The following is a 66,221-nucleotide window of genomic DNA, read 5'->3' as shown; positions in this document are numbered from 1 at the left end:
CATTTTCACCTTCTTTAAGTACTGCTTTTCTTATGAGAAATCACTTATGACCAACCAAAGCAACCAAAGCACATGCACTAATTCTTTTTACATACTCATGCAGGGGGGAGACATAGTGCTCATGTGAAAAATTCATGGAGCTACAAAAAGTGGAAACACAAATATGTATTCAGATTAAAAAAAATAGATTTAGAGTCAGTACAAATATAAATTTAATAAGGCATTTACTATAAAATTAACAATTACCGGCAATGTGGTATCTTAATGGCTGCTAACATTTTCTACAATAGGAAGAAAATATATGGTTGAGTACTGGTGAAAGATTTGTGAATGTTTAGATTAGGTCCATACCAGTGCTTCCCCTAGGTTGACTGCTTTGCCCTGATGGAGTGGGGGTGGGGAGGTGGGGGCGGTGCATGCCAAGCAAAAGTTGGGAGGAGACTCAGTAGCCACTCATTTCTCCATTCTCTATCTTCAAGAGCACCTTAAGGTTCCCTAGACTTACTGCATGTGAAACTGATTGAACACTTGGCCTCTGCATTCTTTTTGTTATTATGATTTATGAGCCTATTTAATTAGAAGCACAATTTTTTAGCACTGAATTGTGTCTGCAGCACTCAACAATTCCTCCAAGCTTAACAGCAGAGTTTGTTTTGGGTTTTTTTGTCATTATCTTCCAAAACCCATGTTGGCTTTTTATAAATATTACTCTTATTATTCATATGAGCATAACTGATGCTACCTCTATGATTAAGTTTAGCTTAGGTTTAGGCACAAAAACAACTTGTTTTTTATGTTATGTTTTTAATTTGATGATTTTATTGGCATATTTCAGCACAGCAGCTTCTGCATATCTGAAGATGTTGTAAAAAGCTGCCTCGGTGTCCCTCTGCAGGTCTCTGTCCAGCATCATTTTGTGTTGCAGTCGACAGTGTAACATCACCTACTGTAGGCTATAATATTCTCCTGCATCTAACCTCATGTCAAAGCATTCCCTCTTCATTCTGTCACAGTACAGTGATGCTCTGATATCCATAAACCTCCTCTTTGGCCTTCTTCATTTCCTCTTGCCTGTCAGTTTCGTCTTCAGGAGCCTTCTTCCAGTATAACCAGCATTTCTCCTCCAGACATGTCCAAATCATCTCAATCTCGCCTCTCTCGCGCTGTCTCCAAACCATCCAACCTGAAGTGTCCCTCTAATATACTCATTCCCAATCATGTCCATCCTCATCACTCCTAATGAAAATCTGAGCAGGACTTGAAGCTCTGCTGTGTGAAATTCTTGTTTTGAGTCTTTCTTCATCTATACCAGGGTAATGTTGGAAGATAAATAAATAAATAAATATACTACATAAATGAAGGTTGTTTTTTTTTGTTCTTTTCATTTAGACATGAAATATATTCCATCCAAAAGGTGTGTGATAAATTGTTTAGTTGTGTAGCGTGAATTAATAGCCCAATTATGTGGAAATAGCTTGTGAGGTCCTTCCCAAATAGCGTGGTCTAAAGTGACCAGCAGAGGTCCCCACGTGTTACTAAATTATTGTTCACTGGTTCACATAGTAATAGTAGTAATAAATAACTTCATAATCTACGACATTATCAAGCTAATGTTCACTTTTTATAGCTATTGTTCGTTGTTGGTTAAGTTACAGCCTACACTACAACCTTGATTCTGGACTTTATCAGTCCTAAGCCGTGACATTACATTGTGGACAAATCAATCTGCCAAAGCTGTATCGATCATTATCATATTGATTTGTAGTAGGCAGGCTTCTTAGGATATTTATTTTATCATTAACAGCAAAATAATCATAACTTTATAATGTAGGTACTTTTGCACATTAGTATCCTCTATGGTAGAGTCTACAGTCTAATATGTTCCAGTTCACAAATTGAGTCACCAGGAAGAATGACTAAAAGTTATAATTTAATCGCTTATCAGATCATAACTTACACATGTGAGTGAGAAAACTGACTCAAAACAGATTAGGAAACTAAAACAATGATCCTTCAGTGCATACCCAGAGCTAGGCAAGAAGACTTTGTCAGTGAAAATAAACAGCTTGAACTGGAATGATGTACTGTCCTCTGATGATCTGGACTATGGCTGTGATACTTTTACTCACAGAATCAACTCTGTGAGGGACAGATTTAATGTGAGGATACAGATAAAATCTAAAAACAAAAACAGTTTACTGTGGTTTAATGAAAATTTGTGGAAATTAATGAAATCTAGAGATGTTGCACTAAGGAAGGCTTTGGCTTTGCTTGGCTTTTGCTTAATAAATTATGTTCTATCATGAAGTCTATGATTCGTAAATTTAGTATACAATATGATATTGACAAACATCTAAAGAGATATCTACAGATGTGGCCAAAAATATTGGTACGCTTCCGCCTTTTTTAAAAAAACAAAATTTTCCCTGTATTAAGTTGAAATCGACAGAATTATATGGTATCCATCATTCTTTATTTCACATTGAATGTAACTAAAACTTTGCTTTTGATTTACAACTTAACATATATACAAAAAAACAAATGAAAATGGCATGGCCAAAAATATTGGCACCCTTAACTTAATATTTTGTAGCACAACCTTTGGAGGCAATAACTGCAGCCAAGCACTTTCTCTAACTCTGAATAAGGTTTCTACACTTCTCAACTGGTAGTTTGGCCCACTCTTCTTGAGCAAACCACTCCTGGGACCCTATTTTAACAATCTAAGCACACGGTCTGAAGTGCATGGCGCAAGTGCATTTAGGGTGTGTCCAAAACCACTTTTGGTAGTTTAACAGCTGAAAAAATTGTCCCAGCGCCAGGCACATGGTTCAAAGGGTTTGTCCTTAGTCTTAATTAATCATGGGTGTGTTTTGGGTGTAACATGCAAAAAACCAATCAGAGTGTCATCTCCCATTCCCTTTAAAAGCCAGGTGCGCTTGCGGATTGCTGGTACATTTGCCAGATAGTAAGAAGGAGCGCTTCTCTGCAGAGGAAATGGATCTGCTTGTGCAAGTTAAAGGGCACGATGCATTACGAGCACACTGGCTCCTGCTACTTCTGGACAGTCCAGTAGCCAGCCCCAGACCACCAGTTTAAGATCCAGTTCATTAATTTATTGCAAATGTATTTTCGTTTGTTTTTTGAAAAGGTTAATTTCTTAATTACTGCTTTTGTTCTCTTTAAAATTGTTTTGCTCAGTCATGGAGTAACAGGTAAAATCAGCAGAGTTTTAATTGCTGGAAGTATGGAAACCTAATTACTGTAATCTCAAAAATGGTAAAGTATATTTGTTAAATATTGTTCAAAAATGAAATCATTAATTTTACGCATGTAAAGAATCATCAACACAGTTGTCAGGACTTGATCAGCCTTCCAAAGATCCTGATCCTGCTGCTGACAGCAGCTAGGAGCTGTCCAGAATTCTCTCCTTCTTTAGTTTAATCATTGTTTCTTGACAGACACCCTCATCCTGACAGGGCTGTTTAAATACCTCTGTGTAATGCCACGATTCGGTCAAATAATTAGATAGTTTCATCCGTCATTACTGTGACTACCTAATTCTGATAAATAGTAGGACTAACCATTATGATGTGACCATATTTTTTAAATCTCATTTTAAGACCAACACACCCATGGGTGCTCAGATGGGCGCAAGTGGATTTGCTATTTAAACAACATGGGCACTGGATGGGAAAATGACAACTGCATCAGTCTTAAACTAACAAAGACACTTGTGTTGAGCTTGGCACCACTTTGTGCTGGGTGTAAGATGGGGCCCCAGTTCTCTCAGGCTTGATGGGTGTCGTCTCCCAACTACAAGTTTCAGCTCTTTCCACATATGTTCAATGGGATTCAGATCAGGAAATAGCAGGCCACTTCAAAACGGTCCAGCATTTTCTTCTCATCCACTCTTGGGTGCTTTTTGATGTATGTTTGGGGTCATTATCCTGCTGGAAGACCCATGACCTGTGACAAGACACAGCTTTCTGACACTGGGCTGTATGTTACGCTCCAAAATGCCTTAATAGTCTTCTAATTTCATTGTGCCCTGCACAGATTCTAGGCACCCAGTGCCTAAGGCAGCAAAGCAACCCGAAAGTAATGCTTGCCTATTACCTCTTTTCTAATGTCTTCAGACCACTCTCTAGTTTTCCTTCTGTTTTCCATGTTCAATCTGATGTACACAGTGGCACAAAACAGCAGTCATTTTCTCCTTTAAGCTGGCTGAATGAGTGATTATAAGATTGAAAACACGTGATACTAATCAAAACACAATAGTCTGCTAAATCAGTTATTTCTTACAACTTCTAAAGGGTACCAATTATTTTGTCCAGGCTATTTTAGAATGTCTTGGTAGAATAACCAAGAATTCAGTTATTTTCACAATGTTTTTGTTTTGTGCCACTGCAAACCAAACATTAATGAGAAAATATCTTTTAATTTCAACACTGTTCAGGGCGAATGGTGCATTATTTTAAGAAAATGTAAGGGTACCAATAATTTTGGCCACATCTGTATAGGGTGAGTATTGGCAAAATGGGACACTTTCTGAAAATATACTTTCTGAAATAATTTACATGATCATCCCAATGTCTTAACCCCTAACATGTTACCATTCTAAATAGCTTAGACCTATTCTATACAACACAAAAGAAAAAATAAGGAATTATTAAAGAAAAGATGGATGACACCTTTTCAAACACAAGGTGTGCCGAGACCATTTCTTTTTAGCCACTATTGGCAAAATGATAACCTAATACTTCGATGTAAAAAAGGTGAAATGAAAGCAATTTTTGATATTTCACTGATAATCTTTAACTAGCCATACAATGGCAATGTATTAAAACAATTGAGATACTTTTGTGAAATGATTAAGCAATTTGGAAACTTCAGCTTTTCCGCAATTCATGTTATGTAATGCAAGCTACATGTTCAAAAATCATTCAGATGTAAAGTTATCAATTCATTTTTCAATTAAGATTAAAAAAAAACAAATGAAGAACTCTATATTTAAAGCATGAAACACTTCATAACCTTACATTTATTAAAAAGTTAAGACCAACAAATTGTAGTGGTTAGTGTGTGTGAGAGAGAGTGGGGGGGACAACACTCAGCCTTCCCAATTTATGACAAACTCTGAACAGCCATATTCCTCTTCACCTTCAATTACTCCATAGTCTATTCCACATGGCTCATTTTCAATGTTGTATCTTCGAACATGTGGGGACCTCTGCTGGTCACTTAAGACAACACTATTTAGGAAGGACCACACATGCAATTTCCCACGTATATAATTAATTAGACTATTGATTCACGCTACGCAACTAAATAATATATCACACTTTTTTGGATGAAAAAGATATTTCATGTCTAAATGAAAAGAACAAAACAAAAAAGATCTTTATTTATGTAGTCTGTTTATTTATTTATCTTTTAATGTTACCCTGGTATAGATCCTATGCTTGCATAATGTTACAGGCCTTTCTATCCTCTTGGCTTTTATTTTGATATATTTCCTTTTATTTCTGTGTCACTATCTGCTTTTCTTCATTCTTCAGTTCAAAAAGGAAAAATGAAAAACGGAAATTGCAAAAAACCAAAATTGGACCATTTTTTAAATTTGGTTTTCTCTTTTTTGATTCTGACAACAAAAAGGCAAAACAGCTGTTTTTCTGTTTCCCTGTTTTTGGCTAAAAATAAAAAACAAATTATCTGATGACACCCAGACCCACCTCCTCATGAACAGGTGACATTCATGAGGCTGAAATGAGTGATTTAATATAAGTTTGTGAAGTTAAGAGAGTTTGGTTAATCTGAATTGGAATAGTTGTATGAGCAAACCTCACAGAAAAAACTCTCACAATGATTGTTTTCAAACTTCTTGTCTTTAGTGTGCTTTTGTCTGCTGAATTACAGGGAGAGTCTATGAGCTGGCTGGTGCACAACATACAGCTACTGTATGTGATCAGTTTAAATTCAGTTTATTACAACCAGACCAACCCTTATTTTTTTATAGTTTTGTCCATCATTTCTACCGATAATAACATTATACTCTGCAAATCAATAGCTGACATTCAGTAAATTTACCATTATCTTTCGTTTTCTTTTCTAAATATGTTTGTTTCCAACCTGTCTGATCGTCTGACTGCTCATTTCTTGAACAGTTGGATTTCTTTTTAGTGATGTCATCCTTTCCAGATCTTCACTATTAACTCAGAGTACAATGTTATTAATGATAATAGTAATGAACAACACTTTGTAAAGACCCCAGTATATAAAACCAGAATGATCCTTTTCATTGAAAGCAAACACAAAACTACAGTTCTCATAATCTGATATGAAGGTTTATTTTCACGCACATATTCCCTTTGTCTATCCTTTCATTAGTAAAATACAGCATATTGGGCACAATCACTAGAAAATAGGAATCATGTAAACATGTTGTCAAACATGTAAATCAACACTGCTCATAAAAAAAGACTGTGCCAAAAGTTTTGTCAAAAATATGCACAGAACACGGCTGTCTTCAAAACATACAAACAGTTTACATAATCACAAAGTTAGTAAAATAATTCCCTGGTGTCAGCAACACACAACTGTATATGATCATAAAATCCAGCTGTAAAGCCTAACATGTAACAAATTTTAAGTTCACTCAAAATTGTAGATTTAATGTTCGACTGAGATGCTGTTTGAATCTGAATAAAAACAGACCTTTAACACAATAGCTGAAGAATATGCTCCCTCGCAATGCTGACCTACTATTCCAAATCTTTCTGACAGTTTGCAAGTAATGTTACCATGAGTGAGACAGAGTTGCAACACAGTTCACAGTAAATCTCTGTGACTTGGCTGGGCAGGACTGGGATCAGTGGGCAGGAATAATCAACAGTATCATGTAGGAAATTATCTCCAAGAAAGATTTTATCATAAAAATACCATTGGCTAGATGGCAGGAAGAAAATAAAAAGATAATGTTATCAAACTGGTACAATAGTTTTCTGTTATTCCCCTTAAATGTGAACTTTTTCAAAGTACAACTATCATTTTTATTACAGTAAGTGTGTGATATTTAATCATATACCACAGCCACAGACAATAAATCTGAGTGCCTGGAGGCTGCAGTGGTTTCTTATTTTGGTAGCCATGATATCAGTGGGATGATACACAATGCACAGTTATGAACAATAATGCACTCCATATTCTACATCTAATTTCAGAGATTCCTATCTGAAATCTCCATCACATCTTTTAGTCTTGCCTGTGAATGGTTAAGGGCGTCTGTGTCTGATTGCTTCTCTACATGAAGAATTGGGCTAGCAGGTTGGCCATGCCCAGCATGATCAGGAAACTGTGGAAGAGGGCTGACGGCCAGCGGAGCTCCCCCTGCCGTCTCAGGGAGATCATGTGGACTAACGCAGGAAAGACAAACACTAAAGCCAAGCCACATGTTGCTCCAGAAAACCTGCGAGGGAACACAGAGTTAACATCAGTACAGAACATTCAGTACAGCATCACAACAGGTCACCCAGTGCAGGAACATGGCAAACCACTTCAACCATGAAACACTTGAGTTTAGATTATGTTGTTACATGAAGAATGAACTTCATTTCTCAATCAATAGAATCAAGCATTCTGCAGTTTGTAGGAAAAAAACAATATATCAGAAATATATGTGCCAGGTTTACACCACTTACTTTTAAGCACTCATTACTTTGATCAAGAAGGAGGGTGCAAAGTGCTGTTTGGTGGGAAATGTTCGGTGTTTTTGTTCCTACAAGTTCATGACCAACATGGATTATAAAGAATCAATTTGATCAGTGGTTGAGTGCATTACATTGAAAAGTGTTCCTTTTATTTTATATTTAAAGTAGAATTATCACCTTTCTGACAACCTCAACAAAAACTGAAAATGTATAAGCTTCGTAAATACAGAATTAGACTTGTTGGGCCTCATACTCCATGAGACAAAGGCAGGCCCGCATGTAAGTTCCAAAGCCTGATACCAGGAGAGGGCGCCCAAAACAAAGGGAGACAAAGAGAGTTCATTTCGGACTCCATATCCAAACATGCAGTGTTCAGTTCACACCTAGGTGCTAAACCGGAAATGGTCCCAACAATCAGTCTCTCACTGGCAGAGAGGGAGTCATGGTGACACAGCCGTGACATCGCCGCCCCTTTAAAAACTGAAGACACCCAGAAAAACATGCTTTCCATTGTGAACTGAGCTGAGGGGAAGTTCTGTCCCTCTGTGAGCCAGCTTCACTAAATGAGGTAACACCATGCATGTGTTTTTCTCACATCGACTGGAAGACTCTCCCCCCGCCGGATGAGACGAGACTTCGCCCGTGTTCACCCAAACACCATCCCTGGATCAAAGAGAGACCGCTGCTGCATCCAGCGCTCTCACCGCCTGCAGAAGGAAGAAACGGATTTTCTTCACAAAGATGTGGATAACTTCTCTGCCTTCTTCTTCTCTTCTTCAACTGAGTCGACTCTGCTGTTTTCTCCGCCACGCCGCCAAGAATCAGCTCCTGTGAAACCCCGCCGACAGCGCAAGGACAGCCCCGTCAGCATCCGAGCCAAGGAACCAAGCCGGACCGAAAGATGGACTTAACACACAACCTGCTTGCTTTCTGAAGCAACCAAGTAAGAGGTTTAAGTCTTGGCAGAGACTGTTAGTTTGTGTGTTTATTCTCAGCTTCAGTGCCATTGTTCTTTTTAGCTTTTAAGCTTTGTTGTGTGAATTGACGTACCACTGAGTCCATTTGTTCTGCTTTACTTTGAGGAGTATTTGAAGTTTTCTGCCTGTTTAGTTGTGTTCACCACGCTAGACTGTTTTGTGTTTGTCCCACTCGGGACTACTGCTGTGTTTGTGCCACCGTGAGTGAGAAAGACAACATGCGTTACAGACTGCCGTCCATACGCACGCTCTCTGTAGATAAAGGAACCGCCTCTCTCCCCCTCATGGTCGCTTTCCCTCTTCTTTCTTCTCTCGTTTGCGACTAACCCACACACACGCACGCACACATGCACATATACACACACATCGTTTCTACACATCTGATGGTCAGATAGCATGGGACATGTCCTTCTTTATCCGCCATCAGACACGTGTTTTATGCAGAATTGGGTGAGTGCAAGACGCTGACCACCAGGCTGCGCCATCTTGCTATTGTCTAACCAATAATTATCTCTGATAACTATTAATTATTGCTAATAAGCGACCATGCTCCTCACAGATCAGACAGTTGTGTCCCCCACCTGTGGGGTTCTTTAACAGTTGGTGCCCAAATTATTAATTATAATACTCTCTTGATTTCATAATTCATGATTATCTATGATAATTATGACCTTTGTTATTGAACATTTTAATACCTTCTAGGGCCTTTTTGAGGGAGCTGAATTCTATGCTTTTGCTGTGACTTTTCTTAAGTACTATTAATAGCAAGTAAAACATCTATTACAAGAAATTGGTTTAAAAAATAATTTTTATTTTTATAATTTTGGGGAATTTTATGTCTTTATTAGTAACAGTGGAGAAAGAGAGAAGGGGAAAGAAATCCACTAAAGGCAATTCATGGTAATGTAATGTACTGACAGTTTGGTGATGAAATGGAGACTCTAAGATGCTTCTCATGAGAGGAAGACTCATTTGGGAAGTGTAAACATTTGGCAGCCAAAATATGCATCTTTTTAATTCACATCTATAGACATTAAAAGCCTGTTTTCCATGCATAATGGCACATTTTATTTGGAATCACACAGTCACATTTCTTATAAATATTGCTGTACAAACAAATAGGGCTGTAATACTAAAAAAAAGTTAGAATAAGTCAGTTTATTAATCATGAGGAGTAATACTCCTACGTCTCTGAAAATAATTGTTTCTAGCTCTGGAGGAGCTTTGTCATGTCTGAGAAAATAACCCTGATGGGGTCATAATGATGTCATCAGGGTTATCTCAGCTTGGGCTTAGATGACATATCTAAAACTTAAAGCCTGTGTTATGGAGGAATAAAAGAAAATATGGGTATTATAATTTGTTTTTTGAGCTTGACCCAAAATCGCCAGGCCTCTGCTGTTTCATTAATGATCAATGAAGCACAATACTGATATGTTGGATAAATATTAAAGGCTGTGTTCAATTAGATCTGGCTACATGCAACAGTATTGTCATTACTGCCAAACTGGGATTGAAACAAGCCTGTTCAGGGGTGGTTTACTATTCAAGATCAACAACTTACTGTGGGCTTTTTTTAAATACCGCTTCTTTCACACCACTTAGAAATGCAACTGAAACTTACAGAGAATATCGACCACATGATTCATCAAAGCCACAGATATGTGTTCCTTGCCCCTCTTATTTATGCACATGTAAATGGTAAATGGACTGTACTTTTATAGCGCCTTTCTAGTCTTCCGACCACTCAAAGCGCTTTTTACACTACAAATCACATTCACCCATTCACACACATTCATACGCTGAATGGGTACAGGGGCTACCATGCAAGGTCCCAACCTGCCCATCAGAGGAAACTAACCATTCACACACATTCATACACTGATGGCACAGCCATCAGGAGCAATTTGGGGTTAAGTGTCTTGCCCAAGGACACATCGTTATGTGGACTGGAGGAGCCAGGAATCAAACCGCCGATCTTCCGATTAGTGGACGACCCGCTCTACCTCCTGAGCCACAGCCACCCACATAAAAGAAATCATTAGACTAATTCTATTTAATGAATTAATTATTAACTCATTCAGTATGAGTGAATAAGGAAACAATTTCAAACATACCTTATAATGGATCCAATATTGGGATAAAACTTGGCCATCAGGACACCAGTTCCAACAATTAAGATGTTCAGCACCAGGACGTGGAAGAAACTAAAGAAAAATGAAAATGTATGACATGCTAAGAGCTGCAGACTTACTTACTTACAGAAGAATCTGTTTATAATCTTTTGAAATCCTCATTCTGAATTCCAACAAACTGCAAGTTTACAGTTTTTTGTCATCAATGTTTAGCCATCATGATTAGGGTTGTCATGATATTAAATGTTCACTATACAAGTATTTCTGCACAAATATTAGAATAACAAATATGTGAAAATAAATCTGGAGGGCATTTACTAGAGGGCAATAGACACGGATATACATTTTCCTGAATCTTAGAAATTGCATTTAGGAGATAACTATCATTCCCTTTGTTCACTATGTGGTGCTAAAAAACAAACAATAAATGTACATTATTAGGCCTTTTCCATACATGTGCTGGCTTGGCTTGGCTCGGTTTGACTCGGCATGCCAGTCTAGAACAGCTAACATTTCCATCTCCAATAAATTAGGGCTACCCTCTTGAAGGTGTATCTTTTAACTGATGACGTGCTTGTTTTGAGTCAAAAAGCAGTGAGTTCTGTAAATCATGGCTGTGACTAATGGTCAAAGTCACAGCTGTAAAGAGGTTGATGGACAAATTTAATTTCCCATAAATTCCTCACAAAGAGTCCCCAGTTATTTTGTTATTTAAACCTTTTAATATGCAGCAGCAGCATCAGGAAATGTTTTCATCTGCAGTAACTTAATATGGCTCTGATACGGCTGGAAGTGATCAGGAAACAAGAAAGGAGATTTCTGAGAGTACAAACAGGAACACGGGAGAGAAACTAATCTTCAAACTATAGAGATTCAGTTACAAGCTACAAAAGTACTGAGAGCTGAACACACAGGCTTTTAAGAACATCTTTCTCTCTGGTTTCACAACACATCTTGTTTGAGGGGGAGAAGCGGGTAGAAGGGGGGTCGTCAAGGGTTGTCCACAGACGGCGAGACGTCATTGCTACCCGACTTGACTTGAAATTTTCTAGGTGGCGCCCTCGAGCCATTTTGCCAAACCCAAGCCTAAGAACCATACCAGATATCATGTTTCGCTACTTCTGACACGTATTGTTTGTCATGAAACAGCTTCCTGTTTCATGACAAACAATACATCACCATGGCAACAGCTTTTGATGAAAACTCAAAAGCTTCAGTATTTAGCATCATCAAGGTCTTACAACTTAGCTGACCAAATTTTAGGTGGATCTGGTTAAGCTGATAAGAGTAGTTATTAAAAGAATGGGGCTGACGACTTTCTGTTACCAGTGGGTGGTGCTGTGACTATGAGTCAATATTGGCCTGTACATGTCTTCAGACTTCAGTCGAAACATCGAAATTCGCTGTGTCGCCACAACAGTGTTCCATGAAAACAAGATTCACTATATATGTCAATTTTAAAAGAAGGGCTTCAAATTTGAAATTTTCTAGGGGGGCACCCTCAAGCCATTTTGCCACACTCATGGCCAAGCCATAAAATATTAAAATTTTTCACGACTTCTGACATGTGTCCATAAGTTTCACAAGTTTTCAAGCATGTTTAGCTCCTCAAAAATGCATTTCTTTTGGAAGAATATTAATAGAGAATAATAATTCCTTCAGATACAATAGGGCCTTTGCATCATTCGGTGCTCGTGCCCTAATAATTGCATTCATCCTCTTTACTCTTAATGATATTAATTATAACTGATTCAGCCATTTGTTTTTATGTATCACATAATGAATATAATGGAGCCTGTGTCATCTGTGTGTAATGAGGGTGTGACCAATATATCAGACAATATTAGTTTATCACAGATACATCCATATTGGTGTGCATGTCAGCTGATAAGTAACAATAAATCAGTGGAGAAATGTCCATCAGAGAGCACTGACAGGTTTATTTTGACACTGTCAAATGTTCACTACATATCTTGGTCACTATTCTTTAATATTTATGGATGCTTATCAAAAAAGTTTTATGATGTTTTAAAAAATGACTGAAATGAGCTGATGGTGAAGACAACTTACTGAGAAGTACGGCTCAGAGGAAGAACACCACACAAGAAAAATTCTGAGTGTAGTATAGTCAATTATAAAAAATAAAATAAAATAATTAAACTCAGCTGCCTGGAGCAGGTCATCCTAAAAACCAGGCTCCAGATGTACTAATGTGTGTGAAATGCATTGCACCCCAAAAACATGCAGTATATGTATCAAACTGACAATACAAGCTGGAATCTCAATTTTTGCAAGATGCACCTCTTTCGTTATTACATATGTATCTGAGGGAGGAGACATGATAAGTCAGAGTGATTGCACATTCCACTAGTTTAAGTAAACTTAACACAAACTTCAGTTTTGTGTGGAAAATTTCTTTCATGTAAATCTTTCAGTAAATCTTTGGAGGGTCCAGTCATGCACTGGGACACAGCTAGTGTCAGAATGAATAATGTGATAAGTTAAATGCAGTGGTAATGAGCTTCAGTCTTTCAGTAATAGTACTACAGTATACACTTGTAATATTTCACAATACTTTTCAAAAAATATTTCTGTCCATTAAAGTTAACATACATTGCGGTAAACATTAAGAAACAATCAGGCTGGTATGCAGGTCTGCTTCCAAAGAAATAACAAGACAAGAACTTACCTGGGGTAATGATTGCCAAAGATCTGGCCCATCACCTGGACCCGGACCAAGTATCCCAGCAAGGGATAGACTGTGATCATCTGGAACAACAGGAAGGTCCGAGCCACAAACACCATCACATCACTGCTGGGGAAGTTATCTAAGAAGTTCTGTAGGACAGAAGACAGCAGTGGAAGGTTTGCAATGTGGGATTTGTTTAAAAAATCTGTAAGGAAGTTACAGTTACTGAAGATTTTGACCTCTTTAATCAACCGCAAAGCCTTTTGTCTAGCAGTTTGTAGTTGTTCTAAGATCCTGATTTATATAACATTTGTATTAAAAAAATGTATAAAATTTAGACTTTGAAAAGTTGCCAAATGTGAATTTTAAATCTTCCTGCTCTTACGCTGTTTACTCAGACATTTTCCTTGCTAAACAAGGTTACATTATCATAATTGACAATTAAGTTGCAATAAAGTAAATTTCATCCATTTGTAATTAAATGTAAAATTCTGGCATGTGTGAGCTTTTTATATACACTTCCACTTTATTAGGAACACCATACTGGGTAGGACCCCTTTGCTCTCAAAACAGCCTCAATTCTTCATGGCATGGATTCCACAAGATGTTGAAAACATTCCATTGATATTCTGGTCTACGTTGACAAGAAAACATTCCCCACACCATTACACCACCACTAGCCTGTACTGTTGACACAAGGCAGGTTGGGTCCATGGATTCATGCTGTTGATGCCAAATTCTGAGCCTACCATCTGTGCGCCTCAGCAGAAATGTAGATTCATCAGACCAGGCTATGTCTTTAACCTCTTCACTCCTGCCCCCCTACCATAGACCCATTTTTGTGGGGAACAGGGGATGTTTAGGTAGAGATAGCAAGTCAACAGTATATGTCACTTTGAAAGGTATACATCATCTGAAAGCTGGGAACTTGAAGATTCATTTGAGATGCAGTTCAGCACTGTGTGTCAAGTTTTTTTTAGTCATAAATCTGTAATAAACATTGTGTTTTGGTTAGGCGCCTATTCAAATTTTGAAAGCGTAGAGTGTATAACAGCTTAAAAATAGGGCTGGGCGATATGACCAAAATTTCATATCCCGATATAGGTAATTTCATATGCCGATAGCGATACCCATCCCGATATAGCACATTTTTATTCAATTAATAAATAGTTGGTCCATCCCCTCCGTCTCTCCCCGTTGGCATAAAGCCGCCTCCGTGTGTGCTTTTACATAGCATGCAGGTGTTCCGGATTCAGAGGCGTGACAGAGATCAGACAGATTAGAGCTGTAAACTCTGCCATGAGGGAGGACAAAGACGTTACTAAAATGAGGGGAGGACATTTCTCTTCGTTTGATAACATTAAAAGATAAGTTAGACTTTTCTGTTAGCTTCCAGACTTTGAAAAAGACGAGAGAAAAAGAGAGAGAGAGAGCTGTGAGCACCAGAGAGAGAGAGAGCAGCTGTAGTCCAGTGAGCTAGAGTGAATAAAGAGAAGGAGCGCTGGTAGTGAGGAAGATAGTGAATCAGATCGATAAAACATTATTTTCTGATTGTTTCACAGCGGTTACGTTCTAAAGCACAAACACGCCCACACCCCCACACACCTCTGCTCAATACTACGGATGTACGCTGCACTGCCTGGTTTGGTCCGAGTACAGGCTAAGGGGCTATAGAGAGCAGAGGAGAGTAGCGCGACCATAAATGACAGCAAAACACAGCAGAGACTCTCACACTGAGCTGAAACTGAAAGAGTGCACATAAATTTGGTAAATAACATAAATAAAGACAGTCTTTACTGTGTTTTGCATTCATTTATAGTCACTGTCTTGCTGCCTCTCTGCTCTCTCTCACTGCTGCGGGGCTAAGCCCTCCGTGTGTGTGCAGCACAGCAGAGACATACAGTGGTGGAGAGTTGACAACTATACTCGTTATGTTACTGTAAGTGCAATAAAAGCTTCGCGAGTAAAAAGCCAAGAAGAATAATTTATCAATGTAATCCATGCAAAAGATGGACAGACTCCAAATGACGAAAAATACTGCTGCAAAGAGTGTGATTTGCGTCGCAACAATATAAACCATAGAGCAAAATATGAAACGATAGACATTTTTCTCTCGTCACACGATATATATCGTCATATTTCACAGCCCTAGCTTAGAACATTATAATGGAAGTATATGATGGCCTTTCACATGCTCAATTATGTCTCATTTCTGTTCTGAAAATTGCTCAGAAACCCCCTTATCGTCAGTATACCGAGGAAAGCCATATATCCTCTGAATGACCTAGGTCTCTAGTTTGTGGTTGTAAAGTTTCATGAGGCCATGTCCTAGAGGTCACAATAGCTCATTGTATACAGTAAGGTCAAGTTTCAAAAAATTGTGTCAATACAATGAAATGACTACTATGGGGACTAATATCATCACACATGAATACAGTTGAGCTCATTGAATCCACAAGAGTCTCAGCTTTCCAGTCATACCAAATTTCAAGATGGCAGAAAAGGCAAAAATAACACATTTATACTGCATGCAAAAAACTGCATGGTTTTTGCCCAAAACTGCATGGAATTAGCAAAAAGTGGGTATGTCTGTGAAGGGGAGACTCACGGGTACCCATAGAACCAATATTTTCATTGAGATATCTTGTAGTGAGAGGTCAAGGGACCCCTTTCAAAATGGCCATGCCAATTTTTAGCCCCCTTACCAACAAGCTAGCATGACATGGTTGGTACCAAGGGATTCCTTAGGTCTAGTTTCATATGATACCAGTATCTTCACAGCTATGTGCCATCACGTTCCAGCAAAATCCTGGTTTACAGCTAAACTAAGCGTTTAGGAGTGGGCACTACGAACAGACTTAAAGAGTCTAAATACAGGTTTAGCAAGGCGGTGAGAGATGCTTAACAACTATAATCTGAGAATCTTCAACAGCTGTTCTCAGAAAACAACTCGACCTCTGTCTGGAAGGGTCTCAGGCCCTGTTTACATCCGGCATTAACATGTGTCTTGGCTGATTTGATCACATGGACAGCTCTAAGTGCATCTGTTCACACCTGGCATTAGAATGTGTCTCCACATGCATCTTGAGTGACCACTTGTGATCGGATTTCACTTCCCCAATCGATAGGGAAATAAACATGTACATCATTTTCACTTGCAAAGACCAAATGCATTGTTGTTTTTAACTGGCAGGAGGACTTGGGGTCCATGTACCCTCCGCCCAAAGCTCTGCTCAACTTGTTTGATAACAGGAGAAACAAATATACAATGCATTGTGTGCCCCCTCATGAAAAGCAAATGCCTGTCCTATTTATTTGCTCTAGCACCGGGTCTGAAGATATGTATAAAAAATATAGAGTTATATGCAGTAGGGCTGTAGTCTCCTGGTCGACTAGTTAGTCGATATGCTCTCGTCCGACCAAATTCTCATTGGTTGAATAATTGCTGTGTTACGTTCATAAGGAGAAAAGTGCTACATCAATAGCCTTCCAGGATTAATCCATTATTTCCTGCATTGGGAGGGACAGACAAATTACCTATGAATTACCTGTGTAGTCAAAACATCCCTGTTGTTTTCACAACTTTGGACTCACCCAACCTAATGGAGACTGCTAGATCCGACTGTATTCTGTACGTTTACTTTTATGTTTACTGAACGTATTGAAAGTTTACCAAATCAGTGTTTCTCCTATAAGAATCCCCGCCAGGCTAAAAAAAATTTTTGATGCCAAAACTCAAGCCAATTATCCATTCATTCGGATATTCAAAAGCCTCTGTTCAGCACTGTTACGCTGTATTTTTTACAGTCTATGGTTCCAATACGTGAGTCAACCTCTGTGCCATTACCTGGGAAACTATTGGTAGCGTAGCTCTGTTTAGGAATAGGGCATTGTGTAACATGCATGCGTAGTGGGTGGGAAAGAGCGAATGGCAGAAAAGTGATGGTGAATGCAAGCAGAGCAGATGAAAAGGTTAGCAGTAAGTTGTCAGTCTGGCAGTAAATGTACAGTACAGACTACAGTATAACAGTTAATAAATGCTGCAGTTTCTCAAGACCAAGAAAAGTAATGTCTGTTGTTTCCCCAACTGCTGGAAGAGTGAAGGGGGTTAGCTCCAAAGTTAGCAACAATGGGTTAGCCTAGTCTGAAGACCCTAAACAGAGAAATAGAGAATGGAGAAATGTGTGGCTGCTTTCACTCTGTCCCGTAACATCCAACAATTTCTAACAACTTGACAGGACAGAGGAAACTATCAAGGGGAACAGAATTAAACATTTAGCTTTTGAATTTTTTTTTAGACAGATGAGAAAAACAAGTTATTTTCTGGTTGTGGTCTATTCCAACTGCCGATTTGAAGATGAAAACAGGTTAGGGGAATGGGAAAAAAGGGGAAGTGGAATTTGTCTTTTTTTAAAAATTGAAATGAAAAACGGAAAAACAAAATAATTAATTTGTTTATCCTGTTATCAAACATGTTGAACACAACGTTGGATGGAGGGTACACGGAGGCAGCAATGCTCTTCCCGTGCCTAGTCTGCCAGAAAATAGAGGACGTTAGTTGAGTAGGCGGTCCTTCAGTGTAGCCCCGGACACACTTGAGTTAACACTGCTAACAGAATGTGGCCACATGCAGCCCAGACCACCTCCGAATGTGGTCTGAGTGATCAGATCTCAGTGCTTCCTCAATGTGTCATTCACACCTGTACTTAGAGCTGTCCACTTGTGATCAGATCACCCAAAAGACACATGTTGATGCCAGGTGTAAACAGGGCCACAGACAGATTACCAACTACAAGCTGAAAGCCCTCCACTTCACTAATGACTTGCACCTGGCCAATGGCATGAATGAGTTCTACTGTTGATTTGAAAGACGATGGGAAAGTCCTGACAGTCCCCTGTGACTCCATCAACCAGCTCTGGCGCTGTGGCTCAGGAGGTAGCGCGGGTCATCCACTAATTGGTGGATTGGCGGTTCGATTCCCGGCTCCTCCAGTCTGCATGTCGAAGTGTCCTTGGGCAAGACAATGAACTCCAAATTGCTGTGCCATCAGGGTATGAATGATGGGCAGGTTGGGACCTTGCATGGTAGCCCTTGTACCTTTTCAGGGTATGAATGTGTGTGTGAATGGGTGAATGTGACATGTAGTGTGAAAGTTCTTTGAGTGGTCGGAAGACTAGAAAGGCACTATACAAATAAAGTCCATTTACCCCCTCCCCCACCTCAGCAGGGGCCTGGGCCTCTCCACAACTGCCCACCTCTCTCTTATAATTCCTACCCATTGTTCTATAGTAAGGGGTTCAGTCTTATACCGATTTCATGTTATAGCCTTATTGCTTGTGATCAATAATATCTTGGTTGAATACCTGTGACACAATCATTTATATTTTCAAGGTACATAACTTGGCATTCCTTAGGTATTGCAGATCCCAGATTGTCTTTAATTTTAACATGCACATTTTCCCAAAATGAGTGTAATTTGTGGCATTCCCAAAAAATGTGTGTGTGGTATGCCTCTCTATTCCCACATATCCACCAACATGACTGTTGGCAACCAGTTTGTTCACTCTTTATTTTAGGTGTAATGAAGTAGCTGGTTAGATTTTTCCATCCAAAAACCCTCCATATTCTTGAATTTGTAGTGGTGTGTTGTGTTTTGCACATACAGAGCCATTCTTCCATTGTAATTTTAATGTTTTTTCCCTCTCCTATTTAGCCTTAATGTACATTGTAGAGAAAGCCTTACAGTCTCTTAGATTTTGGTATAGCACGGAGATTGCTTTGAATCTTGTCCCACTGTATGTCTGTATCATTACATAAAGTACACCATTTAAGGTTTTTGGGTTATGTATTTCTTTTATAAAGCAATGCCTCAAGTGTAAATATCTAAAAACAAGTCCTTGTTTTCTAATCCATATCTCTCTTTAAACTCCTAAAAACTCAAATATCCATTCTTGGTTATTGTGCACATTGCTGTGATCCCTTTTCTCTCTCAATATCTGAAGATCACTCAAACCAGCTCAACAGTCTCACTTCACTTTCTAATATGTACCGTTTAATTAGATCAAAGTGAGTATTCAGTGTGTGGGAATTTATTACACCTACTTAATCTTGTAATGCCTTTACTAGTTTGATATTACCAATTAGGGATTGGACTGGAATGTCTCCTACAGTCATCTCAATATCTTTCCATTTTGCGCTATAGTCTTTGTCACACCACTTGATTACTAGTCCGAGTTGTGATGCATGATAATAATCTTTTAAATTTGTAAGTGCCATACCTCAAAAGTTGGGGGATTCAGCAGCCACTCATTTCTCCGTTCTCTATTTCTCTGCTTAGCGTCTTCAGGTTGGGCTAACCCATTGTTGCTAACTTTGGAGCTAACCCCCTTCACTTTTCCAGCACTTAGGGAAACAACAGATGCGACTTCTCTTGGTCTTCACAAGCTGCAGCTTTTATTAACTGACGTACCGTAGCCTGTACTGTACATTTACTGCCAGACTGACAACTTACTGCCAACCTTTTCCTCTGCTCTGCTCACATTCACCATCACTCTCCCTCGCTCAACCACTCACTCACCCGTTACGCACACATATCACACACTGCCTTACTCCTTAAAAGGAGCTATGCTAGCAAGAGTTTCCTTAGCAACGACACAGAGGTTAGCTCACGTTTTGGAACAGGGCTGCACAGAGGCTCTCAAACACTATTGATTTCTGAATGGATGGGTATTTGGTGTTATTTTTTGCATTAAAAAAATATATTTTTGGCCTGGTGTGGTTTCTCATTTTCGTCTGTACAATTATATGGGAAACACTACCACCCCTTCCTTTGGACAGTTGTGATGTACAGTATTTTCTTCACTCTGCACTCTGCACTATCTTGACCGATAACTCACGCCACAAGAACAGTTTCTTCCCAACTGCAGCCAGCCTTATCAACAAGGCCCGGGACCCCCACTGACATGGGCTCTATCTCACTCATAGACACTACACATTATATTAGTGTGAAATCTATCATCTTAGGCTGTATTCAGACCAAATCAGGCAGCGCAGCATACAGTAGCAGGGTTGAGCAGAAGTGTGTGGACGTGTTTATTTGTGTTCTAGAACGAAACCGCTGTAAAACAATCAGAAAATAATGTTTTATTGATCTGATTCACTGGCTTTCTCACTACCAGCGCCCCCTCTCTTCATTCACTCTCTAGCTCACTTGACCACAGCTGCTCTCTCTCTCTCTCTCTCTCTCTCTCTCTCTGGCGCCCTCAGCTCTCTTTCTCTCTTTTTCTCTTGTCTTTTTTAAACAGAGTAAAGAAGCCAACTGCAAAGCCTAACTTTACTTTTAACATTATCACATGAAGAGAAATGTCCTCCCCTCCTCCTAGTAACATCTTTCTACTCCCTCATGGTAGAGTTTACAGCTCTGATCACTCTGATCTCAGGCTGTGACTGGCCACCACAGCCTTCAGCTGCAGTGATGTCAGGTTGCGTTTCTACAAAAGTTGACACAACTTTCCGGCCACAGGCCAGTGTGGCGTCACTGCAGCCAAAATGTCCGCATCCAAAATGCATTACCCCTACTCAAATGAATGGGAGGACTGGTGTTTTCACCATGCTGCCTAATTTGGTCTGAATACAGTCTTATGTTGCACATCTGTGAACTCTTTACATCTTTTTGTCTTTTTGTCTAACTTTTTGTATTCTTTGTATTATTACACTTACACATTACATACCATTTATACTGTGAACATTTGCACATTCCCAGTCAATATCTTCTACATTTTTTAAACTCAACAGCTCTCTTTACATTCATGTATTTTTATTTATTCTTTATTGTAAACTTTTATTTATATATTTATACCACCTGTCTTTTTCTCACTGTGAATAGATTAGGGCTATGTGTTATGACAAAAATCTCATATCCTGATATAAGTGATTTCATGTCATAATAATGATACATATCACAATATGGCACATTTTCTGTAAATTCAATAATTCAGTGAATAAATAGTTTCTGGTTCATGCCCCCCCCCCCCCCCTCATCTGTCCATCTTTTTAAATTACTCTTACTGGCTTTTTACTTGCGAAGTTTTTATTGCACTTATTGTAATGTAACGAGTGTAGTTGTTCTCAACTCGAGTACTTCACCTGGTTCACTGTTTCTCCTCTGCCCTGCTGTGCGTGCATCACACACACAGAGGGCTCAGCCCCGCCCTCCCTGAAACACAGAGAGCAGAGGAGAGTAGCGCAACAATAAATAACAGCAAAACGCAGTAGAGACTCTCACACAAGCTAAAATGAAACAAGCGTACATAAATTAGGTAAATAGCATAAATACACGTCTCTACAGCGCTTTGCTGTCATTTATGCTCACACTAATCTCTTCTGCTCCCTGTGTTTCATCTCGGGCAGGGCTGAGCCCTCTGTGTATGCTACATACACAAAGCGGAGCAGAGGAGAGACAGTGAAAACCAGGTGAAGTACTTGAGCCGACGACAACTACACTCGTTACGTTACTGTAAGTCTAATAAAAACTTTGTGAGTAAAAAGCCAAAGAGAGTAATTTATTAATGTAATCCATGCAAAAGATGGACAGCCTACACAAAAAAATATTGCTGTAAAGAGTGTGATTTGCGACACAATGAAATAAACAAGAGCATAATATGAAACGATTTAAATATTTCTATTGTCACACGATATATATAATCATATCGCAAATCCCTAGTATAGATACTTGTTTTTTCTCTTACCTACTATATTTTGATTGTTATGCACCACAACACCAAGACAAATTCCTGGACACTAATGTGCATGAAAATCTCAGCAGGATATCAGCAGTTTCAGTAATACTCAAACCAGCCCGTCTGGCACCAAAAATCATGCCATGGTCAATGTCACTGAGATCACATTTCCCCATTCGGATGTTTGATGTGAACATTAACTGAAGCTCCTGATCTGTATCTGCATGATTTTATGCATTGCACTGCTGCCACATGATTGACTGATTGGATAACTGCATGAATAAGCAGGTGTTCCTAATTAAGAGTGTGTGAGTGGGTGTATATTCTATAAAGGTATTTGATTCTGATATGAAGTAAACCAATGTGTTGTCATATTTTATTTCTTAACCACTACCTCTGTCAAGGCTGATAATCAAACTAGTTGCTGAGGTCTTCAATCAGCATTTGGATCCAAATCTGCATTCAAAGACATGTCTGGTAATATTATGGCTTTCTTTGTGTAAGGATGAACTGTGCAAAATGTCAAGTGAGTCAGTCTTATGGCCATTAAGTTATGGCCCTTTAAATCTACCACATTGCTAGAGTGTCTGCTGTATGAAAATTGTTGTCAAATTTTGTTGGGCTGCTTATGCATGTGTTAGATTTGGTTGCAGTGCACAATACCTTCAAAAGTTATGGCAGTTTCTGTCAAATAAATCACAGCCAAAAGCTACTTTAGGAAAACTGTACACAACAGCAAAAAACATTTTTCAGGCACAACTAAATGTGTTATACATTACACTTTTGGTGAACATTGATTGAAAGGAGAAGCAAAAATACTGTTTTAATGTTGCAAAGTTATTATTAACAGTAGTTATTCAAGTTTATATGGCAAAAAATGATACGAAAACTGAAGTAAATCTTACTGGTTCAATGCAGTCTTTTACGAGAGGAGGTGATGGAAAGGCAGCAAAGATCAACGCTCCCACATACAGATAGGTCAGCCCTACCAGAAGATAAGCCACGGACAGGTCCCGCACCTGAAAACACCAAAACACATTCACCTTAAACTCAGCATCACCTTACTTATTGTGTTTTTCACATAAACTGTGATAAGGAAAAAAAAAAGGGTTTGTCCTGACTAAATTGACTTTATATTTAAAGACTCTTTCCTTCCCATTTCTGAGGTGGACACTAAAGGCACTGCCATCACTTGCAATGTTGAATTGTGTTATCTGAACTAAGTCAGCAGACACAAGATCAGTGCAGTTGAATGCATGTTTGCAGTGTGTGAAGTTCTGCAGGAGCATGGGTAAGTAAGGCTTACATTGTTCTCTTGGTGCATGTTGCTCTTCATTAATGTGATGATGCAGTTGTGAATGAAGAAGGCCAGAGTGAGAACACCAGTCAGCTGAGGGAAAAGCAGTCTGAACTCTGGAAGAACACAGGGTAGGACAGAAATTATGCATTTTCTACTGTATGTGAATAAAAAAAAAACATCTAAATCCTCACTAGTGCTCCCTAGTGGCTGCAATGTTCATTACTACACCCAAAACGTGAACGGTTCATTGAGTGGGGAGCATCAGTGGACAGAGAAAATTTGTCAGTCTTACTGTCTTTCAGAGGCTGTAGTGGGCTCAGTTTTAAAGCTAGGTACTGGTATCATATGAAACGATGACCTAAGGCATCCATTGGTACCAACTATGTCATAGTAAAACGGGTAAAAGGGGTCCCTTGGAACTCTCTCTTGGGCATGGGTGTGGCACAGTAGTTCAAGGGTGCCCCCTAAAAAATTTCAAAAGTCAAAGCCCCCACCTTTAATTTTGATGCAGATTTATGACATTTGGTAGGCAGCCGTTTTGAATAAATTGTGTATTTTCTTTGCAAAATGAAGCCACTGACAGGCGTTGTATTTTAATTAACTCCTAGAAATTTAACCCAAGCGACTTCAAATTTGGTAGGTTACATCTAAAGATGTATATCTAAAGATATAAGTTTTTTTATATTTCATGGATCACCCTTGGTGTGGCTGGCGGTGAATTTTGCCAAAAACATGTTTGGGGCATTAAACAGGAAGTTGTTGTAACTCCACTTTACTTTGTCGAATCGGCCCCAAATTTCTCATGTTTTATAAGAGTCCAGGCCGGAACACATCTACATATCAATATTGAGTCATAATCATAGCATCACCTACTGGCAAGAGGAAATCAGCCTTATGTGACAAACATCATCCGATTTACATGAAATTTACATGGTGTGGTCTACACACAATATACAGCAAAATGACGTATAAATAATGGATGTTCTCTAGCACCACATAGTGGACTCAGGAAGTGATAGTTATCTCATACATGCAATGTCCAGTATTCGTCAAGGTATCGCTACAATAATAATTCCCTTATGTAGTGTTTCCTACATGCAACAGCAAGTGAGGCCTAAATGACACGTAGTTCATCAAATATATACACATCTTCTAATAAGTCATATCCAGTACCATGTACTGCACACCAAAAATAATATTTTACCCATTCACACAGTGTCCGATAATCCTGACAATTCAGAGCCGTGTCAACAGACCTCCAATAGTGATACCACAGTTCATTGCTGCTTGCAGTTTTAATTAGGGCCCGAGCACCGAATGGTGCAAAAGCCCTATTGTATCTGAAGGAATTATTATTAGCCCTCTTGGAGCCATACCCTAAATCCGACAGGAAATCAGCCATTTTGAATTTAATTTGCAATTTTTGCACATTTTTTGCAATTTCCAGGCGCTGTATTTTAACAAAATCCTCCTGGAGATTTAACCCAACCAACTTCAAATTTGGTCTGTGTCATCTACAGACCTTCGCAATGCAAAGTTATCAAAATCTTGACATTTCACTGAACGCCCTTGACATGGCGTGCCAGTAAATTTGCATGTTTTGCCAAGAAACTGGAAGTTGTTGTAACTCCACTGGACTTTGTTCAATCTGATCCAAATTTCACATGCTTGATAATAGTCCAGGCCTGAACACATATCAATACATATCAATACTACATATCAATATTGCATCATAGTCAGAGCGCCATGTACTGACAACAGGAAGTCAGTGGCCATTGTGGCAAAAAAGTTGCTTTGTTGTTCATGAAATTCGGTGGGGTCATTACTCCCATCATTCTGCCCAGAATTTTATTTTATTTTTTTTTATGCATCAATTTTCATTTTACGAATACATGTTTGACACCTGGATACACACGTAAGTATTTCGATTTTATATTGCAATTGGGCTTGGGCGTGGCACATCGGCTCTATAGCGCCCACTAATTACTTTTAGCACTTTTGAGGTGCTAGGGGTGCTTGATAAAGTAACAAAAATTTGTAAAAGCATCAGAACTGGCGAAACTTGACAAATGATATGGGTCTTGGGCTTGGATGTGGCAAAATGCTCAAGAGCGCCCCCTAGAAAATTTCAAAGTCAAAGTCCAAAACACATAATGCACAGTGGACATTCATTAGGTTAGTTACACTATAACACTGCAATTTCCTATTGTTAAAGGTTTCACAATGGTATGCCCGAGACACACTCCACCTAAACCTAGCTCTAAAATAATTCTCTGCAAAGACTCAATGAAAACTGACAATTATACAAAACATATGATGGAAAATATTGTCAGTTGAGCTGAATTGTATCTAAACTTTCGTGCAAGTGGACGTTAACATTCCTGCTTAGATCAGCAGGAAACCAGTGGCCTGCAAAGTGAGATGTGGTCTCTGCACCTGACACAGACACTCTACATCCTTGACCTTTAACCATGAAGTCTTGGAAATGTTAAAAATATCTTATACTGTTCTAAAAATTGTATTGTGCAACACAAACTAGAATTATCCAATAGTTTGCTGATGTTCTGGTCAGTCGACCGTATATGGATTTTGAGATGTAGATGCTTTAAGATGAATGATATAAAAGTGGAGAGAGGTCTCAAGGCTTTTTTCCTTTTTGTTTTTTTCATCTTGGAGTGCTTTCAAACCTCCAACACCTATTTGCACCCACACATTTTCGGTGTGACCTGGCTGTCAGGCATTCCTGACTAAATAGGCCAGTTATAGAGTGGTTCAACGACAGCGGGTGATTATATAAGCCAAGCTGAATATTGGTTCCCTAAGCAGGCTAAGGTGGTCTCGCATGTAGAATTTGGGAACCCATTCGATACCTAGGTCAGAGGAAGAGGACAGCTGTCTGCCGGTGCCTTATCTACATCAGCAGGGGGTATCAGTTATATAAGGCAGAAACCATTACACTATGAAATGGCCTTGTTATTGTGTAACTGATTATTCTAATTATATTATCAATAAAATGTATGTTATATTACATAGTAGGGTTAAAAGATAAATTTGAATTTATGTTGATAAATCAGATTCCAGGTCAACAAAGTAATAACACCATTTGGTTTAGTGATTGTTTGTGAAGAATGCAAATAACAGGCATAACTCAATAACCTGCTTCATCATACTAATTAGTTAGTAGGCAGCTAGTTGTAAGCTACTTGATGCCAAATGTAATTTTGCACCAGAGTTGGTCTTTTTATCCAGATATCTGTGGTGGTATCAAGTCATGACTTCCTAAATTAAACATAGCACAAAAAGTAAGGAAATTTGTGTTTGGTAGATTATTTCTTTGATGTAACAATGCTTCTTGGCAATAAATACTGTTGGAAAGCCTGTTCAGTTCCCTTTTAAATGGTGCCATATTTGTAAGGAACATGCATTTGTGGGATGAGCAGCAGAGCTGAGTATGTGGGTTGTACTGTATAACTGGACTATAGCATGCTTAAGTATGTCTTCCAGGTTCATCTGAGTCACTGAGGAAAGAAACTTGAAGAGGCATTCAAATGTGCATTAGGTTTACCTGGAACATAGAACTGGGTTGTGTCAAACCAGTGGAACTCTAGGTGGAAGCCAAGGCGGACAGCTTTAATAGTCACCAGAACAATCAGGTAGACCACTGAGATGGTGCCTGGACAGGAAGGAATGAGACAACACTGGATGGATGAATGATGCAGCACGCCACATATTCAGAAGGAAAACCCACAGCCAGCTCATAAAACTTATTTACCATTTATCCTCTGCCTCTGAATCTGAAGACAGCAACATAAGTTGAGGCCTTTAAGTGATTGTTAAAAACTAGCCTTTTTTCTGGAATCTGTTAAGAATTATTGAGATAATAATCATACATTGTGTATATATATATATATATATATATATATATATATATATATATATATATATATATATATATATATATATATATACACACACACACATACATATATATATATACATACATATATATATATATATATATATACATACATATATATATATATATATATATATATATATATATATATATATATATATATATATATATATATATATATATATATATATACATACATACATACATATATATATATATATATATATATATGTATATAACTGCAAATCCTCCAAGTCATTCCTGATGTTTCCAAATTGAACTGTGAACTATGTTGAGTTTCAAAACACAAAACTCACAACAGTGAGATGGGAAGTTCTAGTAGTACGCTGGGCGTTTTCTTTTTTCAAAAAGGCCAATGTGCAAGCCTTCTGAAATCACTACTACCAAATCTTTATGTGTTTGTTCTCACTCTGTCTTACCCAAGAAGGTGAACCTTGCGAAGAAGGAGGCTGAGCGGAAGCAGAGCAGGGGCAGCAGTAGAATGATGAGGTAGAGGGGGATGGTGTCAGTTTTGCTCCACCAGTGTCCAAAAGAGATGACATCAGAGGTATCATTTCCGCTGTTGCCAAGGTAAAGTGTGTTGATTGTGTAGTTCCCTCCAGGGTCAATGTTTGGGTATGGACAGATGACTAGTGAAGGAATCATCAAAACATTATCAAATTCAGTTTACTAACTAAAAATTTTTTTTTTCCTGCTTGAGATTTAGGAAACAACTAGTCCATAAAATATGAAGTATGCAGTCAAGAAATGGGAGCCCAACAAACATACAGGAAAGTGCATTTCCTGACATAATATAAAAAAAAAGGTGACATATATCAGCATTCTTCAAAATTTACCTAGTGAATGTGAAAAGATGGTGATGATGACATTATCTTCACTGAAATATATGGCATTTCTGATATTGATACCAGTACAAAAAAATATATCTAAAATATATACTGTCTTATTCTCTGTCATCAATTATGGAATTTCCATTATTAATAACATTTGGAGGGAGATAAAAAAAAACTCTTTTCTTGCCTCATCATAATAAAGAACATCACTTCCCCAAACACAGAAATATGTATTCTCCACATAAAAATCCTATGTAAATAACATTTACAAAAACAGGGTATTCTGGATTTAATTCATTCACTTATCAGCCAGATAAGTATTGGCCAATAAACAAAGGTTTGTCGATCCCTATAAAAACATTCCTAGTTGTCCATTATCACAAATGCATAGGCTCCAAAACTAAACAGCAGAATTTTGTTTTCCCGGCGCATACTCTTTTTGTCTTTATTTGCTTAGCATTTAAAGGTTAGCCAAGTCTTCCAAAAGACAAATTAGCAATGAGTAAAGGACCTTCTACACTGTGATTCTGGCCTGTCCCAGACCAAAGTTGACAGTTGTCAGAAACACATGGCGAAATCTTTGGTCGTCAATCCAAAACAGTGGTAGATCTGTTAGATATGTTCACATTCAATTTAGAGTTTTGCAGACCAAATCTATGGTAATCCACTTTTGATAAGGTTAAATGACACTGATGACATGTCTCTGCTTGCATATTTTTTCTATCTCAGCAGTTAGCACTATGACATTCATCTCAATCTGGCGTGCCTCATACTGATATTGTATACTCAATATTTACTCTTTTTAACATTTACGGGATCTTTGATAGTATACATTGTGATGTTTCCATGTTAATACACTCTGCTATACACAGTATAATAGAGTATAATAGATAATATGTGTATAACATATTTGTATCTTGTATGTATTTTATTATGTTTTATGCTCAAGTCTGCATATGTTATGTACTTTTACCAGGTTGAAAGTCAAATTTCTTGGTTGAGGATATGACAATTTGTTAGTGTGTATGACTTACCTTTATCCGTGCCGTTGGTTCCAAACTCTGAATCTGACGTGCTGACATTGTGAGCATAATCTGTTCACAGGAGAGGAAACCATCAGATCAGATCAAAGCAAAACCACCTCTTGCATCAAGACATTTTAGAGGTGTTACGACTAATAATTTACCATCTCTCTGAACAAAATAACCATAATCTATAAGCAGTTGAGACTACTCCTTAAAGGCAACACACACCAGAGATGTGGCTAAGGTAGAGTAGCCAGAGAGGGCATGTGTTTTGATGCATGTCAGACACCACTGATATGTGTTACCTTTAAAGTGCTGAGTTGCTTTTGTTTAATCAATCAACCAAATGGAGCAACATAATTATATGATACCTCCTTTCTGGTACTGGCAAGAGCATTGACTTACTGTAGATAAACTGCCCGGTGTTGTAGAGGAAGTTGGACATGAGGACCCAGTAAACCACCATGGCTCCAATAAGTGACACCATGGAGAACACCAAGCTGGACCACTGGCCAAACTTGCCAAAGTAGTACCTACAAACATCAGGAAACTCCCAGTCTGATGTATCCACATAGGCTGATGAGGAAAGAATGGATGAGATGAGCAGTGGGTATTTGGTTCTTTGGTGAAAAGTCATAGGTACAAGCATGTGGACATAAAAAAACTAAGGAAAGTCAACAAAATTTCCAAGGTGAGGAACCTTTGATCATCTGGCCCAATTTTAGATGAATTAAGCAGCTATGTTGTTGAGTTTTGTTCCTACTGAAACATTCTAAATTTGCTGCAGCTCCGATTTGCACCTCTGGCTGTTGTCTTCGCCATAGCAACAGCCTCCTAATGGATTAATGGATGTAGCATTTATAGGCTTTTACCATACCAAACTGAAAGAAAATAAAGTTAGTTTTTAATATTTATAACCTTGGCCATTACACAACGCTATTATATCATTAAAATATCAAGGAGATTTTCAAGCTTCTCTGGGGAGCAACAACGACATTCATCCGTACAGTATGAATTTTACTAAACTTTACTGCAATGATTAGTTGACTAATCAATAAGTTTACAACTATTAAATTAATTGGCAACTATTTTAATAATGGACTAATCATTTTGAGTATTTTTTTAAGAAAAAAATCCATATTCTCTGATTTCAGCTTCTTAAATGTGAATATTTTCTGGTTTCTTTAGTCCTCAATGATAGTAAACTGAATATCTTTGGTTTATGGACTGCTGGCCAGTACAAAGCAAGACATTTACGGATGTCATTTCAGGGTCTGGGAAACAGTGATAGACATTTGTCACCATTTTCCGACATTTTATGGACCAAACAACTAATCAATTAATCGGGAAATGAATCGACAGATTAATCAATAATGAAAATAATCATTAGTTGCAGCCCTAAATTTTACAGTGAGGAAAATGTCTTGCATCTGCAGTTCCTCCCACTTTACAACTCTATTTGTAAAACGCAGCTCACATGTGTTTATTTGTCCGCACAATTTATATGTCATGAGAATGGAGGAATATCAAAAGATACAATGATGTCTAATCATAAGAACTGTAATCTCATGCATCTACTTGATGGGGTCAGTGTGCATGCTGCTGTGGAGTATGGCATATATGCTAAAGTAGCCACTCTTCTGTGGGTAAATGTAGACAACAGACACTCATCCCAAACACCTCTTTGCATAATAATGTCCAACGTCTTGATAATTACCATTGGTAATGTGGAGTAAGATCATTTGTAATCATTACAAAAACAATAAAGCACTCAGCACAGGGTAGACTAATTATGTCCCTAATTAGCCGTTACTTTTAAAGTCATCATGCTGGGTAGCTTACACAACATCTGCGGAAGAGAAGCTAGAGCAAAGTTCCATAGCAGTGTTATTGTGAAAGGTCATGGGGTTGCCAAAATCCGCAGGTCCCTTCCTATTTGGAAAATAAATACACACTGCAAATATATTATTCTACTAATGGGTGAGGTCATTCCATTTATTCCCAGTGCAGTTTCTGTTGTTTAAAGAAAAAGAAAAACATGCAGTAGTAAGGGGGGTTTGCTGTACTAGCATCCAGAAAATTACACTTAATTCTAGAAAAGTCTTATAACAAGTTGGTTGAAGAGGCCACTCACTGCAAGTTGGATATGGGCTAAATGTCGTACACGATGGAATGGGGCCATATGTTTAGCACCGCTAACCACACAAAAAAAGAGTATAAATTCTCATCAATTGACAAAAATAGCAATAATATCTGAGATGCTGATGGCAATTGGCAGTAGACTTGTAAATTAATGTATTAGATCATTATGTCAAATGTTGCTCGTCATGAGTTATTTATATTGACATTATTTATTTAAATAGCTTTTACTCTATCAGCAACTTAGTTTTATTGAGAATATATAAAATATATAACTAAAGCTAACAAGCAACTAAGCTACCGCTGTTTAGCTCCAACAGAAACATGTATCAAAATGACTCTGAGGCAGGTACTGTTGGACTGCTGTGCCAGAGTCTGTAAAGAATCCTAACAGATTTTCTGATGCTGGTTCAGCAGCTCAAGAAAAAACTACATGTTTTATGCCATGGTTAAATGGTTGATGTCACACTATGTTAAGCTAACGAGAAAGACTGAAAGTCACAGATGCCTTCAAAATAAGGCCAAAATTTCCACCATAGACTGTGCGTAAAGATGGACATCGCAAGGTGTGATGTCACCCGTTGGTTTACATTGTAGCCGGTTTGAAGCCCAGAGTTGCTGCTTATGGTCAGCGCCATCACTTCCATTTAGAGCCACAACCTTCCAAATAAGGAGTGCGGGGTGTTGCCTTTCATGCTCTGGAAACACACCCTGCTACCTCAGACTAAAGCTAACGCTAGCTTACCAGGGACACCGAGTGGAGGTGCACACTTGTGCTAACATTAGCTAACTAACACGGGAGGTATCGTTATCAAGTAAAATTAAACTTACCGAAATATTGCAACAATAGTTCAAATCAGGGTCCTGGAGTCAGGGAGTGAACTGTCACTTAACACCCACACGGCAGACATCAAAGCTACTATTTGTCTTTATATCTTGAAATGTTTTCATTTGCAGTAACTTAATTCGTCTACAGCGGCTGTGTTCAGGAGGTGAAGCGGGTCATCCACTAATCAGAAGATCGGCGGTTCGATTCCCAGCTCCTCCAGTCTGCATGTCAAAGTGTCCTTGGGCAAGATACTGAACCCCAAATTGCTCCTGATGGCTGTGCCATCAGTGTATGAATGTGTGTGAATGATAAGTTCCCCCTGATGGGCAGGTTGGGACCTTGCATGGTAGCCCTTGTACCCATTCAGCTTAAGAATGTGTGTATGAATGGGTGAATGTGACACGTAGTGTAAAAGCACTTTGAGTGGTCGAAAGACTAGAGAGGCACTATACAAGTGCAGTCCATTTAAAATTTAAATCTCTGATATGGCAAACATCGACTGGTCAATTAGTTGGTCGATATGCTCTCGTCCGACTAAATTCTCATTGGTCGAATAATCTCTGTGTTATTTTCCGTGTTAAGGAGAAAAGTGTTACATCAATAGCTTTCCAGGAGTAATCCATTATTTCCTGCAGCGGGAGGGACAGACTAACAGTGTATTCAAAACACCCCCATTGTTTTCACAACTTTGAACTTGCCCAACCTAATGGAGACTGTTGGGTCTAACTGTACTCAATGTTTATCGACCGTACTGAACGTTTACTGAACCTGTTTTTCTCCATAATGACACAACGAGAACCCCCGCCAGGCCAAAAAATATATTTTTGAATATTTGATATCCGAATGAATGGATATAGAGTCTGGGAGTCTCTGTGCAGCGCTGTTCCGGTACGTGAGTCAACCTCTGTGTAGTTGCCTAGGAAACTATTGGTAGCGTAGCTCCATTAAGAGTATGTTTGCATAGCGAGTGGGAAAGAGCGAGGGGCAGAGAAGTGACGGTGGATGCGAGCAGGGCAGAGGAAAAGGTCAGTAGTAAGTTGTCAGTCTGGCAGTAAATTTACAGTGCAGACTACAGTGTGTCAGTTAATAAATGCTTAAAAGTCACGTCTGTTGTTTCCCCAAATGCTGGAAAAGTAAAGGGGGTTAGCTCCAAAGTTAGCAACAATGGGCTAGCATAACCTGAAGACACAAAACAGAGAAATACAGAACAGAGAAATGTGTGGCTGCCAAGTTTACTGTGCACTTTGTCCCATTACACCCCCCCCCCCACGCCACTAATCGATTAGTTGAAGATTATGTATGATTTTAGTCGACCAAGATTTTCTTTGGTTGACTACAGCCCTACAAACAGAACAAACAGGGACATGGGAGAGAAACTAATCACAGAGATTCAGTTGGAAGCTACAAAAGTAGTGAGAGCTGAACACACTTTTAAAAACATCTTTGCACACATCTTGCACGCATTGGAGGGAATGGCAGCCATTGAATTGCTACTGGAGGTCTATTGACACGGACTTGAATTTTCAGGATTATCGGACACTGTGTGAATGGGTAAAATATTATTTCCTGTGTGCAGTACATGACGCTAGAGATGACTTATTAGAAATTGTGTATATGTTTGATGAACTACAGACAGATAACAAATTAAAGGAAAAACTGGTACAGGTCTGAATGCTTGACCCCTACAGTGAGGGGATCTGGTGGCTCTGTTATGTTGTGGAGGGCATTTTGCTGGCATGGTTTGGGTCCACTTGTCCCCTTAGAGGGAAGGGTCACTGCAAATCAATACAAAGTTTTTCTGAGTGATCACCTTTATCTATGATGACTGATGGGAGTGGCGTTTAGTGATTCATTGCGGAGAATAATAATAAGAATAAGAATAAGAGGAAGAAGAAGAAGAAGAAGAATTACTTCAGACGCAATAGGGCCTTCAGCTGATTCTGGTTCAACTCTCTCACTGTGGGCCCCTGTGGCCCCCACCCTGCAGCCTAAGCGCACAACCCTTCTGCTTTGAGATGGTTACCTGAGGCTGGTGCTGCGTATGCATTGAAATCATGACAGGAAAAAAAAGTCTCTCAATGAAAAATATAGTCTCCTTGAAGCTTATGACAAACTGCCAAAAACAATCCAACAAGATGCGGCAGAAAAACAACAAGCATTTGAAACAGCTGTACTGTATTTTGAAACAGTCAATAAAATTCAGTAAATAGCAAAGCTGCCCGTTGCATTATTTTATATTCATGTAATAAATATACAAATGTCAATTAAATGGTAATCTTCATGAGAAATTAAGAAAAAGAAAAAATCAGTTATAATAATCATCCGCTTATAGTGCTCAATTTGACCTGGACAGACATGATCACTATGAGTGGATTCCACTACAATAATAATAATAATAATAATAATAATAATAATAATAATAATAATAATAATTCCTTCAAATACCATAGGGCCTTCACATTCAGTGCACGGACCCTAATAATCTTCACAAAAACAACAGGTTCAATGCACTTTCAGTGCCAGGGACCATTGGGCCCCTGGTGCTTTCATGCTCGGGCCCTAACAAGAGTGTGAGAGCTCTCACACAATAACTATAACCAGCTATTTTTAGGGATTTGCTAAACCAATGGATGCTGTTGTTTAGAGCTGAAATAATTAATCGATTCATCTATTAGTTGCTTACTGTTAAATAAATCACCAATTACTTTGATAATTGATTAATCGTTATGAGTAATTTTTCGGGGGAAAAAGTCAAAATTCTCTGTTTCCAGCTTCTTCAATGTGAATATTTTTAATGTGAATAAAGTTTCTTTAGTCCTCTATGACAGTAAAATGAATATCTTAGAGTTGTGGATTATTGGTCGGGACAAAATAAGACATTTGAGGACGTCATCTTGGGCTTTTGACACTTTTTCAAAATAATTGTTAGTTGCATCAATACTGTTGTTTTTCTTGGAAGGAGAGTTCTCAAGTTTTTAGGTGGATTTTTTTAACTACATGCTGCTTTGTTTTCTGCTCATGATTCTGTACACAGAAAACCAAACAGTACCTCTATCAAGATAACTTCTTACTTTAGCTGCTAGCTAAATTCTCAATCCCGCCACTGGTGTATACACAACTACAGCAAGTACAATAGGTCAGAAATGAAGCAGGAAGTGGGTCAGTAAACTGTCATGTATGTTTGCAATGGACTTAGTTTGGGTGATAATTTTACTATTCACCTTCATTTTCTCTTCCAAATAAGTAACTAGGGGGTTTGTTTCAAACATGTGATCATCTGACTGCTCCTGTTTTGAGACCTATCTTAAGTCTTTCCAGTGATGTACCAGCGTTCCCAGATTACAACAATAAACTTGGAGGGTACAGTGCTAGCCTATTGCAGTATCAATATTCTGATAAGGATATGGAGTGATGGACAAACCTATGCAAATAAGAGCCAAGTTGTAAGAAAATAGAATTAATACTATTAGTAGGAAAATATTAATCTTATTATATTATATTATAAATATAATAATTATGTCTGAATAAAAGATAAAATGATGTGGCAAAATAGTGATTTTTTGGTTTTATTTGTAGCATTTGGAAGATCATCCATTCCTGGATGGCCTAAAGAGGATGCACCTGTATCACCTGCAGATGATGAGGAAGAGCTGGTTATACCAACTTGTGAAGAAATGAGAAATGTTGCTGGACTTACGTATAGCCTTTGGTGATTTGAGGACAATGTAGCAACAGTAGAGCATCAGCAGGCCTGTGAAGATGAGGATGAGGATCCCCAAAGTGAAACCAGCCTAAAGACACAAAGACAACAATGACATTGACTATTTTTTGTTTTTGTTCCGCAAGGCAAATTTAAAGCACATATTTACTGCCACTCTGCATTTCAAGAATAACTAAGGTCAATACAAAATTAGTCATTTTAAAAGGTGACTTTAAATGAGCCAAGAACTTCCAGTGTGTAAAAGAATCACCTGCTTTATACCCCAAGGTATGCTGAGTATGGATGTGCCCATCATTGTGTTCCATATGGCAAATCTGAATGAGAAAAGCAAGGTAATAAAGCAGTCAAACACATTCATTTTAGTACAAAGACAACAGTAAGTGCTGGTTGACTTATGATGGCAGGGCTTACATGGTGATGATGCTGTGGTTTTTAGAGGAGTGGTCACTGCCTGTCACCTTGAAAGCTGTCCCCAGTGGGCTGTAGATGTAGATCTCCTCTGGTCGGGGAATCACATGGTTTGGAGGACTCTGGAGAAAATAAACATCAAGATTCTAAAGATGAAGTCCTCACAGATAGTCAGATGAGCACTGAACAAATAAAGACATTATGTTCACACCAGTTTTTCAAGACAAGAAAACACTGCAACCTAAAAAACTGTCCATACAATCAATATTGCTTAACACCATTTATGTGATTTGATATGATAGAGGTCTCATGAATTTTAAAATATACAAAACTTAAACCCATGTGGTTATGAAAAATAAGTAATTAGCATTACTTTAAATAACTACATGGCGTGTTATGGATTATCATGATCACTGTGCTAAAAGTGGGATTTTTGTCAGTAAGCAGCACTGTAATATTGCTGTGGATGTTCAGGTTAACAACTGTTCACAGGAATTTGTAGGCAGCACAGAAAACTGCAAGGAACTGCCAGAAAAGGTCATTTTCTGCCAGTTTTACAAGCTGAGAGAAGCCTGGCAGTTGACTCACCAGCCCCTAGGACTGGGGGACGCTTTCACATGTAAATCAAGATGCAGTGAGCTATACAAATGCAAATCAGGATAGTAGGGGGGTTCAGACTCACTAATGGCCCAGAGGTTTCACCAACTCCATTTTAAGAAAATCTCGGATATAAATAGATCAGGCTTAGTTTTAGACTCATAAATTGTATCTTGAATACATTACACATTTACTTATTTAAGTAAGTATGCTATGATGATTTACCTTGTATGCCATTAGCAATCGTCAATAATTTCATAAAAAAGATTCACAAAACAGTACAATTTATTTAAACAATTAACAACTATTTTAATCAGGGTTCATTAGAAAAGTTTAGAGCTCATGGCAACTCATTCAGTTATTTTACTTTCTCATTTAGGGTCAGGGTCAGAGGCCAGGAGAAAACAAACAAATATGATGATGGGATTGTCATCGCCAATTATGTTGAAAATCAAGCATTTTTCAAGGCGTATATTCAAATTCAAGTATATCCCTAACTGTGAAAACATTATGGTTACAATTAAGCATTTTCCAAAATTTCAAAACTTTCAAGATTCATAACCTCTTCCACCGTTTGTTTTTGTCTCCATTTATTTTGTTCAAAATCTTTTTAACACTTTTGTTCATACATACAGGGGTTGAAGGGCTAGTTAGTCTGTTTCCCTGGACTGAGACACAAGACTTGGAACTAATTATCTTAAATCGCAACCACTATGCAGAGTGAAATGACAACTGTCACTTTTTCTCATGTTGCTTAAATGCACAGTGGACGTGTTTACCACACATCCTCCAGCAATGTGCTGTGTGTGTCTGTTCCCTGCAAGCTCCAAACTTCCACTGGATTTCCATAAAAATATCTGTCCAGACAGGGACATGATGGGGACATGACATGTTTGAATGCAGTACCTTTTGACATGATATTAACAACTATGAACTGCTTTATAATGGCTCATGATCAACCCTTTTAGCCAGTCCTGCAACTGCTGAATACTATCAGTGGGCTGTCTCGCCAGATGACGCAGTTTTCTGTTGAAGTGAAACAGCAATTTACCGCAGTAAACACCAAATTGCTATTCATGGAGGAGAGGTTAGCTGCTTTGGAAACCAAAGTAAACTGTGGCTCCAGTGTGGAGGAGATGAAAGAAAAAGATGGGAGCATAATCCCAAAATTGTGGGAAAAATATATAAGAACTGGGGCTTTTATTTTAAAGGGTAAGAACAGAAGGAAGTGAATGTGTAATGTGCTGCAATTGACTCTGGGTGTGAAGCAAACGGCAAATTTAGCTTGTTAAATAATTTAAAACCACAATTAACCAACTGGTTTCTTCAACTTTTCACTCAGGAGCAAAAATCAGCCTTTACACTTGAAAAAAATAATGATTTGACATTTATCGTGATAACATTTTTGGACATATCGTCCAGCCCTACTACAGACTGCTTAAACTTGGATTTGTTCACAAAAGTGACTTTTTGTATTTTATAACAACAAAAACAACAACAAAACAGATCATTCTTTTCACAACTCCAAAGGAAATTGCAGTCGCAACGAACCAGAGCATGGGCAATATTAAAAAAAATAGGCTACATGCATTCTGCTGTATAAAAGTAAATAAATACGTTCTCTGATCTATTTAAATTATGTTTTCACAGACTGAGCTCGCCTCACAACAAGGCAGTCACTTCTTATTTGGTGGTAGCTCTAGCTGCAAGTCCAGATTTGCACAGTGTGGATAATGACATCCTTCGAGAGAGAACAGGTGTGTGACTGTGGTGCCAGACCGGAACAGAGACTATGAAGTTAGCAGTATAACATTAGCTGTGAACGTCAGTGCAATGTGTGTACAGTTTAGGCTATTTCTCAGTGAGTAAATACTCCTAATGTAGATACATTTAGAGATGTTTCTGGTGGAGCGACATGTCCGCCCACTGAGCCCTGTTAATCGGCAAGAGTGACGAGTGCATTTTAAATCTTTAATTAAAAACCAGTTTACTGTCTCTTTTCCATGAATCTCAAACCCTGCATTTCTGTTCTCCATATGCCTGCTCACCAAAACTTTACTCTGCGCTCCATAAGAGTAGTTAATGTTATGGATATGATTCAGTTTATCATATTAAAAGATAATGATGTTAATCAGAACAGGATGCTGTGATATTGTTGCACCAAGCAGACACAGTACACAAGTTCTCCATGAGAATGTGCACAACACACTGAATCATGGCACCAATAGCCCCCCTTTGTGATCATTAGTAAAACACCACTATACTACTTATTAACTGCCATATTTCTTTAATGTAATACTCCATGGTAAACAAATAAAGCATAGTTGTACAGATGGGAATGCTGGACAAATCTGTAGCATTTGATACTATTTCACCTGTAGGTGGTACTAAAAGATTTTAAAAATTGCTGCCAGAGCAGCAGCTCGCAGCGTCGGTAGCCATGGTGACAGCCAGCAGCAGCTGGGAGCAGCAGCAGCGGCAGCAAATGGCTTCCAACTAACACGCATTTTATTCAGAAAATGCAAAATATTCTAATTGTCATTTGTTGTCTTCTGCTGCGGATCAAATTGCTATGAGCTGGAATGACCTAAAACCATGAAACTTGGCCCAATAACTGGTAATGATGTGCATGTGTTCCTGAGAAATATAAGTGCAATCTGTCAGATAGTTGTGCTGTAATTAAGGCCCAAAAATGCAATTCTGGAAAGGCCACACATCTCACATTGTAGATCTGGCTGACTTGAAATTTGACACACAGGTCAAGCTCAATGTGCTCTACAAAAAAGCCTCTTGGACCATTAAAGTCTGCCATGATCCGGCATTGACATCTGGCACTATCTACTGAACATACATTCCAAATTTTGTTCAAATCAGATGAAGTGGAGAGGAATACAGAACGTTGAGTGTGCAATTATTGAAATGCTGAATGCTTTCTGATGATGAAACAAGTGCGTGATTGGTCTCGGTCCTTCTTTAAACAGAATTAAACTAGCTGAACTGACTTTGCTCAAATTTTTGAAGCCTGAAATCTGCTTGTTGCTGCTTGCAGCTTTAATTTTGAATAGATGATAAATCAATAGAACTTTTTGAATTTTGTCTCCATCAACACCAAATTTGGCATACCTCCTTGGGGTCTGTGAGACACATTTCTCTTATAAATGAGCAAGATCGATTGAAAAACATGGCCGCCATCAACCAAAATATCTTAGCAAAGGCCGGAACTTAGAGATTACTGGCCATAACTCATTAACTGTTTGTCCAATCATCATACACCTTGGTACATATGTTCAGTCCATCACTGGGAACAGGTCTACAAACTCAGTTTCGTAAAATGGAAGGGTGACAAATGGCGGAACTTTGAGTGCACAATTATTGAAATGCTGCAGGCTTTCTGATGATGAACCAAATGTATTATTGGTGCCACTCCTTCTATGAACAGAATTAAAAGTGGCTGAATTGAGTTTGCTCACCTTAGTGAAGGCTTGAACACGCTATTTGCTGCCCATGGATTTCATTTTGAATGATTGAGCTGCTTCTTTCTGTTGAGCACAAAAAGGTTTGAACCTGCGTATTGCCGCTTGCAGCTCTACTTAGCGATATTTTTATCTAGGCCTGAGCACCATGCGGTGTGAAGGCCCTATTGTATCTGAAGAAATTATTCTTCTTCTCTATTATTAGGGCCCAGGCACCTAGGTGTGTGAAGGCCCTCTTATAACTTAGGGAATTATTATTAGTGCCCGAGCACCGAGCAATGCGAAGCCCTCATGTAACTGAAGGAATTATTATTAGGGCCAGAGCACCAAACGGTGCAAAGACCCTCCTGTAACTGAAGGAATTATTATTCTCTATTATTAGGGCATTAGGACGCACAAAAAAAGCCTCTTGGAGCCATACCTTAAATCCAACAGGAAGTCAGCCATTTTGAATTTAATTTGAGATTTTTCGTATTTTTTGCCATTTCCTGATTTTAACAAACTCCTCCTAAAGATTGAACAAGACTGACTTCAAAATTTGGTCAGAGTCATCTAAAGGCCTTTGTTATAAAAAGTTATCAAAATCTTGAGTATTCATTGACATGGCGATGTGAATGTCGATGTTTCGCCATGAAACAGGAAGTTGTTGTGACTCAAAAATATATTGCCCAATCTGCACCAAATTTCTCATGCTTGATGAGGGTCCTCATCTGAACACATCTATGTGTCAATATTGAGTCATACTCACAGCGCCACATACTGGCAATAGGAAGTTACAGATGCTGTATTTTTATGACCTGTGCCTTGCAGGATGAACAGATCCACCTGAAATTTAATCAGAAAAGCCTCAAGACCCTGATGATGCTATAATGTGAAGATTGTGAGTTTTCATTGAACGTCATTCCCATGGCGTCGTGGAGAATTTCTATGTTTCACCATTGCAAAATAAACTGTTGTGACAGATCTGGTCAGATCTTTCCCAAATTTCACATGTTTAATAAGAGTCCTGGTCTAAAGACATGTACAGGCCCATATTGAATCATAGTGATAGTGCCACCTACTGGCAAAAGGAAGTTATAGGCCCCATACTTTTACTAACTACTCCTAGCAGGTTAAACAGATCCACCAAAAATGTGGTCAGCTAAGTTGTAAGATGTTGATGATGCTAAATGGTGAAGCTTTTAAGTTTTCATCAAAAGCTGTTGCCAAGGCGATGCATTATTCACCGTGAAACAGGATGCTGTGTTTGAGTCACATAACAGTCCTTGTCTGAACACATCTATATGTCACTCTTGGGTCATATTCATAGCACCACCTACTGACAACAGGAGGTCAGCGTTATATGACAAACATCCTCCGATTTACATAGTGTGGTCTACACATGATATGCAGTAACATGTTGTATAACTAGTGTTTGTTCTCTAGTGCCACATAGTGGACACAGGAAGTGATATTTAACTCCTTTGTGCAACGTCTGATATTCATGAGAATGCATATACATTTAAGTCGACCTCCACTAAATGTGTTGCTGCATTAATGACCCTCTTGTAGCACTGCCTACTGGCAACAGGAAATTCAGCCTTATGTGACAAACATCTGATTCACATGACATTTACAAGGTGCGGTCTACATTTGTTATACATCACCATGATGTATAAATAGTGAGTGTTGTCTAGCGCCACATAGTACACACAGGAGCTGATATTAAACTTGTTTGTGCAATGTCTGATAAGAGCAATCATCACTGCTTGCAGCTTTAATAGCAATTGTTTTTGTCTGCTTTTTCACACTGTTGCTCAATTTCCCGTGAGCTGGAATGTACTGGAGACATAAAACTTAGCACAATTAGTGGAAATCATGTGCATGTGCTTCCCAAAAAATATGAGCCCAATCAGCCACATAGTGGCGCTTTAATTAAGGTCAAAAAATTCAATATTGGAAAGGCCTTGCCACATGGTAAGTCTGATTGGCTTGAAATTTGACACACAGCTCAATTTGCTCTACAAAAAAGCCTCATGGACCATTAAAGTCTGCCATGATGGATTTTTTGCAAATTTACATGAGCTGAAAAACAGTAAAATGAGTAGAACTTTTCGAATTTTGACTCTATCAAAACCAAATTTGATATAAAGCATTGCAAGATTGAGATACAATTTTCTATTATAAATGAGCAAGATCTACCAAAGCATTTTGAGCAGGTAGATATATATATATATATATATATATATATATATAGATATATATATAGATATATATATAGAGAGAGAGAGAGAGAGAGAGAGAGAGAGAGAGAGAGAGAGATTGATTATATATATATAGATTTTTATATATATATTCTATATAATTGTCCTTTTATAATGTGTTTTATAATATATTTTCATTTAATTACGACACAGTACATGCACACATGAAAAGGAAAAACATGACAACGTGTACTGTATTTTGCTTTTAGTTTGTTAGGGGTCCAAGCACCAATGGTGTTGGAAAATAGATTATAGTAAAAGATATAGGCAAAAACATACAAGATATAGGTAAACAGCTGTCCTGAATGAAAAAAAAGCATTTAAATGGTAAGACATCAGATTTGCAAATTGTATGTGGTTATAGTTCATGTTATCATCGGTTGCAAAATGTGTTATAATATGCTACATGTTTAAAAATGATAAAAGCAAAAATATTGCTGTAATGAGTTACTAGCGACAGACCATAGAATTTAGTAATTTCAGAGTAAACAGACATTGGTGTAGAGAGTATAAACACATTTTTATTACATGAACTGTAATAGACCAATAAGTAGGCCTTGACCCTCAATGAGCAAGCATACTGCAAAGGTGGCAAGGAAAATCTAGTTCAGAATGGAGAACCCTTAAGGTGACTGTATATTCCTTCAGACATGCTTGTCGGGTGGTTACATTGGCCGGTAATCTGACCCATATATAGATCTCTATGCAATTAGCCATAATGAATGCTAAAGGAAGCTAGTTTCTGTGTTTAAATTCATTCAGACTCAGAAACAAACGTTTCAAATGATTTATATAAAAATCATGTTTATTTCAAAAGCAGTAGGAGGCAGACAGAGCTTGCCCCAATAACCTTCAATCTATGCGAGGCCTCGTTTGCCCAAATCTCAATCTGAATTGCCAGAATCTCAGTAAAAGAGCTGGAGAGAGCTAAGTCAGCATGACACATAGAGCCACAATGGCCACATTTATTGGAAATATGCCAGGTTGAAATAAACTGAAATTTTCCTTTAAGGATGAGAAGAACAAGGAAACATATAGAAGAAAACAACAGACATGCTTTGCAATGCAGCTATTGTAAACGTTTTAACTGTGTCAGCATGTGATGCTTTTACTGTAAATTTGTCCACAGTTCCTACTACAGTTTCGAGGTGTGTACAAATGAATTGCTGCAGATGGCAGACAGTGTGGTGTGAGGAGCCTGAAACTCCACAAGAAAGGATAAAACAGCTTCCTGCATCACAATACACTGTCACACCAGTCTCACTCGTAGTTTATAGAGGTAAAATGTCTTCTGACAGCTCACAATCTCACAACCAATGTTACTGTCTACAGCAGGAAAGAGACAATATTCAAGACCTTTCTTAATGAAATTCAATACTTTTTAATACCCTCCAAGACCCTTTTTTGAGGGACCTGAATTCAGTGCTTTTTACAACTTTTCAAGACCAGCAGATAAATTGTTGATTAGAGCTGACACACAGAGTGTTTTGAAGCTACCATAAGCTGGGTTGTGGATTGCAGTCAAAATTTCCTGACACCTACAATGTCTTAATACATGGTGTGTGTGGTTTACTTACACTTGGTACTGTGTTTCATGTGTAGGTACAGGCCTTAGCAAATTTGTGCCCATGGTCATGATAATAAATATAATGTTTTAACAACTAACTGGGTAATGATTAGACCTACCAGCAGTCTGTCAGAAGAGCCTGTCAGTTTGCTGTAGTAATGTACTCTGCTGTTGAGGATGGCAGCCTCAGCAGACACTCTTTCCTGCGGGTCATCATCTACGATGTTCCTGGGCTCCACGTAGAAAGGCCTAGGAGAAGCAGAAAAAAAATCATGTAATTTCTAGAAATATCGAATCTATCAAAATGTTGATAATCGATGAAATGTTTAAGTCAAAATGCAAAAATACCAAACATTGTCTGATTCCATCTTCTCCAGTGTGCAGATTTGCTGCTTTTCTCTGTTTCATATAATTGTAAACTGAATATATTTGGGTTTTGGCTGTTAACAGACAAAATAAGCAATCTGTTTATGTCACCTTGGGTTCTGGCAACTGGTGATGGGCATTTTTTTTCAATATCTTCTGATATTTTATAGACGCAGTTGGTCAAAAATAATTGCAATTAAAAATGAAAATAGTTAATTACATTCCTAAATTTGAATTATACAGAGCACAATTACAAATACTCATAACTACTTGTTTTGTTTTGAACCTTAAACATGTCTTGAGGAATTTACATCCACTAAAGGGAATGTTTGCAATGCTTTATGTGCTAGAAAGCTAGTTGGTCACTGTGAAATACCTAACTGGATTAAAATTCACACACACTGCTAATGCAGTTGGGAATGATGCTAGGGTGATGCCAAAGACACACACACACAAACACATTTTAGTATTTGCTTGTCAAGCAAATTCCAGGAAAGCCTAACTAGCAGAAAACACCTTGTTTATTATCTAGCAAACACTATCAGAAAAGAGACACATGCATGGTCTAGGTCAGCTCAGCTGACCAGGGTTCATGCTAGATCAAACCTTTGTTTGGGTAAAAGATAGTGCATTGACTTATGTTTGTTTTTTTACACAGCAACATGATGTATGATTAACTGATTTTCATCATTAGGACATATGCATATACTGTAATGTACAATTAGTAAAACAGAAAGCTTTTTACTGCAGTTTGTGACACAAGGCCCTCTTGCATGTTTACCCCCCTGCACAGGCAAAATGACATATGCTGGAGCAGGAAGGCAGACAGAGGAGAGGAATGAGGGGAAAGTAGAGAGCTGTGAGTGGGCTGGAAAAAAAAGAGTGTGCCTTCTCTGCGTCAGGGATGGAGGGGTTTGGTTATTATCCTGACTGACGGTGATGCATCAGAGTGATGCACCAAAAGCACTCAGCAGTGTAGTAAACATCATGAGACAACCTAGGTACTGGATGTGCCTGTAACTATAAATTTATAATATCAGTCATATCAGTATCACTTATAAATATCAGGCAGCAACTCACTTATGTTTTTCACCTTGTGGGTTTATTTCACTGCCTGCAGAGATCTTGTGATTGTACTACTGGAGCAGAGGTAAACTCTGAAAACCCTCTGCATGTAAACAGGAATATTAGTGGAACATTCATGTTGATGCACTGTGAAAACTCAGGAGACTCAGCAGCCACACATTTCTCCATTCTGTTTCTTTGTTTAGCGTTGTCAGGTTGGGCTAACCCATTGTTGCTAACTTTGGAGCTAAACCCCTTCACTTTTCCAGCAGTTGGGGAATCAACAGACGAGATTCTTCTTGGTCTTGACAAGCTGCATCATTTCATAACTGACACACTCTAGCCTATGCTGTACATTTACTGGCAGACTGACAACTTACTGCTAACCTTTTCCTCTGCTCCGCTCACATTCACCATCACTTTTCTGCCACTTGCTCTCTCACTCAACCACTCACTCACTACGCACGGCCCTATTCCTAAGGAGCTACACTACCAAGAGTTTCCCAGGCAAACAACAGAGAGGTTGACTCACGTTTTGGGAGTCCCCTCAACGCTACTGATTTCCGAATTAATGGATATTTGGCGATTTACCCTCAAAAAAGTCCCTGCTTGGGGTGTAGTACTTTCCAAAAGTACAGGAACCTTAGGAGTGGGGTTTGCAGGGCTATCACTGGTTGGTCAAACACAGACAGGCACTTTCAACTTGCGTACCGCTTCCTTCATAAAACAAGGAACTACACACTTTAGGATGAGGGGAGGACATTTTTCAATGTTCGTCAACATTAAAAGTAAAGTTAGGCTTTATTGTCAGCTTTTTTTTTAATATTTGTTTTTCAGTTGAATTATATTTAAAGTTCAAGGAAATCCACTAGTTTAGTTTATCCTCCAAGTTCTAAAGTTCAATAAATGCATGTTTCCAAAGTCAATGAGTAATCATGGTAAATAATTGTGATCTCAATATTGACCAAAATAATCGTGATTTTGATTTTTGCCATAATCGAGCAGCCCTATAATGTGTTATACACAGTGAGCCATTGCTTTAGACCGTCTTGGTCCATTTATTGTAGCCTTTACCAGGCTAGCTATTTTGGTTCAATATATTTCGAAATTTATTGAACCAAAATAGTTTTCATGTCAGCTCCAGGGGAGGAAATCAACAGTGTTTGTATTTATTGATTCATTGATTTTATTTCCCGCCCACTGTAGTGAGTGAATATGCCTGTAGTGAAACAGGTGAGCTCACGGACACACTGGGAGCCTTGATCAATCAATGTAGATACCGTTAATACATTAAAAACACACATACAGTGGGATATTTGTGTGATTTAAACAGCTGTATTCTGCAGATTACGCTTCACATTTGACAAATTTCTCAACAGCTGCCATTTTGCTTTAATACACGGGGAAGAGTGGCTGCCACGTAATGTATGCCCTCCGTAAGGGCTTTTAGGCAGATAGAGCAGAAAAAAGTTACCCCTCACTCACCATAGTGGTAGCGCTGTGTCACTGCCAAAAGGTCCAAAAGTCTGTGACCACATTGAAAATCTCTAATATTTTCATGTAAACCTAGAAATAATGAGTTTGAGTTTTCAGAAGCATTTAAAAACAGAAGAAGTAATGATATGTAAAATGAAGAAGAAATATTTAAGATTCTGCACTATTTCTAGGTCAACAAATTTGACCAAGTTGACTTGTTTGTACAAAAGGTCAGCTTTCCTTGAGTTGTATCCCTTCCAATGATGCATGCATTCAGATGACACTCAGGTGGATTTGATCTACTCACATGAGGTTCGTTCAAGTAACTCAACTTGCAGTAAGTCTTCCCCTGTTACAACTATGGCTTTAAAATATAAATATAAATAAATTCTTCTAATGTCTTCTTCTAAACTTTTTCTTTCTCAACTTTTATTTATATGGCATTTAACCAGAAAAAGAATCAAAAGAGACGAGGAACAAAGGGAAGGGCTGCGGGTGGCGCCAAATTATGAAACACACAAAACACTTCCTAACCCAACAGATTTCCACTGACTCACTTCAGCTGAAAAATGGCTAAATGAAAATTAAATAAAAGCCTACCTGGTTGCACTATTCTTATCTGTCGAAATAAAACACACTAGCAGCCACCTGTAAGACCTGACATCCAAGACAATCAAATTACTGTGTGGTACCTCAACGATGGATGTATGAAAATAAACAACGTAAACCTACTGCCCAGATCCCGAAACCGCTAAACTAGTGCCTCAGACTAGTTAACATTATTTTACACTCACTGAAAGACCTAATACCCAATCGAAGACAGAGAAGATTGGGGCGCAAACACAGCTGAGAGGTCTGGGATTTCCCCTGGAGAAACATGTCATCAGGAAGGATTCCCGCCTAACGGCGCGTTGACTAGCCCCAATTGATAGAGGAAAAGACTGCACCACAGTAAATCATGACAATATAAAGAGCAGTCATCATAATGTCTTCACAAGCACATCAGTAATGCATTTGTTTGATGAGGTTACTAGAAATGTTTGATATCCCGTACCAGTTTACAATGGTTTGTTTTTCTGCTTGTCAGTTATATAGGATTTGCTGATAATTACAACAATATAGATTTATTCTTTAAAATCCCCCTTAGCTTATCACTACATCACCTGAATGTTTGAGCTTCACTGTGCAGAGTTTGACACTGTTGACTGTTTTCACATTCATCTGCTTAAGTTTCTCTGTGGTCACCTTAAATTTAAGTCAAAACTTGTTTGGAAGCCAGCTGTCTTTTAATATGCAACTTACACAGGTGTGATGTGGAAACTTGAAGCCTCCAGTGCACATGCACTGAGAATGGACTTTACAGTGAAGTAGGACACATCTTGTGTCCAGCAGGAAAACTTTTGACATTAGCAATATATGCATCATAGATTCTGGATTTTTCATTGTGGGAAAAAGAGTAGATGTCACTTGAGATGTTTTTACTCTGCAATTGAACTTTTTGTGGAAAAACATCAGAAACAAATTATTAATCACAGAAGAGTATTTTTATATATTCTAAAACATGTATGAAGCTGATCTTTAAGCTTGATCTGCAAAGTGCTATCCCAATCCCTAACAGTGATTAATACACGGGTAAACTGCAGAGAATATTAGAGTAGCATCCTCAGTGTTGGTCAAATAACACATTTTCTGTCATTTTTTGTTGTAACCAACATTATTTAGATTTCTTTCCCAGTCCTGTTGATCAAGTACAACACCCAGAAATCACAAATATAACAAAAAACATAATTCATCATATGGCTTTCTTTTGTATGGTACGATGTATTGTATTTATTATGGCATTGCACCTACTCTGGATGTACCAGTAACTGCATCTCATGTATCTCACAGGACAGACTTATTAATCTCTGTCATGGGCCAGCAAGTGCAGTGCTGGTAAGTACTGTATATTGATGGGTGTCGTTTTTCAGTGTAATCTACCTTTTAACCTTGACGTCCAGAGAGTCTGTGGAGCCTCTGTGTGAGTAGCTCTCTCCAGTCTGTTCTGAGCTCAGCAGAGGCCTGCAGTCGTCCTCCATGATACCACTGACTTTCAGCTAGATCCTCTCAACTCTCATCACCTGACTGGGAAAAAATGTGTCACAAAGTCCAATCAGAGACTGTCACGGAGCAACCATACAAACATAATTAGTATAGTTGTTTATTGCAATCATGTGTGGATGATATTCTGGCAAACCTTTTTCCAAAGCTTGCTGTGTTATTTCTGATTTGTCAATGTGTTTTTCTACCTTCCAGGTAGCCACTGGTTCCCTCTCACTTTAGTATGCTGTGAAAATCAAACTGTGGGATTTGAGAACTAGGTAATCCATAACAGTGAATGCTGCTGGATTATCTGACTCAAGATTCAAGTTTCAAATCTGTGGAAGCTGAATTCCTAACAGTAAAAACCAGAATTGCCATGGAATATTACAAAGCCCAGGCTTTGCTGTGTAAGAATTTGATTTCACACAAATTTAGAATCATGAAGGAATTCAAAGAAGATTTTGACACAGGGCCTCAAGATCAGATAATAAAACAGGACCGACCACAAGGCCCTCATAATGTCAGCCCTCATTATGTCAGTTGATATTGTGCTTAGTGTATATTCCTAAACACAGCTAAAATGTTAAATCAGTTCACCACAACCCAATTACCACAATATGAACCTGAGGATTTGGGGGGGGGGGGGGGGGGGGGTGTCCTTGGGGTCCTGAGCAAGTTGGCCACTTTGTGGCTCTCGCTCTGGTAAAAACTAGTGGCATAAACCAGTGGCTGCTTTGAATGGAGAAAAAACACATTCAAACATTATAGTAGTTTTCAGTAGCAATGTTAAGAATGCATGACTGATTCAAGGGTGACATTCAATACCAATACACATTAATTACCACTTTAAGAATCAATGACCTCTTCCTAAAGCCCTGTTTCCAGCAAAAGTTCTAGGTACTTTGGACCCAGAGGAGCTAATGTCAGGAACTAAACTTGGAACTTTAAAGTCTGTGTAAAGCAGTATAATAAATGTGTATTCTGAGTTTTTCACACCACAGAAAAACGTGATATTAACCACCCAGCCAAGTATATAAAATTAGGATTCAAAATCATGGAAAAACAAGCATTATTCTGAAACGCTAGGGGCATGTCCGCTGAAGGCGCTGAAAACGCACCCAAACTGAACAGTCTCTGAGCCTCTGAACTTAACAACGCTCACGCCAAACTCACTTAAAAAATGCACAATTTAAAATAGTAGGTGTAAGACAAGCAACATGAATGATATTTCCAAAATAAAGTAGCACTAGGAGCCACTGTTTAATTCAGCACCTTTTTTGTAAGTAAATGTGGATTTATTTCAGTAAAAATTTAATTTAAATGAGTAGTTAACAAGCGATCCATTGCCAATCATCATTATGTTAAATTGTTGTTATTTTCAATGAAGTTTGGTGTCGACATTACTCACATCTTTGAAAAGTGCCAGTTAGGGGCTGGAATCGCAGGCGCAGGAGTATGTCTGTAATGACAGTGAAGGCACCAGAGTAACATCCACAACACAGCCCAAGACAGCAAGGGTGAAACTGGACAGAGAGGCAGAGAGGGCCGCTACACAGTCACAGCTCCTGAAGTAGTGCCTCATGAGCAGCGAGACATAGATATATCCCATGGATGTATTAAGAGAACTGGATACAGTGTCAGAGGCGAGGCCCTGTTCATTCCTATGAAAGTTGCTCAGTGGTGCATGAAGCGAGAAAAATTCACCTTCCGCATTGCTTCCGCATCTGTGCGGCCCATAAAGCAAGCGCACTTGTGACTTTCGCTGGCTTAGTTGGCTACTTCCGGTTTAGCCCTCCAGCTAACTTGAATGGGGATGAAACAATTCAATCATGCGGCTCTTCTAGGCTTTTGAAATGTTATTGGACCAAATGGATCTAATTCTGATAGTGAGACAAGTCATTTCACCAGGGTTATGACGCTCAAAAAAACATATCTGCTGATTTACAGACATCTCCTTCACAGTGTAAGTCTATGGGAAAAAGTCTTTTTGGGCCAGTGTGCATCATGTGATGTTGTAATTACACGGTTTGGCCGCAATGTCAAATTTGGTTAAAGCCTGGCGCTCCTCCTGAAATAACTCCTTGAGCACTACCATTGACCAAAAATGGCCCCATTCACCAGTAACACCTAATACTATCACACCAGCGACTATCAGCCCGGTCCCGCAGGTTGGGAGAGATCATAAACAAACAGAGGAAAAGAGGAGCGCTTACAGATAAGTTATGGCTATCTCTACCCAGCATTTTCCTCGCCAGTGGACGGTCCCTGGTGAACAACATGGATGAACTGCGACTACAGATCACCACTCATAAAAGGATTATGGACTGCAACTTCATGATTTTTATGGAAATATGGCTTAACAGCATGCTGTGTTGTCTCTGGATCAATTTTATCGCCGTAGGCCAGGGCAGCACTACTGCAGCCAAAACCCCTGCAGCCTCAACGCACTATCCCATTCAAATGAATGGGAGGATTATTTGCCGCACCACCTGCTTTGGTCTAGGTTTGGTAATCATATTGAAACCTTTTGACCTAACAATGATCCAATGAAAACAATGTATGGTTTGGCATCAGTGTGCATGTGTAACTCTTTTCATTAACTCTAGTATCATGCCTGCCAGATCCAATCCCTGATTAGAATATCCTCGAGAACTTGCAAATTTTCTAAACGTGGTAAACCCAGTAAAAATAGGCAATTGATAGGCCCATTGCGAGTATACACGTTTGCCTCTCTTTTTTTCTGGTGTGTCACGTTCGACATCACAAACGCGCCAGAAAACAATGTTAGTAAACAGTAGAAAGCAGCATGGCAGCCAGTGACAATGTTATGGTGGTTATATTTAATATACTTCACTTCAGTCTCTCTTTCAAACTCAACGTGGACTGAACGATGTTCAAGCACTGCCTGAACTGAGACTGACAAAATTTGTTGCACATTGTTCCCGTTGACTGTAAAAATAATAAATAATGTTCCTGACTGTTTACGCGCCAACTTCAACGCGCGTTATAGCACTGCGCTGGAAAAGGGGCGAAAATTTCCCCAGGGTGTCATGTTTTCACAGCCAAACTGGAACTGGAGCCGATAAATACCATAAATACCCATGACTACTGCAGAGTCATTTGACCTGAGGGGTGTACTCATAAATGGAATCACAACGGTGGTCGTTTAACACGTCATTTGACTCTTTTTCCACACAAAATGGGCTGATCGCGTGCTGCCTACTTGAGTCAGGAGGAACATGTCATTATAGTGGAGAGCTATGAAGAATATTAATATACTTATAATATACTTATTTTACCACTCAATGCACTCTCTTTGCTTTTAATACAATTATCATGTTAGAATCAACATTATTTGCTGGCTGTAGTGACATCTGGTAGATTCATATACGGATATTACAGACTCTCCCTTCACCTTCTTTACAACCAAGCACAGTAGCCTAATTGACACAACCTGGCACCTACGACTCCTGCATCAGATAACCTTCTACACAGACGCCAAATCAGGCGGCACGTGACATAAAAATAACGCCCTGTACAAAAGAAACTCATCCTCTAATAAATACGTTTGTCATACATGCCAGTCCAAATTACTAAGACTGAGCTGCTAACTCAACACCACCATCATTTTTGACACCGCATTTAAGGGCGATGAAAGGAAATTTACAGAGAACATTCACGTGAAACGGGGGCTGTGTCGTAAAGCGGGGTTTATGAATAAATACAAAGTGCTGAGTCTGCAACAGAGATTTGGGTGGCTATATGTATTCTTACTGAATGGCGACTTCCTGCTTTGTTTGTCCCCAAATTTACCATAGCTAGGTTACCTGACTAATTCATGTGAAAACACACAAGCACACAAACTACACAAACCCAGACTAAATGACACGCCATCTAATGTTACGGCTTTACGTTAGAGAATTCGGTCCCGTCATTTCAACATAATTAACGTTAGAGCATACTTTTAAATTCCTACCAATGTCTGCGGTGAAGTGCCTCTTCCTATGTCTTCAGCTCATCTCAGGTTTGCTGTGTCAGCAACCAGCAAGTTGGACTAACGTGACTAAAAACCAGACGTCAACACAGAGCGCCTGATGCTTCACTAAGTTACTGGTCCTTACCACCGACGTGGAGAGCTACCATAATGCTCACAAATAAACGTACAGAAGACGCTGTCTAAATAACAACTAACTGTTACTGAATGTACGATGGTACAGACGTGACCGTATATTTCCCCTGATGACAGACACATAGTACTAGGCCCAATCCCACTTCTTCCTCTTATTATTATTATTATTCTTCTTCTTCTGCTTCTTCTTCTTCTTCTTCTGCTTCTTCTTCTTCTTCTTTCCGTTTTATGGCGGGTGGCAACCAGCGTAAAGGCGCATTACCGCCACCTACTATGTTGGAGTGTGAGAGTTATTTAACCCCATAAACAAAATCAGAGAAAAGTTAAAAAAAAAAAAAAAAAAAAAAAAAACAACTATTCTTCTACCTAACACTAAATTCTTTTGATCAATCCAGTTTCTTTCAAGTAGTGGAATAGACTCCCTTACCCAATGGCGAATACACTTTTCAGACTCAATTCTTCCACTCCAAGCTTCCTGATTTCTTTTTTTAATAATTCGCGCTGTCGAGAATACTTATTGCAGTGCAAAATTACATGCTCCACTGATTCCTCTTTTTGACATAGGTCACACAATCCTGAGGGATGTTTATTAATTGCAGTGTTTTATTTAATCTGGTGTGTCCTACCCTCAGCCTTGTTAAGATGTTCTCCTCTTTGGTGCTTCTTTTAGGTTACTGTGGGATGTAAATGATTGCAATGACATTAATGCAGGACATGAATCTGTACAAAGAATAACCTTTTTAATTTGCAACTCTTCTATCTACTGTAATGCTGTTGCAATTGCTATCATCTCGACTGTATAAACTGACAAATGATCTGATGTTTATCTTTTAACAGAAACTTGTAAGGTTGGTATACTCCAAGCAAAGCCTGTGCTCTCTGTGTTAGGATCCTTGGATCCATCTGTGTATACTGGGACAAATGTTTGATATAATGTTTTTAACCTATCTTCAACCAAAACTGCAATATTTCCAAAACCTTTATGTACCTGCACTTTTTCCAGAATCTAGAAATCAATGGACACTGAGGGGAACAACCAGGGTGGCGTTACTGACAATGGCACAATAGGGATATATGTTTTCTGACTTAATGACATGTCTCTAGCAACTGTTTCACTGCTCCATGCAAAACACTCCCTCTTGGCCCTTTCTCTCTCCCAACATGGAAGAAGTACCTTTGTTGTTGGATGTCGATCTTTGGAATGCCCTTGAAGATTTGCTCAGTATTTCATCATTAACTATTTGTGTCTAATGCACAGCAGCATTTCACCCATCTCAACCTGAGGCACAGGAGTCGTTTTGAAAGCACCACAACAAAGTGTCAAAGGTTGAGCTTGCACCACCTCCAACTTCTTTAATGAGGTTTTTGCTGCTTAACCATAAGCAATACATCCATAATCTAAATTGTGTTTTAATCAGTGCTACATAAATATTTTTAATTGCAGATCTGCTTGCTCCCCATTCTGATCATTATGAATATGTTCATTCCAGGTTGACCTTTCATCAAACCACACTCTCAAAAATCTAAAGACTTTCACTTGTTCTATCCTTTGCCCATATATCTTTATCTGTGTTTCAACATCTCTTTTTCTAGTGAATATTAATGTCTTGGTTTTCAACTGAAAACTTGAATCCCCATGAATATGACCATTTTTCAACCATGTGAACTGCCTCCTGTATTTTATTTATAATATGGTTAATATTCTTTCCTCTTTTCCACAAATCAACATCAAACAATGACCATCCAATATCGCCCTGAACTTGAGAAAAAACATCATTTATCATAATGGAAAAGAGTATTGGGCTAATAATACTGCCCTGAGGGGTAGCATTATCTACCATATATCTTCCTGATAAGGCTGTCCCAATTCTTACTTGAATAAATCTATCAAATAAAAAGTCTTTAATCTAATTATATGTTCTTCCCACTATTCCCATCATTTTTAATTTGATCACTAACCCCTCCTTCCAAACCATATCATATGCCTTGTCTACATCAAAAAAACTGCCACCACAGATTCCTTATTAACTTGTGCTTTCTTAATCTCTGTTTCCAGACACATAACAGAATCCATAGTCCCTCCACCCCTGCTAAATCCACTCTGATGAGGTGAAAGAATTCCTCTTCTCTCCATAAAAAATCCTAATCTTTCTGTAATCATTCTTTCTATTGTCTTACCTACATGTGATGTAAGTGCTATTGGCTTATAGTTCATTGGATTTGATGGGTCCTTCCCTGGTTTCCCAATAGGAATAATCACTGCCTCTTTCCAACCAGTTGGCAATTTTCACACATCCCATACTATATTATAGAAACCTAGAAGCTTCACATATGCTAAAACTCCTTAATGTTTTAACATTACATAGTAGATTTCATCCTTCCCAGGAGATGTTAGTCCGGGCCTTACTATTGCTCTCTTCATTCCTTCCAATGTAAATGGAGCATCCATTGCACTGTTATTATTGTCCCTGCTCTCAACAATTCAAGGATGAGCTGATCTTGCCTTCCTCTCTTACCCTCCTCAGTCAGATTATCAGAACTATGGTTTTGAGTAAGTGCCTTCACTATCATCTCTGCCTTCTCTTCATCAGACACTGCTGCTTCCTCCTTCTCCTTCAGTATTGGATACTGCCATTCCCTCCTGATTCCTCTCATTCTCCTAATCACGCCCCAAACCTCTCCCACAGGTGTTGATCTGCCAGCTTTGCCTTTTTGCTTTATGTATAATTTCCCTAACCTTTGCTTGTGCTTGCTTATATCTAATTACATTCTGCACATTATGAGTTCTTCTTAATAACCTGAGAGCTCTATTCCTCTTTAACTACTTTACCACATTCATCCGTCCACCAGGGAACCACCTTTCTCTTCATTCTTCCCTTACTTTTAGAAATTGACTGTTTAGCAGCTTCTAGTAATGTTATTTTCAACTTTTTATCAGTCTCGTCAATATCTTCATTTAAGTCTATTTTATCCATTTATATCTCACATAACACTTTATTGATGAATTACCTCGTTATTGGGGGCACCACCTCCTTTTTGGTTAGGATTTGTTAGTGCCAGGAGGGAGCACTAACCCTTGTTCAATTTAATCAATGAATCAGTCTCGCAATTGTAGGTTCTTCTCCCAAACAATGACTTCTGTTCACTGCAGCTCAAAGAAACAACCAAACATTTTATGATAAAGGAAGACATTTATCAATAGCTAAACGTCTTGAGGATACATGATAAAGCATAAAATAATATACAGAAAATAATAAATAAAAAGAAAGTAAAATAAATAAATAAATAAGGTCCATAAATTTATCCATATATCTCACTACTGTGGATAAATACCTGCTGTATATTTAAACGTATGCTAGTTCTGCTCAAGCACTCTTAGCTCTTTCCTTCTTTTACCAAGTTTTCTCACTAATCCCACAGTTGTTAGTTATCTTTAGCTCAGCAGATAGCTTAGCAGCTACACCTAGCGAAAAAGTTAGCGATGGCTTCTCTCTCTCCCTCTCGCTCTCCTGCTCTCTCTTGCTCGGTGTGTCAAAGTTATTCTTCTGCCTCCTTTAGTGAAAACAGTACATGTAATAAATGTAGTTTATTTGCAGTGTTGGAGGCGAGGCTTAGTGATTTTGAAGCGCGGCTCCGCACCATGGAAATCTAATCAGTAGCTAATACAGTTAGCCAGCCTCCGGTATCCGGTGCGGGCCAACCTAGTGTCGCTCCTACTCCCCCGGTAGTTCCCGAGCAGCTGGGAAGCCAGGGTGGCTGGGTGACTGAGGAAGTATAGCCCTAAGCAGAAGCCCATGGTTCACCACCAATCAGTTCATGTTTCCTACAGGTTCTCCCCACTGAGCGACACACCTGCTGACAAACCAACTCTGATTATTGGCAGCTCCATAGTCAGAAACGTGACGTTAGTGACACCAGCAGCCGTAGTTAAATGTATCTCTGGGGCCAGAGCGGGCGACATAAAATCAAATTTAAAACTGCTGGCTAAAGATAAATGTAAATATGGAACAATTGTTATTCACCGCGGTGGGAACAACTCTCGATTACACCAATCGAAGGTCACTAAAATTAATGTTGAGTCCCTGTGTACATATGCAAAAACAATGTCGGACTCCGTAGTTTTCTCTGGGCCCCTGCCAAACCTGACCAGTGATGACATGTATAGCCGCATGTCACAATTCAACTGCTGGCTGTCGAGGTGGTGTCCAGCAAATGATGTGGGCTTCATAGATAATTGGCAGACTTTCTGGGGAAGACCTGGTGAGACGGCATACATCCCACTTTAGATGGAGCTGCTTTAATATCTAGAAATATGGCTGAGTCTATTAGTAGACCAAAACCATGACAACCCAGAGTTGAGACCAGGAGGCAGAGCTGCAGTCCTACACGCCTCTCTGCGTTTCCATTAGAGCAGTTACCCACCCAAAACCACAGAGAGACTGTCTGTCCCCCGACCACTTAAGTCAATTAAATCAAAAGTAAACAGAAGAGGATTCAAAAATCTAACAAAAATTAAAACCACTACCGCAATAGTACAACAAAATAAGAGAATTAAATGTGGACTCTTGAACGTTAGATCTCTGTCATCTAAAGCCGTATTAGTAAACGATTTAATCTCAGATCATTATATTGATTTATTTTGTCTTACTGAAACCTGGCTGTGTCATGAAGAATATGTCAGCCTAAAAGAATCCACTCCCCCCAGTCATATTAATACTCACATTCCTTGAGACACTGGCTGAGGAGGTGGAGTTGCAGCCATTTTCAACTCAAGCCTAATCATCAACCCTAGATCTAAATTTAATCAAAACTCATTCGAAAGCCTTGTTCTTAGTCTCGCTCACCCAACCTGGAAAACTTTACAGCCAGTTATATTTGTTATTGTGTATCGTCCTCCTGGCCCATACTCTGAATTCCTATCTGAATTCTCAGATTTTTTATGAAACTTAGTCCTTAGTACAGATAAAGTAATTATAGTAGGTGATTTTAATATTCATGTGAACGTCGATAATAATAGTCTTGGCACTGTGTTTATCTCATTAGATTAAATTGGATTCTCTCGGTGTGTAAATAAACCCACTCACTGTCTTGACCACACCCTCAACCTTGTTCTGACTTATGGGATTGAAATTGAACATTTAACAATTTTTCCACAAAATCCTATTTTATCAGACCATTACTTAATAACTTTTGAATTCCTATTACTGGATTACACGCCATTAGACAAAAATGTCTTCACTAGATGTCTATCTAATAGTGCTGTAGCTAAATTTAAGGAAGCAATTCCATCAGTACTGAATGCAATGTCATATCTCAATACTACAGAGGATTTTAGTCCCTCCCAAATTGAGAATCTTGTTGATAGTGCCGCAGGCTCATTGTGAATAACACTCGACTCCATCACCCCTTTAAAAAGGAAGATAATAAAACATAAGAGGTTAACTCCATGGTATAACTCCCAGACCCACAAATTAAAGCAAACATCGCGAAAATTTGAAAAGATTTGGCGCTCCACCAAAAGTGGAAGAATCTCGCTTAATCTGGCAAGATAGTCTTAAAACATCCTATTACAGAGACTGGAACATTTAATTGGCATTAAAAGAACTGCATTAAGCTGGTTTAAGTCTTATCTATCAGACCGATTTCTAGGGCTGGAGTCTGCTGGTTGACTGGTCAATTAGTTGGTCGATATGCTCTCGTCCGACTAAATTCTCATTGGTCGAATAATCACCATGTTATTTTCATAAGGAGAAAAGTGCTACATCAATAGCTTTCCAGGAGTAATCCATTATTTCCTGCGGAGGGAGGGACAGACTAACAAATTAAAAAACACCAAAACGTTTATTGACCATACTGAACGTTTACTGAATCTGTGTATCTCCATAATGACACAACGAGAACCCCCGCCAGGCCAAAAAAAATTTTTTAATATTTGATATCTGAATGAATGCATATAGCGTTTGGGAGTCTCTGTGCAGCGCTGTTCCAGTACATGAGTCAACCTTTGTGTAGTTGCCTAGGAAACTATTGGTAGCGTAGCTCCGTTAAGGAGTATGTTGGCGTAGCGAGTGGGAAAGAGCGAGGGGCAGAGAAGTGACGGTGGATGCGAGCGGGGCAAAGGAAAAGGTCAGTAGTAAGTTGTCAGTCTGGCAGTAAATGTACAGTACAGACTACAGTGTGTCAGTTAATAAATGCTTAAAAGTCACGTCTGTTGTTTCCCCAAATGCTGGGAAAGTAAAGGGGGTTATCTCTAAAGTTAGCAACAATGGGCTAGCATAACCTGAAGACACAAAACAGAGAAATACAGAACAGAGAAATGTGTGGCTGCCAAGTTTACTGTGCACTTTGTCCCGTTACATCTCCCGCGCGCGACTAAGCGATTAGTTGAAGATTAATGTACGATATTAGTCGACCAAGATTTTCTTTGGTTGACTACAGCCCTAGCGATTTCAGTTTGTACACGTTAACGATGAATCCTCCATGAAGGCAAAAGTTAGACGGAGTTCCACAAGGTTCTGTGCTTGGACCAATACTATTCACCTTGTATATGCTTCCTTTAGGTAATATTATTAGGAAACACTCCATAAATTTTAATTGTTATGTAGATGATACCCAATTACATTTATCAATGAAGCCTGATGAAACCAATCAGTTAAAGAAACTCCAAGCATGCCTTAAGGACGTAAAGACCAGGATGACCTGCAATTTTCTACTACTAAACTCAGATAAAACTGAAGTTATTGTGCTTGGCCCTAAACACCTTAGAAACACATTATCTAATGATATAACTACTCTGGATAGCATTACCTTGGCCTCCAGCACCACCATAAGGAATCTGGGAGTTATCTTTGATCAGGACATGTCCTTTAACTCCAACATAAATCAAATTTCAAGGACTGCCTTTTTTCACTCACGTAATATTGCAAAAATCAGGCACATCCCGTCCCAAAAAGATGCAGAAAAACTAGTCCACGCATTTGTTATTTCTAGGCTGGATTATTGCAATTCCTTATTATCAGGCTGCCCTAACAAGTCTCTAAAGACTCTCCAGCTGGTCCAGAATGCAGCTGCATGTGTACTAACAAAAATTAGAAAAAGAGATCATATTTCCCCATTTTAGCTTTGCTACATTGGCTTCCTGTAAAATCTGGAATACAATTTAAAATCCTTCTCCTAACTTACAAAGCCCTTAATGGTCAGGCAACATCATATCTTGAAGAGTTCATAGTACCGTATTACCCCACTAGAACACTGCACTCCCAGAGTGCAGGCTTACTGGTGGTTCCCACAGTCTTTAAAAGTAGAATGGGAGGCAGAGCTTTCAGCTATCAGGCTCCTCTCCTGTGGAACCATTTTCCAGATTCGGTCTGGTGGGCAGACACCCTGTATATGTTTCAGAGTAGGCTTAAAACTTTCCTTTTTGATAAAGATTATAGTTAGGGCCGGCCAGGCTCGCCTTGGATCAGCCCTTAGTTATGCTGCTATAGGCCTAGACTGCCGGGGAACATGATGCACTGAGCTCCTCTTTCCTCCTCCTCTCCATCTGTGTGCATTCATGTACCATCAATGCATGTTACAAACTTGGCTTCTTCCTGGAGTTTTTTGTGCTTTCTCATCATCTCAGGAAACCTTGGGTTGCAGGCCGAGCCTCTGCAGTCCTTTGCAGTCCTGTTGGTGTCCTTTCCTAGCTATTTCTGCTGTTATTGTTATTGTTATGACTGTTATTATTCTGATGATGTTTCTCTTCAGCCTACTGATGATGCCTGCTTATGTGTCCTCCCATGACACATTGCCTGTTTCTCCAGGACCAATGACAGAAAGCCCTTGGAATTCGCAATCCTCCGTTTCTCTTCCAGTACAGAGATTCTGCTTCAGTCAGGCAATGAAAATTTCAGTTCGTCTGGGACTCTATTCGGTACCAAAGATCTTATCTCCCTACTTCCAGACATTCTTGGAAGATTAGCTGAGGTCATTTACAAGTACACTGCTTACCCATCAAGCACACAAGTAAGTCAAGTCGCAGAGGCCCTGGTCAAAAACATCTCTGCCTCAAAGAACCAGGATCGTTCGATGGATGTTATGGATGGATCCAGCGACTCAAATATAAAATGAACAACTTCAGATCCAACCTTCAAGGTCTTGGCTGTCCAGAAATTGAGGTGAACCCACTCAAGAGGAAACCAGCACATGCACATGCTCCTGCTCCTGCTAAATGTTAAAAAGCCTAAAAAGGCTGAAGTAAATTACCTATCTCCTCATCCTGAAGGTGAAACCAGTGGAAGTTTGGAGAAAGAGAGAGTGGAACTCTTGGACGTGATGAAAAGGGATAATTGCCAGGTGGTTGCTGAGAAAATGGCCAAGGCATTCTCTCTTCATAGGCAAGAAATCATTGATGAGGCCCCTGCAATGAGGGACTTCATGCAGCACTGGCTATTTTAAATTTAAAATCATGATATCGATTATTTGGCAGCCAATTGACTACATTTTTTGATTGATTGATTTCCCGATCTTCAGGCAGCCATTGGATACACTTTCAGAACTTTATTAAAATCAGCTTAAAGTTACTTACAGTTCATTAATCAATCACAGTAAACATTTAGTCCACTGTATCATTTTTTGTTTGCAAAAACCAATAATACTGCCATTGTATGGTAATGCAGGTACGAACATGTAGTTTTTTATTTTAGCTGTTGGTGCATTCAAAGAGTGCTAAGAACAGGGCTGAATAGGAATGCAAGAAATGATCAAATTTATATGATCCTTTTTTCAGTATCCTCATAAGCCTCTTCTTTTTGTTTTCTGTATTTGATTTTCTAATAACAGTCCTCATCAATGCAAGAAGAAAAATCATTCTCATACATTGGAATATTCTTGAATCCACCACCATAGTTGTGAAAACAGTCTGTGTTTGCAACTTCAGTATTACACGATAAAAATGTAAAAAAAAAAAAAAAAAGAAAAAAAAAAAAAAAAGCTAAATGTTAAAGTGTGATGGATTATCTATCTGCTGGATTTGTACCAGATAAAACTGACATGATGCATTAAGAATATCATGCTCCTTTTAAAAAAAAAATCTTTGTGAAGCCTGATATCTGCTTGAAACAACTGTTACAGTTTGCTTTAGCAGGGTTCTTAACTGGCCCGTCTTATTGACTGGTCTTTAGTTCAAAGTAACCTCTGTGGAGACTGACTTCACTTGGAACAAAATACCAGTCAATAGTGGGCCATTTCAGTGCCCTGCTTTTTTTACCAGTAATGCAGTGTAGCTAATTGTCTGCAAGATTGAATTCTGTTTGTGTGCTCTACAAATAAATGAAGAATTCAAGAGAATAACCACCGTAAGCCTTAGATCTACCTTTATGGCCAAACTTGACCATTGCACCTCAAAACTGATGGACGTAGTCTCATCAAGGGGAAGAGTCACAGGAAAAAGAATCAGGCAGATCAAGCGCCTGCTTCTTGAGGAATGGCAATTATTTAGACTTATCTTTGAAATGCAAGTTGTTGGCAGTCATCCATTCATATTATATTAATTTCGGTACATTCTCTTGATCCTTGCTTTTCCTTTTTCTTAAATAGCACAATACAATTGAAGTAAGCAGAGAAGTAGCCATCCACTGCCCTGTCGTGTACCTTGGAGAGAAGGAAGAGAACCTTTTCAAAGAGTTTGCTGTGAGTAATTCAACAATGAAACACTGGAGTCTGTGTCATGCTCTAGGAGTACCACGAGACGTTACGCAAGGAGGTGAGATTGCCTGGTGGCGCCTGGTCTCTGAGGAAAACAAACAGATCTTTGACGATTTGACCTCTTTTGGACACTTTCCTTTCCATTTTACAACACAGTAACCCACACCTCAGTCCGTAAACCACAACCAGAATGATTTTTTTTTCTGTACACTAGAGGAATTAGCAGACCTGGAAGCATTCATCAATCACCATTACAACCAGTGTAAAATGGATACAACTCCCGTTACAGCAAGACTCATCCAACTCTAATAAACGGAAGACATCATCTACAGATACAAACGATCTTCAGGCAACAAAAATTGAAGTCAGTGTTTTACAATCCATCAATAAAAAACTTAACTTACTGGTTACACTTCATGATGAAATAAAAGAGCTTTGCTCACGCCTGGAATTTGCCCACAAATACATCAAAAAGTTAGAACAGTCCAACAACTCCCTCCAAATCTCTGTCATAACACTCAACGAAAAAATGGACTTGGTCACAAAAGAAAACGAAGCAATGAAAGAAACCATATTGGACATTCAAACCAGAAGCATGCGTGATAACCTGATCTTTTCCGGTATCCCCGAACACCCATCTGACTTCATGAGAATCCAACTCAAACTCCGACCCGACACCATAAACCAGATCACTTTCCACCGTGTTCACTGCCTTGGCTCCTGCACTAACAGACCCATCATCGTCAAACTGGAACATTTCAAACACAAGGAACTCATTAAAAGCAAAAGAAGGGAACTCAAAGGCACAAAATACAGACTCAACGACCAATTCCCACACGAAATAAACGAACGTCGTAAAACTCTCTACTCCATTCTGAAACAACACAGACAAGAAAATAAACATGCCAACCTGGTTGTGGACAAACTATACATAGAAGGACAGCTCTACCGCGACACCAACACTCCGTGGCTTTTCTGATTCACTACGTCCCATCTAACATTCAGTGACCATTATATGTCTTATTAAAATCCGAACCTCTTCCGTCACTCTCCCCCATCTCTTGCTGTGTACTATTATACTTGTTTACATGTGTTTATGTTAGTGTTAATTGTTGTTTTTGTTGTTATTATTTCTCCTTCCCCCTCTCATTGCATGCATGACATCTAGTGACAGCAGAGGCAAACACACACACACACACACACACACACACACACACACACACACACACAACTCAAAGCAAGCATTTACCAGGATACATCTCACTAACAATCTTGAATCATGGCTTTTCTTAAATTCCTAAATTGGAATATAGGCTAAATGGGATTGGCTCCCAAGCTAAAAGGAATAAAATATTTATTTACTCAATCAACCAAATCCAGATATCTGCCCACTTCAAGAAACCCATGTCAAATTCGAACAACCACAGATTAAAATCACCAGAATTCAGCTTTTTTCTATAGAAACAAACCCATTTATTGCATTTTCGCATATCAGCACGTACGTTCATCAAATTAAAAAAAGTCCAATTTGTAAAGCATCAAGCGTGTTATCAATACTTAGTCGGACGACGGCCGCTACAATTATATACTGTATATAAACTGTATGTGCTGTGACTTATATAAACTGTATGTGCTATGACGGAGCATCACAGCAAAAAGGAGCAGAGTGAGATGTCTGTTCTCTGTCCTGCTGCTGTAAACAAACATAACGCTAGCTAGTAGCTAGCAGCTGCCCTCATAACTTCCAGGGTCTTGTTTTTGGCAGAAACTCTCTCGCTCTCTGCCTATTCAGCCTGCTCTCGGTGTGTCTCTCTCCGGATGGCAGGTGAATTGCTAGTTCTTGTTCTAAGCGGCGGTCGTCCTCTGGCTCGTCCCCATCTGTGTGCGTTGCAGCCCGGCTGTACACGGAGGACGGCCCACTGGCAGCAGCCTAAAGGTAAAGTAAGCGCTCCACGGATGAGCATCATTGACGAATATCTTATTTTGTAAAATGTCCGGTGTAACACTGGTGTTGTCTAGAGTTTATTAGTCGGTGGGAAAATTTCCTCACCATGGCATCCCTAATCCCCACCATGACCCACAAGGCACATTCATTATTTTAAATACATCAATAAACAATACCAGTCTGACCATAGCAAATATCTACGGACCCAACACAGATGACCCTTTCTTCTTTTATAAATTCTTTACATCATTATGCTTGTTTGTTTTTATTGTATTTATTGGGAAAATGTAGGCTACAGTTTTAAATATAAATGTTAACATTTGATGCACTGCACCAGAGTTAGTTTTAAAGCTTATTTTCATCTGCAGTCCCTTACAATTAAAATATGTAACAGCACAATAACAAACAGTACAAAGCAAAAGACACACAGGACACACTACACAAAATACAAAGCCACATACAGCAGCATATCAAATGCACCCACAGTGTCAACCAGAAATCAATGCAAGCATTTCAAACCAAAAACAAGATTATTTGAGAAGACCATGAGATCAAATCCAGACTCAGTGGCCACACAGCTGAACAGCCTTCAGCAGATTCTTCAACCCGGTTCTGAATGCACTGATTCAACTGCAGCTCTTCATATCATCAGGCAGGATGTTCCACTGATTTGTAGCTTTCACAGAAAAAGCTGACTGTCCAAATGCATTGGAGGTGATTTTAACAGTTTTCAACCCAGCAATAGACTGAACAGGAACAGCAAGCAGGAAATGGAAATCCACAGAGACAATAAAACAGTATATGGAGGAGTTTGGACTTGATGACAGTTGGCGACTAAATAATCCAACAGCAAAAGAATTTTCATATTTCTCACCACTACATCACTCATTCTCTCGTATAGACTTTTTCCTAACTAGTAAATCGATCGTACAGGACATAACTGATACCTCAATCCACTCAATTATAATGAGTGATCATGCTCCTATCTCATTACATCTACACAGTAAACAATTCCATAAACAACCCTCCAGATGGCGCTTCAATACCTCTTTACTTAAAGACCCAGACTTAGACAGGTTTTTAAGGAAAGAGTGGACATCCTTCATCGACATAAATGACTCACCAAATAACTCACCAACAGTAATCTGGG

At 38.8% G+C, this 66,221-nt stretch overlaps 1 protein-coding gene across 4 annotated transcripts; it reads right to left on the bottom strand.

The window, feature by feature from the left end:
- Window positions 1-6,331: 6,331 nt before the first annotated feature.
- On the bottom strand, window positions 6,332-53,656 carry slc38a9 (solute carrier family 38 member 9). 4 transcript variants are annotated; one of them, XM_067573782.1, is made up of 16 exons: window positions 53,287-53,656; window positions 50,719-50,769; window positions 49,209-49,352; window positions 44,441-44,570; window positions 36,445-36,563; window positions 36,284-36,347; window positions 36,010-36,103; window positions 29,750-29,920; window positions 29,354-29,413; window positions 27,906-28,115; window positions 27,115-27,222; window positions 23,556-23,662; window positions 23,155-23,268; window positions 13,511-13,659; window positions 10,804-10,893; window positions 6,332-7,468 (listed from the first exon to the last, which is right to left on the bottom strand). In XM_067573782.1, the coding sequence occupies exons 3-16, from the start codon at window positions 49,304-49,306 to the stop codon at window positions 7,303-7,305; spliced, it is 1,680 nt and encodes a 559-aa protein (XP_067429883.1). In that variant the 5' UTR covers window positions 49,307-49,352; window positions 50,719-50,769; window positions 53,287-53,656; the 3' UTR covers window positions 6,332-7,302. The 4 variants fall into 4 exon arrangements, 3 of the variants coding, with proteins under 3 accessions (XP_067429883.1, XP_067429884.1, XP_067429882.1); XR_010924607.1 differs by lacking the exon at window positions 50,719-50,769 and adding an exon at window positions 8,305-8,416 and having other exon boundaries at window positions 7,327-7,468; XM_067573783.1 differs by lacking the exon at window positions 50,719-50,769 and having other exon boundaries at window positions 53,273-53,656.
- Window positions 53,657-66,221: the final 12,565 nt, after the last annotated feature.

This window comes from Thunnus thynnus, chromosome 19 (genome assembly GCF_963924715.1).
Source record: "Thunnus thynnus chromosome 19, fThuThy2.1, whole genome shotgun sequence".
NCBI classification, from domain to species: Eukaryota; Metazoa; Chordata; class Actinopteri; order Scombriformes; family Scombridae; genus Thunnus; species Thunnus thynnus.
Note: the sequence above shows the minus strand (reverse complement) of the source record. Positions and strands in the feature narration are given on the sequence as shown.

Coding starts and splice junctions, on each gene's coding strand:
- slc38a9 (XM_067573783.1), bottom strand. CDS start 49,306: ATGGAGGACGACTGCAGGCCTCTGCTGAGCTCAGAACAGACTGGAGAG. Junction 44,571..49,208: donor CTGGACGTCAAGGTTAAAAG/GTAGATTACACT, acceptor TGCTTCTCCTAG/GCCTTTCTACGTGGAGCCCA. Junction 36,564..44,440: donor GCTCTTCTGACAGACTGCTG/GTAGGTCTAATC, acceptor TATTTTCTCCAG/AGTCCTCCAAACCATGTGAT.